This window comes from Anopheles stephensi, chromosome X (genome assembly GCF_013141755.1).
Source record: "Anopheles stephensi strain Indian chromosome X, UCI_ANSTEP_V1.0, whole genome shotgun sequence".
Lineage (NCBI taxonomy): Eukaryota > Metazoa > Arthropoda > Insecta > Diptera > Culicidae > Anopheles > Anopheles stephensi.
Window position 1 is genome coordinate 21790992 of NC_050201.1, and position 72089 is coordinate 21863080.

General features: G+C 41.7%; 2 protein-coding genes and 2 long non-coding RNA genes across 4 annotated transcripts; 1 reads left to right on the forward strand and 3 right to left on the reverse strand.

Annotated features, from left to right (window-relative positions):
• The first annotated feature begins 3054 nt into the window (after positions 1–3054).
• LOC118514532 lies at positions 3055–3792 on the forward strand. The gene is made up of 3 exons (XR_004906661.1): positions 3055–3502; positions 3581–3665; positions 3748–3792. It is a non-coding gene; the product is annotated as an uncharacterized LOC118514532 (long non-coding RNA).
• A 6120-nt stretch (positions 3793–9912) lies between these two features.
• Positions 9913–14257, reverse strand: LOC118507222. Its single transcript, XM_036045428.1, has 7 exons — positions 14214–14257; positions 13937–14133; positions 13497–13870; positions 13059–13329; positions 12899–12969; positions 11504–11740; positions 9913–9966 (listed from the first exon to the last, which is right to left on the reverse strand). The coding sequence occupies exons 2-7, from the start codon at positions 14097–14099 to the stop codon at positions 9913–9915; spliced, it is 1170 nt and encodes a 389-aa protein (XP_035901321.1). The 5' UTR covers positions 14100–14133; positions 14214–14257.
• A 3192-nt stretch (positions 14258–17449) lies between these two features.
• On the reverse strand, positions 17450–18453 carry LOC118514081. Its single transcript, XM_036060614.1, has 3 exons — positions 18347–18453; positions 17885–18203; positions 17450–17823 (listed from the first exon to the last, which is right to left on the reverse strand). Exons 2-3 carry the CDS (start codon positions 18060–18062, stop codon positions 17450–17452), a joined length of 552 nt encoding a protein of 183 aa, XP_035916507.1. The 5' UTR covers positions 18063–18203; positions 18347–18453.
• Positions 18454–23664: 5211 nt separating this feature from the next.
• Positions 23665–24791, reverse strand: LOC118514609. The gene is made up of 3 exons (XR_004906682.1): positions 24655–24791; positions 24348–24535; positions 23665–24262 (listed from the first exon to the last, which is right to left on the reverse strand). It is a non-coding gene; the product is annotated as an uncharacterized LOC118514609 (long non-coding RNA).
• Positions 24792–72089: the final 47298 nt, after the last annotated feature.

A 72089-nucleotide genomic window follows, 5' to 3' on the forward strand; every position in this document is an offset into this window, starting at 1 on the left:
AAATGTTAAAATCTGACGCAGGTTTAATGGTTGGTTTCAGTTTTTCTATAGTTATTGATTTATTTTGAAAATTCGCAATGCGTATTGGCAATTTACCATTTTGTGGATTAGCTATCGTGTTTGCTATGTGCACATTAGGTTGGATTGTTTCATTGAGTATAACACAAGTATCAGTGTTTGTAGTATCTACGTAGGTAACAAGTTCTGTTCTAGAAGGGATTGTTAAACAAGTGTGTTTATGGTTGACATTACAAGTCAAACTCATATTCTCAAAATTTAGATTAGCTTTATGTTTTCTCAAAAAGTTGGTTCCTAATAACCCTACAATGTGGGATGGAAGTGTATTTACGACATGAAATAAGATTGGAAAATTTTGCGAATTCGCATAAATATTGGTTTCAATGCATCCTAATGATTTAACTGAACCGTTGATTCCACAAATATTTAAAACGGTAGTTTTATCTAAGACGACTTGCTTGGGAACATAGTTGATATTCAATACACAACAGGTAGCACCAGTATCAATGACAAGATCACGATAAATCCCGAACAAATTAAATTTGGCCTTAACGCCTGTATCAAATTGTAATTTAACGAAATAAATTAACTATTTCATTTTGTTCCTCACTTGAGTTTTGATCCGTATCGTTACATTCCTCCAAAAGATTGGTGTTTCCTAAATGCACTCTATTGTCATTATTGTTTCGCCCGGTGCGTGTTGCATTTGGCGTTCGTTGCTGAAATTGAGTGTTGGAATAATTTCTGTTCCTGTATCCACGTTGGTTATTGGTAGCAAAATTTCGAGTTTGATTTTCATAACCTTGATTACCAGAATATCTCTGAAATGTTCTGCCTCTGTATGATGAGTTGTATGATTGTCTTGGGTAATACGAGTTGTGTGAACGTCTCGTGTAAAGTCGAGGTTGAATAGGGGATTGATACCACATGGCAGTTGATCTCTCTTCGATTGGTTCACACTCCAGAGCATCTGATATGACTTTGCTAAGCGTTAGCGGGTTTCGCGCTTGCAAGAAAAATCTTGTATTAGCTTCATTTAAACCTTGTATAAATGCACGCACTACTATCGGGTTTACAATGCTGTGTGCGGAAAATTCTGTTGCAAATGTTCCTACAGCCACATGAGCTGCGGATAATTTGGCAGCCATTTTCTCTAGCTCATTCCCAAACTCAGAAATAGTTTTTGAACCTTGGTTTAAAGCAGATAGCTCTTTTTCTACAGCTAGCGGCGTCAAATGCACGCTAAAACGAGTACGAAGAAGACTGAAAGCTTCTTTTATTGTACATGCAGTATCTATAACTCCATGAGCAATGCCAATCAAAGTGGTTTTCATAAATTTTATAATATCCACTTCTGGTACTCCTTCTGCATAGTCTAACAGGAGTTCAACACTTTCGATGTATGCGTTTAGTAGTGTGTTTGAACCATCAAAAGGCTTGACGAGTTTTAGTGCTAGATTTATATCCAATTTGGCTGTCATTTTAGTAGGCTTACTGCAAGATGGCTTTGTTGTTTCAGTGCTAACAGTTTTTTTTTCGTGCTGGATTTATGTGCATAGGTATGGATAGTTTTGCTCCTAGTTGTTTTACTTGCTGGGGTACTAGTGGTTATAGCAGATTTTTTCATTGAGTGAAAAATAATAACATAAAAATTTGATAAATGAGTATGAGCCGACAAAACGTTAAAGGAAAAGAAAATTGTAGTAGCTATTCAGACACCATTTTCAGTTTTTTTTTTTTTTTCAATGAACATGTGGTAAATAATTTCGATAAAGAATATGATTTATAAATGAATGATATTTTTGCTTTAGAGATAATAATAATGCCTTTATATTTTTTTTTAGTTAGCATAGTTAGCTTGGTGATAAAAAAATTCAGATAATTAATTTTTAATTATAATATATATATATATATATATATATATATATATATTTTTTTTTTTTGAACACCCTGTGTTTTTTTTTTTCTCAAAAGCAAAAGGGGAAGTTAAGAAACAAAGAAACTATTAGACCCATCACGGTCGAATGGTTACATTCAATTTTTTTTTTTTTTTTAGACACCTCGAGGTTTCAACATACTATCAACAAAACTGGTACAAGGCAAGAACTTTTTCACTGGTACTATGGTTTTTCTCCTTTTTTTTTTACTTAGCACGGCACAGTTTTGTTTTCTGACACGATATGAATTCAATAAATAACGCAAAAAAAAAAATAGCAATAAAATGTATACAACCTATCTAGCTCTTTTACAATAACTTCTTTTTTTTTTTTTTGTGCAATAATGTGGTGGATTCACGTACCTTATTTTTTTTTATATGTGGTGGCGCTCGCTCGCTCCGCGTGGTCCAAACAGCGCGATGGCGGTGCTCGATGTGTGCCGGTGTCTCTTGTTCAATACTTCGGTGCGGTACGGTGCGGCACGGTGTCTCGATGCTCGATGCTCGATGCTACGCCTTCTCGGATGCTGGGTTTTGTCGTTTGGATTTCTCAGCAGCTGGACTCCATCGCTCGGCGTGATGGACCTGGGTGTCAGCGGTCGTTCAGCGCACTCAGCGCGATGGTGGATTTTGACGCTATTGTCACGTGTTTTTGCCTTGGTGTTATAGCGTGTTCTGTGCGTTACAGCCTTCTTTTTTTTTTTTTTTTTTTTTTTTTTCTTTTTAGCGTGAAAGTGCTGTGAATCTGCTGATTAAGATTGCTATCAGCATATCGATGTTATTCGATTTATTGTGTCCCCTTTTTTTTTTTCCGTTGCCCTGGTCTTCGGTTTCGGTGAACACACTGCACTTTTCATTTTCTTTGGCACGCACGACACTTACTCCTGGCATGATCGCCATGTTATAATGTACGCACAAGGAAGTTTATTCTACTAACTTCTTGCTTTTACGAAAGCACACCAGAAAAAGAGACTGGAACCCACCGCGTGCACACTTATATATCCCTAGGTGAGTTCCCCGTGTGGAACTCCCTAACTTAACGACACTTAACGTTCTTATCGATATAACTCTACTACAGTCGAGTACCACAACAACCGTGACCATTCGTCCCGTGACCATTCGTACCGTGATGTAGGCAGTGAGTTGTCAACCATGGTAATTACCCAGGATACACAGTATCTGATACCTCAGGCTGGATTTTAAGCGATCCGTACACCAGCATTCGGGTGAGTAGACAGAGACCAAATGAATGTTATTTCCGATGCCGCCGATTCTTAGCTTTAGGATTTGTTTTGCAATGGTTGCAGGTTTAATCCGAGTTTCTCTCTCTTTTTTTCTATTTGTATCTTCAAAATAACGGAGGCTATGTCCCTAATCCTGAAATCTTTTGGCGGAATCCCCGTATATAATGTAAACGTTCTACCGAAGCTTCAGTGTTGCGCTGGCAATAGAAAGTGTTTACTAGACACCAAACTCCCAAATTCGTCGTGTCATGCATGGACTTGTGATGTTAAAGGCAACGTTGGCAATGATCCTTACATAGTGTGGGTATGTATGATGTTTCCTACAAACATAGTTGCACATATTAACTATCTATTACATTTTTTTCTTTCCAAATCATTACAGGTCAGAAATGGTTCTTTTGGAAGTGACAATGATGAAACCAGAAACTGTAACCGTATGTTCCTGTCAGTAGTTCTTTGCTACGTTTGTAAGTATATATTTGATAAACTTGAATTGTAATCATTAGGAACTTAAACTTTTTTTTATACTGTCTTGAATTTTATTCGTAGCTTCGTAGCAGCTGGCTTTCATGTACTTCCTCTTCAGACTATTATCAGTATGGTGCAGTTTCAAAATCATTCATCCTTTCAACTCCTCATCCGTACACCCTCCACTTTTTTCTTAATTGTTAGGAGGATGTTTGTGCAAAGGTGCAGAGATGTCGTTACCCCTCCTTTCCCCTTTCCAGTCCATGACATCTTTGGTAGTAGTTCTGAATCAATTATTATGTTGAGGGCATTAGTTTTGGTCAACGTTACATAAAATAAAGCATCTTTAGGTGCTCAGCTTGAGTTAGCAATGATGAAGATGACATAAAAGTAACGATGATAACAAATTCTTGTTATACACTTGGAAGAGAGTCAGGAAGCATGCGCATGATCTTTAGAACAACAAAAGTGAGTAGAAATTAATATCAGCCTTCTATCAACAGCAAAAGAGGCTTGAAATAATACGCCTTTCTACTTACAGGGCAGGAAACGGATGAGATCGAAGAAGCGAAAAGTTGATAGGATGTCGATCGCATTAATTTATGAAGTTATACGATACATGTTTTTGGAAGAAACGCCTAAGCATTTACAACAATAAGCAGATAAGTCATTTGTATAAGCTTGATATAATCTAATTTTATCGGAACAATATTCTCAAGTAATGGTGGTCATAAAATTTCTTATTATATATCGTCAGGGACAATCCAGAATATAAGTTGTAAACGGACTTACACTTTAAACATCGTTCGAAGCGAAGATACATCTACAAAGAAGTAAGGATTTTACATTTTTGTTTGTATTTTTATATTTAACTACCTACATTTCTAATTGTCTTAATCTAGCTTGGGTAACTTATTTTTACGCTCATGGCAAGAAGACTTATTGCAATACTTTCTTTTTAGCATAAGTTATGATATGTTGCTTCACGTCTTTCCTTATTGACGATTGGTTTTAGAAGAAGGTCTCTACTCGTTCTCAACTGACAGCAGAACTAGCAGCTGACAGTGAGTCCCCGATGAAAATACTATTAAGTATCTAAATATAACATTAGCCTGGTAATGTTATACCAGCTATAACTACTCCTGGGGGCAGAGTCTTACGTCCTCGTTAGACCAATATTTAACACTAAAGTTAACAGAATTTTAAAATCTTACAATAAAACTAACTATTTACAAACGTCGCGATACTCCTATGTCTAGCTGATTACATTTTTAGTAATTTACTACTATTGTAAGCTTATTACAAATCTTATAGTTTTTAGCACTTTTCGCAATTTCTAACATTTTCACTAGACGTAGGCTTAAGTGTAAATTCTTCTTTTCCTTTTGATTTTTGCTTTATGCAATCTTATGTATCTATCATCAATAAATGATTTCCGTCTATTTTCTCTTACAATTACTTTTTGATATTTATGTTTCTTCTTATTTCTTATACCTTGCCTCTTACTATAGATAGCATCATTCCTATTAAACTCAGGATCTTCTTCACGTTTTCTGTTATGTTTTTCTAGATACTTGCTTTGATAATTCTTAAGTTTAAGCACAATCTCATCAAATATTTCATTTCTTTGTTCTAAAATTCTTTCTAGGTTCATTGGCCGCTCATCCCCCTCTTTAATTCCAAAAAATATTTCCATTGGTTTTAGATTCGTCGCATTATGTATGGAAGAATTGTATAAAGTGGTAGCAATTTTGTAGATTTCTTTATCAGATAAATCATTGTATTTATGCCTTACACATATTTCTGTTAAGGTTGAATGGAACCTCTCAACTATCCCATTTTTCTCACTATGATTTGAAGGGGTATAAATAACATCAACATCTAACCTTTGCAACAATCCTCTTATTTCGATTGATTTAAATGCAAGTTCGTTATCACAAACTATTAATGCAGGAGTGCCATAAGTTGTAATTAGTTTAATGATACTACGTTTAACGTCGGCGATACAACGAGATTTCAATGGAGTTATCATAGCGTAACGAGATAATTTATCTACTGCTGTGAGAAACAAATTTGGAAGGGATATAAAAATGTCTAAATGGACTATGTCCAAAGGTTTACTCGGAATAGGTGTTTCTGCAAATCTTATTTTATATGGATGCCTTTCGTATTTGTTTTCTAAGCAAATCTTACAAAGGTTTATGAAACTACGAATTTTGTTTTTCATCTTCGGAAAATAAAACTTTTGAATAATAGATTTGTGATTTTCATCGACTCCTCGGTGCGCTCTTTCATGCGTCTTTTCAATGACATCATTTTGTTCTTCAAGGTTTACCAAATCTTTTAGTATTTTTTGAGTGATTCTTATTTTAGATGGATTTGTATTAGAAAAATAGTGTTGAAAAACTTCTTGTAACTGACTGATCAACATTTGTGGACATAATATGCAAGTTAATCTATTTGAATTAAGATTTTCTCTGAAAATTCTAATTATTTCTGCAGTGTCAAACTGTTGCCTGATAATCGTGCAACGAAATACTTGTGGAAATATTTCCTCATGATTTTCCTCGCAGCAGTCACCTAGTGTCAAAATGATTTGTTTTTTGAAAAAATTCAATGGTAGTTCGGTCATCGGTATAAACTGTCCATCATCACTGTCGGCTGAATGAACCGTCATGCTAGAATTATTAATTTCACCAGAAGTATTTACTCTAGATAATCCATCGGCCACAACATTTTGCTTCCCAGGCCTATGACGAATTTCATAATCGTATTCTTCTAATCTTAGCTTGTACCTGATTAATTTACTGTGAGGGTCTTTTAAATTCATGGCATATGTCAGAGGTTTATGGTCTGTGTACAAAATAAATTTCCTTCCAAAAATATATGGTCTGAAATATTTACATGCCCAATCTATTGCCAGCAGCTCTTTCTCTATTGTAGAATAATTTTCTTCATGTTTCGAGAGTGTCCTTGAAGCAAAAGCTATGGGTTTATCGCTTCCAACGGGCCCTTGGGAAAGTACCGCTCCTATAGCATAATTCGAAGCGTCTGTAGTAAGAATGAAAGTTTTTGTAAAATCAGGATAGATCAGAATACTACTGCTGCTCAGAATGGCTTTACATCTTTCAAATGCTGAAATGTATTCTTTAGAGGTTACGATCGATTCTCCTTTCCGCAATTGTGTCGTTAATGGCTTCGTTATCTGTGCAAAATCCCGAATGAATTTCCTGTAGTACCCAATCACTCCTAGGAAAGCCCTAAGCTCCTTCTCGTTTTTAGGCATTGGCCATTTCTGAATAACTGAAATTTTTTCGAGATTGGGCTTGACGCCCTCGGGAGTAACAATGTGACCCAAAAATGCCACTTCTTTTTGTAGGAACTTTGTTTTTTCTAATTGTATTTTCAGACCAAATTGTTTTAGGGTCTCAAATACATCTCTCAAGTTAATTAAGTGCTCCTGTAAACTAGAAGAAAATACAATTATATCGTCCACGTAAACTAGGCATTGTTTGCCGATGTGAGGTCTTAGGATGTTATCTAATACGCGTTGTAATGTGGATGGTGCATTTTTCAGTCCAAATGGCATTCTAACAAATTCGTAGTGACCATTGTCAACACTAAATGCGGTTTTTGGAATATCTTTTTCAAAAACTTCTATCTGATGGAACCCGGAAGCGAGGTCAAGTGTAGTAAAGTACATACACCTTCCTAGTTTGTCTAATATATCTGTAATGTTTGGGATAGGATAACGGTCACTGATTGTTTTTTTGTTTACATTCCGGTAATCTACGACAAGTCTCCATTTAGGAACGTCTTGTACAGTGCTCTTTTTTGGTACGATCCATATTGGCGATGACCATGGGCTATTAGAATGTCGTATAATGCCTTGCTCTAGCAGTTTATCAATTTGATTCTGTACCTCTTCTTTTTGGCAATAAGGGTAGCGATATGACTTTGTGTAGACTGGTACATCGTCCTTTGTATTAATATGATGCTTTATAGCATTGGTAAAGGTTAATTTATTACCCTCAACGAAGAAGATATCTTTATAACTCAAAATTAGTTTTTCAAGCTTTCTTTTCTCTTCTGGGTTTAAATGATCAGTTTGACCATTAATGCGCAATTCATTGCAAGTTCCGTTTGAATGATTCGAATTACAAATGTCTGATGTGTTGTGATTCAATGGAATTTCAAAATTATTAATTTCAAATTCTAACACTTTTGTTAATTTGACTGTAACTTTCAACTTGTTACAGTTGCAAACTACTACATTGGCAAAATAATCATTTGATCTATAAATTCCAGGCAAAATAAATACATTTGGATAAATTTCCAATCCGTTGTCCAAATAAAAATCACCGGTTTCGTAAAGTGTTGGTAATAGAACAATCTTATTTTCAGAAGCTTCAAGATTTATAATTTGCAGTTCTGCATGTTTCTCATACATTGGTATAATTTCGTTGCCGATTTTTAAAGTATTTTCCGACGCTACGATAGTGGAATTAAGCTTTTGTAACGATTCATATCCAATAAGGCCATCGAAAAATGGGTGAAAATCAAAGATATAAAACCTACATTTTTCCGAAGAAGAGTTTCCTGGGAAAGGATTGAATTCTACAAATTTATCCACTGTAGACAATCCATGCACACTGCGTACGACCAATGGTTTTATACTACGGCAATTTTCTATCTTAACCAAGCTTCGGCGGATATAATTCTTATTTGCTCCAGTGTCTATCAGGAAGTTCAATATTTTTCCACAAGTGGTTCGTAATTTAATGTACGGGATGTAATTTCCTAAGTTTTGTGCTCTTTGTGCTGAACTATGTGAAAATTTAAATTATCAATAGATTCTTCAGTTGTTTCTTGATCAACGTTACTTAATTCCTCAACATGAAAACGTGGTTGACCTACAAGGCGTTCAGGATTTCGCTAATTTGGGTACCTGCTCATTGTGGAATTCCCGGCAACGAGAAGGCAGACTCACTGGCCAAAACAGGCGTCCAACAAGGCGCATTTTACGACCGTCCGATCTCGGCCCGAGAGTTTCTTCGCCTACCACAGCAACTTTTCCTGTCTCGCTGGCAGAGCATGTGGGAGGCGGACGATCTCGGGCGATTCCTTTTCTCGATCTCTCCGCAAGTGTCCCTGCGGCCTTGGTTCGGTGGGCTCTCTGTAGACCGGGCGTTCATACGCATGATGTCTCGACTTATGTCGAATCATTTCGCGTTGAACGCTCATCTGCAGCGTATAACTCTGGCTCAGACGAAGGTGTGTGGCTGTGGTGACGGATTTCACGATGTGGATCACCTTCTGTGGTCCTGCGTGGAGTTTGAAACTGCAAGACCCTCCTTGTTGAGCGCAGTCGAGAGCATCGGCAGACGACCGGGTATAGAAATAAGGGAAATGTTGGCGACTAGAGACCTCGCATACATGAGGCTCATCTTTCGATTCGCCAGAGACAACGGTCTCATCCTTTGATTCCGCATCCCTATTATCCTTCCAATCCACATCCGCCACTCCTTTTTTGTTATTCGTTGTGTTGTCTTTGTCTTAAGTGTTAAGTTTTTTTTTTTTGTTGTAGTGCCACGGGTGATCCGCTGACGAAGCAACAGCATCCGGGGTCAAAGACGTCACTGTCGTAAGAAGAGAGGCAGAATTTTTCTGTAACAGTGTCCTTCATCTCTGTCTAGCCTTGATGGAGCGAGTGCGGCCTTGCTGGCGTTGGGTTCGGAGGTGGTCGGCGGGTTCAACCTCGTAATTAGCAGAGACCCTGCTGTTACGGGATGGAACTCGCCGATAGCTTCTGAATTCGGTGCTGGCTTGATCGAGCTCGGGCTATCACTGCTGGGCAGATTGAGGTCCACTGTTCACAGGCAAATGTCTGTGCTGTCACAATTGTTGTTTTCCTTCTGTTTTGTTGCAGTCCAGATCCGTTACACGGAAGGATGGAGTCCCGTGTGTACACATCTCAACCACCAACACACTCTACACAGCAATAGACCCGGACCAACAATAGAACTGGACAAACTCACCACAACCTCCACACATCTACAACCGAGCACGCCCGGGATAAGGCGAAATATCAGGGAGGAAATGCCTTGGTAAATTTTTGTGTCATTGAATTTTGTACTTCGTCAGCACATGCGGTACTGACCATACGGCGTCAAGCCGTCATAATCGAAAATAAATAAATAATAAATAAAACGTGGTTGACCTGTTGACTTAAAATAATTTTGATGCTTATTTCTTTGCGTTTCTTTTGTACTGCGGTTTAAGCGACTGTTGTAAGAGTGCCTAGCAGATGGATCAACATCCATTTTTTCGACAATATCTTTTCGTACAAACTCATTTGGTTGCGGTGTTGGATTACGGTACTCGAAGTTTCTGTTCATCATTTGGTTCTTTTGTCTCTCTCTAACATGTGCATCAGCAAGATCTCTGGCAGTTTGAAAAGCATTCTCGAGTGTATCGGGTTTACTCGCTCTAACTAGTCTAGGCAGATCGTAACTTAAACCATCGATAAATGCGTTCGTTATCGCAATCACTAACACCCGCATGATAGCAGCTTCATGTCCTGAATTGATCGGATCTTGGTATATGTTACTGTTTAGCTCATGATATAATTCTTCGCACACACTGATGTAGTTTTTTAGTGATAAACCGTTTTGCTTAAGCAACAAAATATCGGAAATAATGTTGGACAGATTTCTATGCGCACTAAAATTTTCACTCAATGTTTGCTTGATGAATGTCCAGTTAAGTGAACAGTTTTTTATAAGTAGCACTTTGTTTGCTTTACCTACTACTCTGTTTCGCACGTGGCCAAACCACATTTTGTATACGGCACTATCCTCAGCCTCGTGGCAAAGGTTCATTGTCCTTTCCACTGTGTCTATCCATGTGGTTAGCGTATTTTTATCTCCACTATATTCTGGCAAATATTTTAACGTATCTGGAAGCTGCGTGAATTTAACCGCGGCGTCAACCTGTTCTTATGCTTGTTTTATCTCTAATCTTCTAACTAATTCATTTAATTGCTCTTGCAAATTTGCGATCGTGTGCTCCATTTCACTCTCTTTTTTTATCACGCACTTATACTCACAACTATTTGTAGTCTTACGTGGTAGCGTTTCTTATCGAACAGCACAAATCCGCTGGTATTCCGCCAGAGATGGGTAAACCGGTTGCTCGGGTTCGCCTTTCGAGGATAGATTGTCACCAATGATTTCAATTGTTTATCAGCTGAACCGCCCTGGATATGCTGGATTTCCAATATGATGCTAAAGGTGAACTTCGTCGCTCGAAAGCTTCGACTGCGCCAGTTATGATATGTTGCTTCACGTCTTTCCTTATTGACGGTTGGTTTTAGAAGAAGGTCTCTACTCGTTCTCAACTGACAGCAGAACTAGCAGCTGACAGTGAGTCCCCGATGAAAATACTATTAAGTATCTAAATATAACATTAGCCTGGTAATGTTATACCAGCTATAACTCATATTATCACTATGATGAAGTTTTAACTGCATCCATGCATTAAGCTCTTCGTTTGTACAGTTACCACTTACATTCTGTATGGCTTGCAATATCTTTATAAAATTGCATAAAGCCACCTTTGATCCGGCTTTACCCTTGCCTGTCCACGACATATTAACTAGCAAGTTTGGGCCTATTATAATATTTAGCGCATCGCACACACGTTCCTTATTACTTTCGCGATTAATTTTCATTTTTAACCACTGAATAAAAGAATTTTGCATATCTACATTGCACACTTTCAATTCCAGGGAATTTAGATCGTCAATGGTCTCCGCTGTGCTGAAGGCTGGACTTACTGTGCTGAAGGCTGGAGTACTAATTGCTGTTGCTGGGCTACCGATGCCACTGGGATGGTTCATAATCGTCTGTTTCAATTGCTCCATTTTCGTGGTCAATTGATCCAACTTTTTGTTTTGTGCGGTCAACTGCACTTCAACATCTGCAATCATTTTATAGAGAAACAGGTACTTCTTGTCTTCCTGTGGCGGTAGCGGCAAGTTGTTATTATTTGTATCCTGCTTCTTGGAATCCATCTATAATTCGTTTGTAGGGATTAAATTAGTATTTAATTATAAAGCGATTTCATTTTAATACGGTTTTACCTTGTAAAAGGAAAATTAATCACCAACTTTACAGACAACTTTTAAACGCTAACGTGCCGGAGTAAGTCGATTTGAAAATAAACCTTGCCTATTCAATAAATGTTTCAATGTGAACTAGACCATTGTCTATTTCGGAGCCGTCCAAAACCAAACCGATATCACAAATACATGCATACATTCATGCCGCCGTATCTCACTACCACATGCATACAATATGGCTGCACGTGCTCACTCACACATTCTCACAACCCGGTCCTAATTTCAGGGGATATGACACAAAATTAGGGGCTCTCAGTCGTTTTAGATCACTTTTTGTCTGGGGGGAACTTGCAAGCCGGAGCCGTTGGCCAACAACTTAGGATAAGTTGGTGTTATTATATGATAAGCCTTCTTAATATTTTCAAACTCTCTACCCCTCGTTATAACCTGCTCGAAACATCTATTGCATGATCTAATGCAACGTTTAATAAATTGCAAATGGTTTTCAAAAACATAAGCTGATATTTTATCTAAGGGACCAAACCTATCAACGTCATCATAAATGTGTCTACGACCATAAAAATTGGCAAAATCATTTACAAATTTATACAACATCTTTTTAGCAAGCGTCCAAAGATGGTGGTGTTTTGTTCTGGTTATTGCAACAAAAAAAATTGTAAAATGGTTATTGCAGAGAAATAGAGCAGGAAATGATTAAAAGCTTTTTCCCACACAAAATCTTTCCCACACAAACGTAATGGAGAAACGTGCGGAATTCTGTTGCCTTCCAATACTTAATAAACTTAACGTGCCGTAATCTTCTATTGATTTCTACCGGAAGCTGTGTTGACATTAGAAAATCAGACACGTTTTCGTGTTGTTGGGCTGTCCATCTTCCAAAATCTAAAAAATTGTGCTCTACTAAACCTCTTGCTATCTTTTTTGTTACCCCGATATCTAATAAATGTAAACGTTCTGCTACAATTGAAACAAATCAAAGCAGCTAATATCTTCTAACGGTGATCGCCAACTTTTATGATGCTCTCTATCTTCCCTGTTCCTGAACCCTTCATCTGTACGCAACTCAGCATCCACATAAACAAAAATTACCTTGTTCGCTTCGTGCACTCCAACGCAGGAACATTTCAGGCAGCTATGTTTTCCAACGAAGATAATGGTAGCTAGAATGAAATATAATCGCCGATATTACCATATTGTCTGGCAAAATTATTATAAGTTGCGCATGCTAAACACATATTTGAATACTTACCGTTGACAAAACAGCGAGCAGGTGAATCCGTGATAAACATACATAGTTTAGTATGCACCATTTTATCGCCGAACATCAAACCTCTCTCATGCAGTTCATTTATTTCCGTCACGAGTGGCCGCAAATACTGCTCGATGTTGTCCGGCTTGGTGTATCCGCAATATGTCCCAACTAACATTACCGGGGCTTCTGGCAGTTCCTCAACCTTCATAAGAATCGGCCATAGTTGCCTTGCCGAACTATTATGAAGCGGTAATCCGTCGACGGAAATCTGAAAGGATAATTGATTAACAGGTGGGATATTGTCCCTGAGAAAAAGAAAATATTAATAAAAAAGAACTTAAATCTTATTACAAAGTGAACCTATGTGTATAACGCTGTTTCGATTCCCCTATACCAATATTGCCCTCCCGAGATTGGTTGAATTTCCAAACCGACTTGGGAAGGCGTTTTCAGCAAGGTGCGCGAATCCGTTGGCAGCAACACATTTAGTTTTCTTCGAAGTAGGGCCAGTATCATGTTGACGGTTGACCGCGATAAATTCTTCGTGACGGCAATATAACGAAGCCCTTCTGCCAGCGTTATGTTATCGAAGAAACTATAGGTGGTGTCGCTCTTCATGTATATATCTTCGACATCGTCCTGACAATCGCTGTCCTCGTGCACGTCGAAATCCGTATCGGCTTCCTGATCCACGGAACTATACTGAACGCCTCTTTCATCACCTGCTACACCTCCCGAAGAATTTATAGTGATCTTCTCGGTGTGATTGCCCGAAACTCTTTCACCTGTTGCAGCGTGCAATGGTTCAACTGCAAAATAAACACAAATTACATGTCATTTTTATCATATTTAATGTAGTATTTACACGTGCTTACCAGTAGTGTTAGCATCCAGCTCCGGCCTTTGTACACTGGATACAACGCTTGGCCCCGGAAGATTGGCTTGCTGCTCCGCTTGCCCTTCACGTTCTAACTGTTCCATGTACTGACGGCGTTTTTTGGACAAGCTTCCATCAGTCCGCATTTTTTTCGAAGCCATTGCTGTTTTTACACTTCACAAATAAAAATGGATTCTATGTCACGGTTGTAGCAAGTAGAAATAGAAACATTTTAGTGAAAAACTATACACAATTTCATTAGGTTGGGTACCTACCGACTATTTGGTTCACTGCACTAGTACGATCAAACACTTTTGCGCATGCGAATAGACTTAAACTCGTTCAATAGCCACACGGTAAAGTTTATTTCACCAAAAACACTATAAAAGAATGATATTTGTATTTAAAATATAAAATTTTAAGCTTTATAATCCGCTTTCATGCGCACCAAGCCAAGCCAAGTTGAAAACTGTTTATCTACCTGTGATCTGTCTGGTAAACCTTCTACCACAAGTGTGAATTTCCAACACATAGAACGAGAGAGCATTCAGGAGTAGCGTAGAGTGGTGGACTATGTGAGAGTGCGAGAGTGTAAACCGAGCGCAAGGCGAAATTTTTCGAACACCTCAACGGAACGAGCGTTCCGGAATGGAGAGGGAAGGTAGTATCGAGGTGGAGTGTGAGGGTAGCTTATGCTCAGAAAGAATATTCGGCAAACACACTACTGGTGGAAGCGTTCAGGCATGAAGTGGGATTGCGGAGTGCGAGTAAGTTGCGCGATCGCTCGAAAGTGTGGGTCAGGGGTAGCGAGAGGCATCAAAATGAGTTACTCTCTGTCATGCGGGTATCATCTTTGCTTAACCATTGCTTAAAGGAAGATGCTCGTTAAGCAAACGTGCAACATCTTTTTGAGTGACCGTGAGTGATTTTGAGTGCTTTGAGTGCCTTTCCCCTCTTTCTTTCATTGCTGTTATTAATTTTGCTATTATTTTATGTTTTGAAGAATTTAAAGAATCATATTTGATTAAAACAACTTATTTATTCACTTTACACATTCAACACAATATAATTGGCCCAAAATAACACATTTAACTATGATTCGGCGGGAATTCAATTTCGATATAACTTCCGTGCCATGGGGCAGTTCCGAGCCGTGGAGCCGTTCCGTGCTGTTCTGGGAGCAATGAGAGAAACCGGGAAGCAAATTAAGGCTCCTAGGAATAACGTTGGCATGTTGATGGGATGGCTGGAAGCTAGAAATAAGATCGAAATTACGTTGAAAATCTGTGGGAATCCGTTAGAACAAAATGCTCCTCACCTCACTGCGATACTGCGGTACTGCTGCCGTTGTTTGCAGCCAGTTTTCCAGCTCGGAACCATGTTGAAAGTTGTCTTTCCTGTTGAAGGAGATACGAGAAGCAGAATATTATTGAAATACTTAGCATTAACGGTATTTTTGCAACCAAAAAACATCTTTTTACACCAATTTATTCTGCCAGAAGTTCCGGTGCTGTCCGCTGCTGTCAAACTCAATGAAACAATTAACCAAGGTTGATCAACGTATGACAGGGTTGATAGAAACCTAAACGTCATCGTTGTTGATTCAATAGTCTGAATTTAATTTGCAACGAATTTTCAACTGAAAAATCAAATTTTAATGGAATCAGTTAACATGCACAGCTATGTTAGTAAATGTTGTGCACGTTAGAAATTTATTTTCACAGCTTCTTGCAAATTATAGTGATTTATAGTAGCAATTTATAGTAGCACAATTATAGTAGAAATAATTTATTGTTTTTTTTTTTAATTGGTTATGCACATAACATGACATAAGAAAACTTGGTGCTATGCACAGTCTTGTAAAATCAAGTATGTTTTCATTTCAACGTGCGAAGGTGTAAAATTAGGTGTCCAGAAATAAATATAAATCGCCAGGCAATATATCTATATGAACAACAGTAAGTTACTATTTTCAAGGTCTATCTTTATGAATGATTGTTCCATAATATTTGTTTTTGTTTTAGGAAATGGATGCTGCCAATAATGCAAAGATATTGGAGGAGTTGCGACTCTTAAAAAATGCATCAGAGGCGCGTCTTGTGCAAACGGCACTGATTTCCAAGGTAGTTGCTGGCGTAGCCGTAACTTTGAATGAGCTAGTGGAGGTGGTTTCTGACAAAAACAAGGAAAACCACGAACCAGTAGTTTGCATTCAACGACCTGAATTTTTTGAAACCGTGTCCAGCAGGGATCAATTGGACAGTTTGGAGGCCTGTTTGTCCGTCCAGTCCAATGAAGATGCTTTGGTGACCTGGCTGGAAAGTAAAATAGATGCAACGGACAAAAAGCAGAGGATGCATGAGGCGTTCTACACTTTGTTTGCCCGGAAACTTTTAGTCGATTGTAGTTGGACAGGACGAGCACGAGACGGAGCAGAAAAGGTAGCATTTGTTGCTTATAGGAAAATGCTAACCGTACTAAAAAGAGTAGGTGTTGTCTCCAAGCATGATACTGAGCGTTTCATTAAACTAAAACTTAAAAACATGATAATCATGATATCATGATGAAAACAAAACGATGACGTGAACAAACAGATAATATATTCAATTAACAGTATCAGTTCTGGAAAGTGTGTAGCAAAGGGAATAACGCTATCGAATCAGGTTGTGGAGATACTCTAACAGGAAGTTGCAATAAAGATCGAGATGTTATGAATACAGGAACAAGCTTACATTTAACCGACCTATATGGCACTTCAACCCTACTTGTGGGAACGTTACATTTAACTTTAAATATGTAAATATCGATTGACGAAAGCTGTATGTCTGCTAACACATTGTCGTTGTCGGACACTGCATGAAATAGTTCCTCACAAGACTCTAAAAGATCACCTATTATGACAAACGAACTATCATTAGATTTTTTTACCTCTATCAACTTAACAATATTCCTCTCTTTAGTCAAAAACCACCTGTTCTGAAACTGTGTGTGGAGGGAAAAATCTTCGCTAATAAAAAATCTACCGTTTGCTTTTAGTTGTGGATATGATTGCACACGACCGTTATAGGCTTTGATTATGTGACCGCGCTCAATCAATCGGCCAGCAACCTGTTCAACGGTCTTGGTCCCCGATTTTACGCATTGTTTCACGAACCTCAAATTATTTTCGAATTCGTAGGCAGAAAACGAATCCAGTGGTCCTAACTTAAAAACTTCTTCTGCAATATGCTGGATATTATACACATTGCTGATCAAGTTTGAGCGACCGTAATATTTCGCAAAGTGTCTGACGAATTCGTCCAGCATTATTTTTGCTACTGGCCAATGTCGCTGATGTTCTACTGATGAAAAAATTGTCAGTCCACAAAAATAGAACAAAAAATGATTGAAAGCTCCATCTTGCGAACAGAAATATTTCAATGAAACAACGCTTGTGTAGTGTAAAAATGTCCGATACTCGGCAGCTTTCCACAACGGCAATTTGTTTAGGGAACGTATTCTTCGGTTTATCTCAAAAGGAAGCCGTATATTTTGTCATGTATGTAGATACTGCTTCCTTCTGTCTAGGATAAACGTGAACAAAACGCTCGAACAAATTGGTCGTAAGCCCAACTAAAACTTTTTGGGTTGCACCCTCATCTGCTAAGTGGAGCCTATCTGATACAGGAAAACCTTCGACCATATCAAAGCCATCGATGTCCTCTAGTGGTGTACGCCATTCTTTATGGTGCAATGGATCTAGTCTCTGCCTAAACCCAGCATCCGTTCGTGGTTCTGCGTTTATGGAATCGAATATCATTTTCCTGCTGTCGGGTCCAACCTCAATTGAAGTGCCTACACATGTGCATTTTAAGCATCCATGTTTGGCGTTGAAGCTCATGGCAGCTAGATACAAAAATTAATTGTTGATTAAAATGATTTCAAATTTCTATTAAAATTAACATACCTTTCAAAGCGGCCCGCATTGGCGAATCGGCAATAAAGGCACGAAGTGAAAAGGAGATCTGCTTATCTCCAAACTTCAAACCTCTTCGCTGAAGATCATTTATTTCCTCAACTAGAGGTCTTAAAAATTCCTCCAAGCTACCCGGTTTTTTCGATCCTCCAAACGTTCCAACAATCATTGCTGGGTGCTTTCTTAGTTGTTGAAAAGTTCAACAATTCTTATTTGAATTGGCCAAAGCTGCTTCCGGGAACTTTTAAAGAGTGGAAGTCCATCAATAGAGACATCCACCGTAAATGCGTCTACTTCTGGAACAACGTTTCTGAGAACAGAAATATATTCTAAGTTTTCAAATTCCAAATTATCTTACTCCGTTTTTGTATAGTATTAATTATATGAATCTTTTTCTGGCTATTAAATTCAAGATAAATTGTAAGAATAATTAACAAATTTAAAAAAACTTACTCAAAGTATTTTTCAAGAACATTTTCGATGCCATGATACCATAATTGGTCACCTTGTATCGGTTTAATAGCAGATCCAATCTGCGTTGGTGTTTTAAGAAGCGTTCGTTTTGTTTTAGGAACTTTCTTCTTCTTCTTCCTTGGCACTACAACCTCGAGAGGTCTCGGCCTGCCATTTCTGGCTTTCTGTGACTTAATTTTACCCGTAGTAAAGTAGTCAGCCTTACGTACGGGAACTTACGTAGCGTTCAGGCATGAAGTGGGATTGCGGAGTGCGAGTAAGTTGCGCGATCGCTCGAAAGTGTGGGTCAGGGGTAGCGAGAGGCATCAAAATGAGATACTCTCTGTCATGCGGGTGTCATGCGGGTTGTCCGGCGGCGAGTTTATATGGCGGCTAACGACAGCGGAGACGAGAAGAAAGACACGACAAACTACGAAGAAAACGATACGAAGATTTTCGGGGGGATCGAAGGATCGAAGGAAGAATCGCGCTTTCTCTTAGCTGGTGACGGCCTTAATGTGCAGATCGTGTGGATCAATATAAGAAACAGATGTAGTTAACATATAAATTAACATTGGTTGTTTCATATGGTGACAGCGGAAAAAAGCAATTTGCTCAGAAGCCATTTCTGACTGGTGGTGGAAAAAAATACTTATAATTGGTGAAAGTTTATTAGTGGGTGTCGCGTACGCAACGGTCCACGTCGTTTTGACAGCGGAGCGGAGCGGATCATCTTTAAGCTGCGGACATGACACGGGCGAAACGAAGCGAATTCGCTCAGGAGAGTCCTAAAACATGAACTCTCACCAGCAGCGGTGAAGGGTGATTGACCGGAGGCTGGAGAACGAATAAAAACTCGGCGCGCGCCGAGATGAGCTCTCTTTCAACACGCAGCGGATGAACGCAGCTGATTTTAAACTTCCGAATAAATGTACTAAAATTACAACGCATTCGAAGTTGTTAAAAACTGTCGAAAGTCTGAAACGCGTACTAAGTGAGGAGCGCTTGTTGCTGGACGCAACAATTTTAAAATCAGTTACGTGCAATAATTCACAGTCAAAAGAATTTGTGCGAAACAATTTAGTTCAGTTCTCGACGTTCTCACAAAACGCATCACAAGATTTCGTGCAACAGACTCTAAGTGCCGCGTCTTAAAGTGAGTGAAATTAGGAGAACGTGATCGCGAACATTAAATGCAATGGAAGGCAAATTGTGTGGTGTGTGCAACGGTGCAAGCACGGAGAATGCAGTGGATTGTGATCGGTGTGAACGGATGTTTCATCTAGACTGTGTGAACGAAGATGATACCGTGTACAGTCGAGAGTGGACATGCCACATGTGCACGCCTGGAACGCCGGATCCCGCTTCTTCGACCCTTCACCACGCTACGCCCGTCGTAGCCAGTCCAATCGCCAGAGAAAAGGTCGATGATGAAATGGCGAATCAGGTGCCGTACGCTAGAGCTAGATCTACGGAAGTGATCTCGTCCCTACCCAAACGCCCTGACCCTGCTACCATATCGTCGCCTCGGGATGTAAATCCCTCTTGGGATGATTTAAGCAGAACTTTTAGTCGGATGCTCGAAGAAGCAAACGCAGCTCGAGAAGCGCAACGACGAGAGCCGGACGTAGTACAAAGGCTCGAGTCAGTACTAAATACGTTTGTTCAACGGATGAACAAGCAAGACTATCCGCAAGGCCCTGAACGGGAAAACGGAAACTCTAGGACGTGCTGTTCTCGAGATGCTACGCTTAACGTCAGCCAGACACAAATTCTAGCAAGGCATTCCGTCAACGCCAAGCTGCCTATATTTTCCGGCATACCAGAGGAATGGCAGGCCTTTGAGACTGCTTTTAACGAAACGACAAATTTGTGTGGGTTTTCGGATGGTGAAAATATGGCGAGACTTCAACAAGCACCGAAGGGAGACGCACTTAGGGCGGTACAGGGACGACTCAGAAATGCAGCAAACCTAAAAGAAGTGATGCAAGAGTTAAGGTCATCGTTCGGGCGCCCAGAAGTGATCGTGAAAACGTTGTTGAACCAGATTCGTCGCCAGGTACCACCGAAAGCCGACAAACTGGAGACCTTGATCCAGTTCGCCGTTTCTGTAGATGAGATGTGTGCCGCGGTGAGGACTAGCGGAAAGCAGGAGCGATACGATGGTCCAGTGTTGGATGAACTTGTCAGCCGCCTTCCACCGATGATAAAACTGATGTGGGGTATACACAGCTTAAATCTGCAGAACGTCAACTTAACCGCCTTCGGAAAGTGGATGCAATCTATAAAGCAAGCGGCTCAATCCGTGACACCTCCTGCATCGTGCCTAGAACCGAGTAATAGTAAGTACGTTAATGCGCACTCTACAAACTATTCCTCGCAGAACTGTACGGAAACCAAATGTGCATGCGACGACGGATGTGCTGAACTGCAGGACTGCGACGCATATTGGCAGATGAACATCGCAGACCGTTGGGACTTCGTGAAGCGAAGGTACTTATGCAAATACTGCCTGAGGAAGCACCGTGCTCCATGCAAAGAATCCAGGCAGTGCGGCAAAGACGGATGCACGATGAAACATCATCCATCTCTACACAACAAGGCAGGTAAAATCAGGCAAGAAGCTAACTTCTCCCACTGTACAGCCACCGAAGAAAGTGTCCTGTTAAGATATGTTCCGGTCGAGCTCCAAGCCGGAGGAAAAACGGTGAAGACAGTTGCCTTTCTGGACGATGGAGCTTCGGTGTCACTGATCGAACAGTCTCTGGTGGACGAGTTGGGATTGGAGGGGTCAGACCGACCGCTGTGCTTGAAATGGACAGGAGGGCAACATCGCACTGAACGTGACTCCAAACAGATGAGCGTTAGTATTATGGGAATGTCCAGTGGTGCCAAGAAATTCCAAGCCTCAAACGTACGATCGGTAAAACACCTTGGATTACCCCCTCAACGGGTAAAAATGGATCGTCTGCGTCGAAGTTTTGCCACCTGGCGTCCATTCCATTGCCACAGTATCCGGCAGCATCTCCTCGCATCCTTCTTGGCATGAACAACTATCACCTCACGGTGCCGTTAAAAACAATAGAAGAACAAGCGGACGAACCAGTGGCCACAAAGACCCGGCTAGGATGGGTGGTTTCTGGGTGGAACGGTAATGGTAACAACAGCAACATCGTATCATTCCACCGGGCCCAAGAGTGCGACTGTGACCTCATCGAAGCCAAGATAGAGACAGTTTTAAAGGGTGGCTTCGCGCTCGAGGAACCCCGTCACAGAGGCGCTATCAGCATGCTCTCAAAGGAGAATGAACGAGCAATCGCAATACTTCAAAAGACCACCGTTCTTAAAGGCGAAAGGTATGTCACAGGACTGCTTTGGCGTTATGACGATGTTAAACTGCCAAACAATCGTTCAATGGCTCTCAGACGACTCGAATGCTTAGAGCGAAGATTGTCCAAAGATCCAAAGCTCCGCGACATGATGGATCAGGTCCTGAAAGAACACATCGAGAAAGGCTACATTAAAAAATTAGCAGAAAGTGAGATACAAACGAAACACCCCAGGAAATGGTACCTACCTATCTTGCCGGTTTTCAACCCAAATAAACCGAATAAGGTTAGAGTGGTCTGGGACGCGGCAGCAGCTGTAAACGGAATATCTCTTAACTCGATGTTGATGACTGGACCGGATTCGCTCTCTCCACTGCCTGCAGTTCTTAGCAGATTTAGAGAATATCGTATTGCGATAGCTGCAGACATCAAAGAAATGTACCACCAAGTGCTGATACAGGAAGAAGATCACAACAGCCAACGATTCATCTGACGAACAGTTCCATCGCAAACCGATCCCGATGAATACGTGATGCTGCGAATGACCTTCGGTTCGGCGTGTTCTCCAAGTTGTGCACAGTTCGTGAAAAATATGAATGCCGATCGCTACGCCGAGCGCTTTCCGGAAGCAGCGGAATGCATCAAATTTCATCATTACGTCGACGACATGCTGACTAGCGTTGAAAGTGTGGATGAAGCAGTATCCTTGGCTAGGAACGTAGCATACATTCACCAGCAAGGCGGGTTCCAGCTGCACAATTGGATTTCGAACCAGGAGGAGGTGTTACGGGCTGTCGGAGGAAGTATGCAACAGGCCAAAGATTTGAACCTCGATCCAGCGATGAAGACGCAGAAGGTTTTAGGCATGTGGTGGGATCTGCAGGATGACACCTTCCAATTGAAGCTGCCAAAAAAGGATCGATCTATTCTGCAAGGGACAGCGGTGCCAACAAAACGACAGGTACTTAGTACGCTAATGACGATTTATGATCCTTTGGGCTTGATTGCAGGATTCCTCTTATACCTGAAAGTTCTACTGCAAGAAGTGTGGCGCGCTGGAGTTACATGGGACGATGAAATTCCGCATAACCTACAAGAAAAATGGAAGGAATGGTTAGCCTGCTTACCTCACCTGCAAACGGTAAAGATCCCACGATGCTACCGATCTCCAACTAACGCTACGGGTGGCACAATACAACTTCACGTGTTTGTGTACGCCGGAAAGGATGGCTTTGCCGCGGTGGCTTACTTCCGCTTTGAAGCAGATGGAAAACGGGAAGTAGCTTTGATTGGCACCAAAACTCGGGTGGCTCCGATCAAGTACACCTCCATTCCTCGGTTGGAGTTACAAGCGGCCGTTTTGGGTGTTCGTTTGATGAAGGCAACAGAAGCAGCTCACCGTTTGAAAGCTGATCGACGTTTTTTCTGGACGGACTCGAAGGACGTGTTGTGTTGGCTGAATTCGGATCATAGGAAATATAGTACCTATGTAGCACACCGAGTCGGCGAGATCTTGGAAAACTCATCGGTACAGGAATGGAACTGGGTACCAACGAACGACAATGTAGCTGACGAAGGTACTAAATGGGCGAACCTTCATCGACACTTCGTTACTGGAAACTGGTTCAAAGGACCTAGCTTTCTGCAACAGCCGGAAGTGGATTGGCATCTTCAATCGTTCGAGCACGCGGCGACAGAAGAGGAAAGGTGTCAGACAGTTAACCTGCATGGTCAACTGTGTCCAGTACTTCAGTTCGAGAGATTTTCGCTGTGGAAGCGGTTACATCGCGCTGTAGCATATGTTTGGCGCTTCATCAACAATGCAAGACAGCCCACAAAGTCTCGAACATACGGACCCCTTACTCACACCAAATATCAACTGGCTGAGCGATCGATCTTCAAAGAGGTCCAAAAACAAGAATTTCCGGATGAGTACCGTCTATTTCTTGAAGAAAAAACAGGTACGAATGGCACTAAAAGAAAAATAAATAAAAATAGTCCTCTTTATAGAAGCAGCGCATATATGGACAGCGACGGAGTGTTACGAGTACGAGGACGGATCGATGCCTGCCGCCTTGTAGGGAACGACATGTAATGACCGATAATACTTCCTAAAAGATGCTGGCTCACCGACCTAGTGATTGCGGAGTATCATAGGAAGTATCAACACCAGAATCATCAAACGGTCATGAACGAGGTACGGCAAAGATTCGATGTTCCAGCGCTGCGGAGTGCCTGTCATCGAGTGCGAGAAAACTGTCTGGTATGCAGGATCCGCAAAGCCGCACCGAAACCTCCTATGATGAGTGGACTTCCAGAAGCTCGTGTATCGCCATACGAGAGGCCGTTTACATATACTGGGATAGATTACTTCGGACCGTACATGGTTGCCATCGGGCGTAGGCAGGAGAAGCGTTGGGGCGTGCTCTTTACATGCCTTACAGTGCGAGCGGTGCACATCGAAATCGCCCACAGTATGACAACAAGCTCCTGCATCATGGCCATCCGTAACTTCATAGCTCGTCGGGGCACCCCTATTGAATTTTTATCCGACAAGGGAACGAACTTCGTCGGAGCCGATCGAGAACTAAAAGAGGCCATGAAACACATTAATTCGGACCAGATCATAGAAGCGATGTATCTTCCCGATACGAAATGGACGTTTAACCCACCTGGCGCGCCGCATTTTGGAGGCGCTTGGGAACGATTGGTACAATCCGTGAAGCGAACATTATCCGGCATGCAGTTTACGAAGACACCCACAGACGCCGTATTGATGAACTGGTTGATCGAGGTGGAACACATAATCAACGCGCGTCCACTAACACACGTACCGGTTGACAGCGAAGACGACGCACCACTAACACCAAACCACTTATTATTGGGCGCTTCCTCAGGCGTAAAACCTCTTTCACCATTCCTTGACTCCTCGGCTATACGCGGACCAATTTTGGCGTAAATGGGTTTCTTCCTACTTACCAACACTCACCAGACGCAGCAAGTGGTTTCAACATCAGCGTCCGCTACAGGAGGGCGACCTATTGCTGATAGTGGATGAGGCGCTACCCAGAGGCTGCTGGCCGAGAGGATGGATCATCCAAGCCGTGCAATCGCAAGACGGTGCGGTGCGACGCGTTCAGGTGCAAGTTAGCAACGGAAAAGTCCTGGAACGCCCGGCAGTGAAGATCGACGTGAGACCAAAATAATGTGTTTAACGAGGCAAACACCGGGGGTCAGTGTCGCGTACGCAACGGTCCACGTCGTTTTGACAGCGGAGCGGATCGGATCATCTTTAAGCTGCGGACATAACACGGGCAAAACGAAGCGAATTCGCTCAGGAGAGTCCTAAAACATGAACTCTCACCAGCAGCGGTGAAGGGTGATTGACCGGAGGCTGGAGAACGAATAAAAACTCGGCGCACGCCGAGATGAGCTCTCTTTCAACACGCAGCGGATGAACGCAGCTGACTTTAAACTTCCGAATAAATGTACTAAAATTACAACGCATTCGAAGTTGTTAAAAACTGTCGAAAGTCCGAAACGCGTACTAAATGAGGAGTGCTTGTTGCTGGACGCAACAGTGGGTGAAAAATAAAACATATATATAATTTTTGTGGTATAAGGGTGTTGAGTGATTTGGTGGTGCGATATAGGTTTCTGTGGTGAAACACATTCCTCTCAACAACAACAAAAATCTTAAATAAAATATATATTTTCTTATGGATACTAAAATAACTTAAGTTACTAAAATAAAATATTGAATTATTCAATTTATTTGTCAAAATTTAAGAATCAATAATTTTTATTAATACTGGTGGTGGGTTAATTTCATTTCATTTTTTTATAGTATCATCTAATATTAGTTAATAAGTCATACACGAAAACAAATATAGTTACGAATTAGTTGGTGATATTTGTGAAACCGTAGAGTAGAATAGGAGGGGAATGTGTGAACGTGTGGTAGAACTGAGGAGTCGAAATATTAAAGTTAACTCTGAAGAAAACCTGCTTAAATCACTTAAGCCGTATTATTGCACTTCTGATTCAGCAAAGTCGAACTGTGATATAAGTTCGGACCAAAAGCCAGAATACGCAGAGGGTAGCTACAAAGAACGCCTTAATAGAGTAAGAACGGAGCTTTTAGATCAAAGCTTGGAAATCGAAAAAGCCTTGAACAGCACTATATTCAAAATGGTGTACGAATTCCCGACAAACATGGCCATTAAATGCATACCAGAATATGCAGGGGTCGCTGCTGAATTGGATGGATTTTTATATCAAACTGATTTTTTTTTGTGAAAAAAATTCCAATTGGTGAATCTCATGAACCATTAACACATATTATTATGATGAACATGAAGGGAAAAGCTGCTTAACTTTTTCATAGAATTCATGTAGAAACATGGGAGGAGGTAAAGGCAAATCTTATCAAGCTATTTGACGAAAAATTAAGTTTGGAGGAATATTTTTCGAGGTGGAAACACTCCAACAAGGAAAAGATGAAACGTATATAAAATTAAAAGATAGGGTCCTGCAATTACGAGATGACATTATCACTCATGACCATAATGCGAATGAGGATTCTTATGCAATAAATAATTTGCGCATTCATTTTCTAGCTGGATTAAAGGATAAAAATCTTAAAATTCAAGCAAGAATGAATAAGCATCTTGACTTTGAAGAACTGTTGGAAATTTTAGAAGAAGAAATAGTTCAGCTCGAACAAATGCGGAAGATTGAAGAAAGATTGACTCTGTCAAAAAACGATGAACCAGAAGAGTCCAAAAACACTAGTTTGGAAAAGGGTGTTTCTACCCCAAGGTTCAACGCAACCCAACCTTCATACAGATATAACAGATCATGGAACACACATAACACAAGCACTAACGATTTTGGAAATCCGCAATTAAATAACACAACAATTAACCCAAACACTTCCAATATCAATGGCAACTTTTGCCGGCCCCAAAATATTTTGCTCCTTACAGAAACAATTATTATCAGCAACCGCAAGCAAATTAGAACCAAACAATGCAGGCATCGCAACAGTACCAAATTCAAAAAAACTTGGTTAAGGGTCACTGGTAGATCGAAATAATAATGCTAGTGATCCTACTATTAATAATCTTTATCATTTTAGAATAGAAGAACATAAAGAAAACACTGGGACATACGAAACACTGGATGTGCAGTTTACAAACAAAGGGAAACCGATGGTTAACGTTTTATCGGAGGGTATGGAAAAAAAGGAATGAATTATTTGATAGATACTGGAGCTTGCTTTAATGCTTTGAGCTGGGATTCAGCCAAACTGTTTGGGGCTTCATACATCGATCATTCAGATATTTTAAAACTATCCAGCTTCGAAGGTACGATATCGGAAACCGTAGGTCCTATGTTTTTAAATTTGGTCATTGGCAGATCAAAGTATAGAACAAAATTCGGTAAAAGACTCGAGAAGGCCCCCCCTAGAATCTTTTGTGTGCAGCACTGTGGCCTGTCATTTTTGTTGTACAGTGGGATTTCTGTATGGTCAAAACCCATTTGATGTAAACATTGTGCATTGTTCCTTAATACTGTTAATAGACAGCGAGTAGAACTTTATACAATACATTGTAACAAGTGGTTTGAGATTATGATATTCTTATGCTTCCTCCTTTGCTGAATATCAATGCAAGGTAACAAGTATTCATCGAATTACTGTTCCGTTACCGTCCGAGAACGCCGTGCATGTTTTAGGCCCGATTGTGCACCCCTAGTGCGACTGAAAACTAGTACGAAGCCCCTGTAACCCAAAATGAATGGTAGGGTTAGCGGAGAGGGGATTTTCATCAAATAATAACAATATTGTATTCGACTTTCTTCAACCAATTTTGACCACACTGAAAGCACACTGAAAGCTCACTGTGAAGCTCTCGCAACGTGTACTGCGGATTGCATATCTTTAGGCGTAAATCCTACAGCGCCTAACAAATTTTGTCAGGGGGGGGCCTTCTCGAGTCTTTTACCCAAAATTCTATATAGTAAAACAACTTGGGGTCTCGGGTATAATCGGTTCAGAATTTTTATGAAAGTACACCGTAAACATAGGGAGAAATTTTAAAACTATTACCTTAGAGAAGCTTCATGATGAAGAGCAAATTAGAAAGGCGAAAGAAACTAGTAATTCTGAGGCAGAGATCATGCAAAAGCTACAAATCAAAGAAGAAAACGATGAGTGGCTTCCTGAGTTAGAAAAAAAGGACATGGATTGCGATTTGTTGGCAATTAAAAATCAGAAAGAAGTAGTTGGAGTGGAGAGACACGAACAGTTAATGAATACAATTAATCTTCACCACCTAGAAGAGTGTACAGGAGAAGAAGAGAAAAAGAGAAATATTCGAGCGTACAACGATATTTTCTTCTAAGTGATAAGCTGACTTATACCCAAGCTGCATCACATGAAATTGAAACAATTCCAAATATTCCAATATATAAAAGGCAATATAGACTCCCAGCAGCATTGAACAAAATAATGGAAGATCAAATATAAGAAATGCTTAGGCAAAATATTATAAGACCAAGCAAAAGTCCTTGGAATGCACTCGTTATGTGCATACCAAAAGAGGCAAACGCTGAGGAAGAAAAAAAATCCGAATTGTTGTAGATTTTCGGGCACTAAACGAAATAACGAAGCCCTTCATCTATCCCATCCCGAGGATAGATGATATAATGGACAGCATAGGCAATAGTAAATATTTTTCAACCATCGATCTTAAATTGGGGTTTTTCCAAATACCTATTAACCCTAGAGATGCGTCCAAAACCGCATTTTCCACACAAAAAGGGCTATACGATTTTACTAGAATGCCCATGGGCCTGAAAAATAGTCCCTCTCCAGAAGTTAATGAATACGGTCATCTACACGATCCATCCTGTCAAAGCATTGGTATATCTAGATGATATTGTTGTGTTTGAGGAAACAAAAAAAAATAAAATAAATAAAAAAAATAAACAAATAAAATAAATAATAAATAATAAAGAAATAAAAAAGGAAAAGAAAGAAAAAAGGTCGCAGATTTTTTGTCAAGGCTTCCTGGGGTGAAGTGTAGAGAGATAGAAGAGTTAACTGATGATACTGTTGCAGTCATAACACGGCAACAACAGAAAGTTTCGGAAACAAAACAGAATCAGCAAAACAACACGATAATCAAAAATGTTTCCGACGAAGAACAGGATGATCATTGCGCGGAATTATTGAAAATGAATGTGGGAAAAGAAACGACTGCGCAGGAAATACAAAGAAAGGAACGTTTCAACAAAATGAAGCAAATAGATAAAACTAAATTCAAAAATTTCTGGAATATCTGGAAAGATATGGATAGGGATATACAGAGGCACGTAAGAGGATGCAAATCATGCCATTTAAACAAAATAGGAAGATATAACAGAATTCCTATGAAAATTACAACCACCTCGACATATCCATTTGAAAAAGTATTCATGGATATCGTGGTTCTTCCTGAATCTGATAATGGGAACAAGTATAGACTTGTAATACAGGATGATCTTACGAGATACCTCGTGGTTATACCCATGGAAAACCAAGAAACAACAACCGTAGCCAAAGCATTTGTCGAGGGAGTAATTTGTCTAGTAGGCACGCCTACAGAAGTGGTAACAGACCAAGGGACTAATTTTATGATTAAAATAATGAAGGAGACTTGCAAGCTTTTAAAAATCAAAAAGATAATACGTCCGCATATCATCCACAAGCGAACCTAGTCGAACGTGCCAATAGAGAATTAAAAATATATCTTCGACAGTTTGTAGAAAAACAGTATAGTATCTGGGATAGATATATACCATACTTTGCGTTCTATTATAACACTACGATTAACTCATCCACGGGTTTCACACCTTATGAACTAGTATTTGGGAGAAAGGCACGATTTTCGACATCAATTTTCAAAGAAAATAATAGAAGGCGCTGTTACAATGATTTTACCGAAGAACTGAGCGCCAAATTAATTGATGTACATTCAATGGCTAGAAGAAATTTGCTAAAAACTAAAGAAAAGTGAAAACAACAGTATGATCAGAACACAAACGAATGGCAGCCTATGTGGGGCGAGAAGGTTCTAGTAAGAAATAATCCAACAGGTGTAGGGCAAAAACTACAAAGTATTTGGAAAGGACCATACGAAGTCGTAGATATACCGAGCGAACAAACGTGCGTCATTAAAAATGGTAACAAACTCGAAAAAATCCACAATAACAGATTAAAACGTTTTAACGATCAATAACAGTAGGATTAAGAATTGAAATGATAGATCAATGAAGAATTGAATGATAGGAACGATTAAAAAAAAGTGTAAGGAGGATAATCTTTAGCTGTAGGTACACAATTCATCACAATACATTAGTATTAAGAAAAGAAGCGTTAAATTAGGATTAAGATTATACTGTAAATAGACGTACATGAACACTGATAGAAAAAGATAGCTTCGGGAAATATGTTATGCATACAATGAATCGCGATATAATATGCTAAGCTTTTTCTACGGTTTCCTTGTATGCCTATTCAGAAACAAAATGTTCAGTAGATATTAAGGATGAAACGAAAAAAAAGAAAACAAAGGAAGAATAAGGAACTAAGTTAATCTACAGGATTGTTATCCCGACATTGCCAGTGATCGAGTTCCTAATGATTTCGCGCATTTAAGGGCTAAGTCACTTCACAGCTAAGTCACTTCACAAGCACTAATTTGCATGAATGCAGTTGAACGAAGAAAGGTTGACAGAGGACTAGGTTGAGGATGAGTCACGGTTCAGCATTGGTATCATTGCGTTTTGAGACCAGAAAAACCAATGAGGGTCCGTTCATATACCCAGGAAATGCTGAAAGGGAACATAAACATATACATAAGTCGCTAAGGAATAGCACAGACCGATGATGATGATACTTGCGAGTGAGGATCGATGAAAAACGGTATGCGCTATGCAGAATTGTAAGCATAGCATAGCATAGCATAGCATAGAATGTAAGCAATCGCGAATGTGAATTGTAACACGAGGAAGTTGCTTAAGCAGAGACGGTACCGATTTAGAACGATAAAAAGCGACTGGTCAATAGGAGCACGAGGAATGAAAACGGAAGCAGAACAAATGTTAAAGCAAACACAGAGAAGCGAGTACGAAAAACGCATACAATTGTTTTCTTGCGTTAAGCAAAAAAAAAGGTGTAATGAGATGTAGCGACCTTGGCTGGGCCGCAACGATTTCGAGCGGCGACGAGTTGTCCGGCGGCGAGTTTGTACGGCGGCTAACGACAGCGGAGACGAGAAGAAAGACACGACAAACTACGAAGAGAACGATACGAAGATTTTCGGAGGGATCGAAGGATCGAAGGAAGAATCGCGCTTTCTCTTAGCTGGTGACGGCCTTAATTAATGTGCGGATCGTGTGGATCAATGTAACAAACAGATGTAGTTAACATATAAATTAACATTGGTTTTTTCTCGTGTTTTGTTTCCTCATCCAGTTTGGAAACAAAAAGCTGAGTTAGGAGCATTCCATAACCTGACGCCTCTTCTCCTAACTGCGTTAGAAGCTTTGTATGTCGTTCAAAACCATCCACCAAAGCGTGTATACCTTCGGTGCTTTTGCATCACAAGTTTGGCCAATTAATTATGGCATTAACGTGCTGCTTCATCAACACATACTTGTTGTTATACCGCTTGTTTAAGGTTTCCTAAGCAGGTTTGTAATTGCCGTCACATGCTGGAAACGTGTCGATGATCTTTAGTGTATCTCCTTTTAATGACGACCGCAAGTAGCACATTTTTTGCGTTCCATTCAGCCTTTTATTATTTTGCCCTAGGGAAACAAACAGGTCATGAAATGACAGCCAGTCCTCAAATCTACCGGAGAATTCACGCAATCCGATTTTAGGAAGCCGCATGGATTGCATCCCTTCCTCGGCTACCAATGGCGCAATCTTCTTTTCTTCCGCTTCATCCAACACACTGAGAAGAGTCACCTTGGTTTCGTAAAACAGCTCCAAGAAATTGTTTGCCACCTTTTGATGCATTTGTAGATCGGTTACCGGAGCCTCATCCTCAATCGCCTGACGGCTTGCCTCGAATCTTTTGTACAGGTAATTTACATTGTCCTTCTTCTTCTTCGGTGGCACTTCAACCTCGAAAGGTTTCGGCCTGCCATTTTTGGCTTTCTGTGACTTGATTTTACCCGTAACAAGGTAGTCAGCCCTGCGTACAGGGAGACGGTCTGGATGGGATTTGAACCCCGGTCCTGCCGTGTGAAGACCGGCGCCGTTGTCGCCTCGGCCACCGGACCGCCTCCAGCCGGCATTTTATTATCGATCTATCCGCTTCCATCTTGGATTTAACGAAAACCGCGTGGTTTTCTAAATCCGCCATACACGAATCACGCCTACGCACGTTTCGCTCGAAATCCGCCATTTTCTTTACGCACACTCACACTTTCCAACGGCTTCACGAATTACCTGTCTATTCGGCGGGATCAACCTTTTCATCGGTAAACTAGCCTTTTTCTCCACTTTTGATCTCGTTTCCATTTAATCAATGACACTGTCCCATAGTGCGTACCACGCGCACGCCACTTTTACTAACACACTTAACGCTCGTCGCTCTAACTCGACCGTTGCTTCGCTACGCAATACACGCGTATGTATCGTATCTCGCCCAAATCCTGTTTCGCATAGCATTACGTCTTTCAGGGCACACTTTAACACTTCACTCACGCTTCTCACTGAATACTATTATTCACGTACCTCACACTACCCTGCACAGTTTCTTCACCGAATTACGACACTAACTGTCACAGCCTGCACACTACCTTGCACAGTATTTTCGCTAACGTTAGCTAATGCAAATTCCTCTCACGCACTGTCCGATACCGCTACGCTGTACGGTAATTACGCTCTCCTTGCTCAACTTAAACTGACTGCACACTAAGCTGCACAGTATCCGCACTAACACTTGGTTGATCCTGGTCACGGCACCAATGTTTGGATCGTCCTTTCAAAGAGTTAGTCGCGGTAGTTTCAGTTCGGGGTTCTCCTACGTTGTGACAATATATTTCTCACTATGCCTTACATGATAGCTCTCGATAGCAAACTTTACTGTAACGGTACGTTTTACTGTTCCGCCCAATCAACATCCGCCAAACGGATCTAAACCTAACAGTGCTAAAGGATAATTTGAGAAAGAAGGCCTACGAACATTTTTTATTGCTATTCAACGCGATAACAAACTTATCTTCGAGAGCATATGAAGGGGATTTGCCCGCCAATAACTGTACAAGTTTTTAATTCAGTTTGATTCGATTTATGGAATTGACTATGTAACAGCCAATGTTCATAACTTGGTACATGTCTATAACGATGTTAAAAAACTGGCCCTTTGTACTCTATATCAGCGTATCCCTTTGAAAACAAAATGCAACGTATAAAAAAGTTGCAGAGAAGCGGATACAAATGCTTAGAGCAAGTGGCTAGGCGATTATTAGGATACGAAAACGCTCATATTGCAAAACTTCGCGCGGATCGTAATGGTGAGCCTTACATAGAAGAAACACAATCTGAAGTAAAAGTTATATTTTCTGATTTTGTATTGCGGAACGGCAATCGTGACGGATGGTTTCTCACGAAAAATTTAGAAGTTGTGCAGTATACAACAGCTCACTGTACAGGTACTTCCTTAACAATAATAGGAAAACTCCTAAAAGAAGCCTTTAACTATTTTGAAGAAGAATTTTCCTCCACTGGTATAAATATCTGCACTTCCAATTTAAGAACACTAGACTTATCCGACAAAGAATACCGTCCAAGCAAAATTAAATGTAAATATGTAGCATTAACTCTGCATGATCAACAACAAATGCTGTTTATTCCTCTTTTACATACTGTAAGAATTGATTGAAGTAAGATTATTGTATCTCAACTAAAGACTTAAGTAAGCAAAAAATAATATTAAAATAGTACACGTTTATTGATTATAAACATAAAAAGACTTTATTTATTCACGAGATAGGTGAGTATGGAAATGACAAGTTGATTTACGAAACCCCTTAAAATTGTTTGCTCTCTCTGTAGCATGTCTTATTTTTTTTCCTTAAGAAATCATTAGTTATTATCTCATTTGTACTAGAACTTTCTATATTAGCGGAAAGTGTGATAAGATTTATGAAATTTAAATAATACCTAAGAATAATTTTACCCTCTTTTGCATTTGCCCATGTGCATTTTGCGAATAATTCTACACCCATTAAATTATCCAACGCATCGTGCATTCTATTGGTATTATCCAACGATACAGTGTGAGATGCTAGCCATCCAAGCATATTTTTTTTTAAATTCTTCATCTCTTAAATTAGCATCAAAATTGTCCAAGTCCTCTTTAGTTTCTAATACTTTAAATTCAAAAGGTGGCAAATTTGCGCTATTCATATTACTTTTGAATATATCACATGTAGTTCTGAGATGAGTTATTTGTTTTGAAAGATTTTCAATCTTTTTTTCCATTTTTTTCATCGTTTCTTTCGTTTAATCGATTTGAGCCTTACAATCACATGGTGGTTTAGGTACTTGTTGCGCCGTCGCCGAAATATTTTGAGGTACAGATGCTGTGGAATTTGGTTGCTGACATCCTTTCGGTGCAATGGTCGTTATTTCTCGCGATCGGCTAGTAGATTGGTTTGCCTAGAGACTTGAACACGATTCATGTAAAGCAGGATTTGTGACATGTGCTGTGGTATGATTTGGTGGTGTAGCAGTGAATGGTTTGATAGCGGGTGTTGCGGATCCTTTTTACCATCCTTCCGACACACTGATCGTAACGTAACGCGGACGACTTGGTTTATGACTTTTTTGTAGGCCAGCATGCGGATCGATAGGAACAGGAGATTGTAGAATGCCGGGTGCAGCAGATTGTGTTTGCTGCAATTCTCTCGGTGCACTGATCATGTATCGTGGACGGTCTGGTGTGAATCAGTGGGCGGTGTAGGATCGGCATTTTCATCAGTCAACACGCGTTTATTGTTGATTGTTGTTATTGGTTCAGCGGATTTTTTTTTTACTTGGATTTTTTTTTATTTATTCATGTTATAATAACCTTGAATGATGCATTCACCTCGAAATCGATTTTTGACAGCTAAAATGTACGAATAGGTCTTTCAAACCGTAAACCTATCAGTACAATTTTTATTGTCCTAACCGGTGTACTTTAAGCATTTTTGTGTCGCTAGGGAATATTTGCGCTTTGAGTCCAGCCTCGATTCGTTTATCTATCACACCTCCTGCGGATCGTAATATGACTGTAAATAGTCTCCTCGTGTCGATCTGGTTCGAAGGACCAAATGTTCAATAGCAAAAAATAAGAGGTGTGCACGCATCGTCTTTCAGACTTAGACTCAATTTTATTACAAAAATATTCTTACACTAACCTAACTATCCTTAACCTATTATCAATACAATGATGCCATGTTTAGGCCGCGCTCTATCGTTTACAGAAGTTACTTTGATTCGTTTGGGCGTCTGACGACACGTTTGTTTTTCCTTTAATGTATTCGAGATCAAAATTAAATTCCTCCAGGTCCAGGAGTATCGATGAATGGTTCTTTACCGAAAATAAATAGATGAGTGGTCTGTGATCAGTTCGTATTTTAAACTTTCTAAAAAAAAATATTTTTTTTATGTTGGAGGACAGTCCAATGAATTGCCGTCAGTTCCTGCTCTATTGTTGATTTGTTCGATTCTGTTTTTGTGAATACTTTACTAGCGTAAGCCACAGGCAACTCAAATCCATTGGTTTTCTGCGCTAGTACATCGCCACATGTTAGTTTCGAGGCGTCTGTTGTGATTATAAAATCTTTAGTGTAATCTGGGAACTGTAGTACATGAGGTGATAACAATTCGTTTCTTAATCTCTCGAAAGCTGTATTACATTCTTCAATCCATGTAAATGTTGTGCCCTTCCTTAGTAGTTTATTCTGAGGTAGTGTTATATTTGCAAAGTTTTTAATAAAACGACGGTAATAATTGCAAAATGCTATAAACCGTGGTAGCTCATAAGAGTTTTTAGGTACTTGGAGGTTTAGAATTATTGAGTATTTTGATTCATCTGGTTTAATACCATGTTTCGAAATGGTATGACCTAAGAACGTGACCTCGTTTTAGAAAAATTGACATTTCGTTGGGTTCAGTTTAAGATTAAATTTGCGTAAAGTGGAAAAAAACGTGCCATAGGTAAAGCATAAGATGGTTCTTAGAACATCCTGTCACTATTTTATCGTCGATATATAAGAACGCACATTGTGGGGGTAATCCACTAAGAGTGATGGACGACATTCTTTAAAATGAGTTTATTTATTTATTTATTCGTTTATTTATTTATTCATTTACATTTGCCTGCTACCTGGGCTTATATTGAGTTAGGGCTTATATTGAGGCCGAAAGGCAAGCGGTTGAATTCGTAATGACCATTCTCATTTGAAAATGCAGTGTATTTCTTTGAGTTTGTGTCTAAAGGAATCTGGTGAAACTCGGACATGAGGTCTAGGGTGGAAAAGTACTTCGCACGGCCTAATTGAGCTAGTGTATCATCTATACGTAAAAGTGGAAATTTATCCGGTGTGATTTTTTTTGTTAAGTTGCCTATAGACGATGACTAATCGGCATTTTTTATCTTTGCTTGATTTTTTGGGTACTAGTAAAATGGGGGAGTTAAACGTGAATGTTGAATTTTGAATGATCCCTTCCTTTAGCATTTTATTTACTTGAGTATTACTTTCAGCCTTTTGTGTTTGTGGGATTCTACAATTGTTTGTGTAAGTTGGTTGATCATTGTTTAGTGATATTTTCTGTTTGTAAATATTTTTTTCTGTCAACCGATCCCCTCGTAGGCATAATATGTCGTTAAATTCAATGCATAATTTTTCCAACAAATCTTTTGTACTTGAATCCTTGTTTGGTATATTAATCTCCTTTTTAACTGGATTATTCTTTCCTTAGAATATGCCTGTTCTTATGATAACTGTAAGACCTCATAGTTTTTTAATGGTTCAACTTTTGGGGTGTACTTAGAATTTAATAATATTTCTTTACTGTTCGTATTTATAATTCTGATATAACTATTCGTTTAACTAACTATCGAGTTCGCAAAAAATACTCCTGGGCAAATCTCTTCAGATACAACTAAATAATCGACATTGATATTCATATTATTCACTTGAGTAAGTATCTCGCATCCTGCAGGGACTATATTATTCTTAATTATACTTTTGTTTATTGTTAGAATAGCTTCTAAACCATCATCCAGTTTTACGTTCAATAAAGATGTATCATAATCGATGTTACACCTGTGGGTCGTGAGAATATCTCGGCCTAATATCCCATCAGCTGGGATTGAGAAATAATCTTGGACTATTTGAAATTTCTGATAAATTCTTAAAGTGTTCATGCAAATGTATGAATTTACGGTGCCTAGCGTAGCAACGAAACCTTAGCCGATTGCACTTCTTTTTACTATCGATATATTTGACCCACAATCCACTATAAACTTATGTGTACGTTTCCTCTCAAACCATCGCGATTTTGTTGAAAACCATTTCCTCTGAGTGAAAACTGTCCCGTTCAGTATGTGCCTCTGCTTCTAAAGTTATTATTGTTATATCGTAGGTTTTAACGGCCACGCGAGCGATAATTTCTATTGTTTGTTTGTGTGTGGTTTGCAAAACAAACTTGCGCAGTAGAAGGGTCTATATTATTTTCCGTGAAACCGTTTATGTTGAGCTCAAATAATTTTTGAATTGCATGATCAACGCTTGAAAAAGATTCCGCTTTTAATATGATTCTCGCTTCTTTATCGCCTATACCCTGAACCATGGAGTCTACACCATGCTTTGTCGCCATTTTCTGTGCAATCTGCTCTGGTATGCCATCTTTTAAATATACGTCTTTTGTCCTCATGGTTAATTTGTCTACCATATCACAGAGTGTGCTGATGTTATGTGTTTCTTTTAATGCCTTTAATTGCCCGATCAACGATTCTTTTTTGAACAGATTTTCCTTCTTATGATAAAGGATCTTTACGAACGATAGTCTTTGCGCCTTGCTCCGTTTTAGGTTCCTCACTAACACTTGTTTTTCGTTCGCTTGTTTCACCGCGTTGGCTACGTAACTCGTATTTAGAGGTAGCTTTTTTCATATCATATTAATCTAAACTGTACGCATTTACCATATTTGGTTCCACTTTCCAATTCTTCGTAATCACTTTCTATCAAAATTATACGATTCTCAGGGTACCGATTTCATGTAGCTTTTATGTTTACGGCTCGCCTTGTTGCTGGTTGCACTTGTATCTTTTTTTTGTTGCTGGCCTGTTCAATTTGGATGTAATCGCTGTTCAATACGTTATAGTCTCTCTCTTTCTCTTTGTCCTGTCACGGTCGCCATGTGGTGCAGCGCTTAGAGGTTAAGGAACGTCTGTGTTCGATGATGGTTGTAATGCGTCTATTTATTCCTTATCATCATTGATCTAGTTCAATCTCGTGGTTGTGATATCGCAACCTTCCCAATAATGCACTATACACGCCTTTTACCAGTTCGCGCAACACTCCCATTGCGCTTTATTCAGCGTTCAACCAAGACCGTCGGCCTCTCATCCATTGCCGTTCCACACTCACACCACTACATTCATACTCAGGATCCCACATCCTCTCCTTGCAAAACAGTTTTAAGACAACAAGAACCTATTTCCTTACCTACGAACCTCAATCAAGATACCTGCTAGGACGCTTTATTTCCCTAACTCCCCGACCTCCTATTCCCGGTACCGCAGTTCGCAGCAGCCCCTCGATAGGCCTCTCATATATGTTCGTCGCTTTGCTCCATGTCTCCTCCAGTTCCTAACGATGCTTCCAAATCTCTTATTCCTGCATCATCCGCTTGATCCCTTTTCCTCTCAATATATTTCTTTAAATGCTTAACGCTACGCTCATATTCTTTACCGCTTTCTAAATCTCTTACTGTCACTCTCCCCACTCCTGTCATTTTAATTACGTCGAAAAATTTGTTTTTATAATTAGTGTCTGCCTTATCCCTTTTCTGTTGCATTACTAACACTTTATCTCCTAGTTCAATATTAGTTTCTCTAGCCCTACGTTTAATATCATCTTTAGAGTTTCGTTGGAATTAAGCTGTTCTTTCCCGATCTCACAACTCCTCATCCAACGACTGGCCTGAATCAACTTTCATGTTCGGCAATAAACATCTAACTGCCCTACCAAACATAAGTTCCGCAGGCGGTATTTTCGTTATGTGATGAGGCCAAGAGTTGTACGCCGCAACATAGTCCGCCAGTGCCTCCTTCCAAATCTGTTTCCCTACCTTTGCTACCGCTGCTATTTTATTTATCCCTTGCATGCTCCTTTCAACTAACCCGTTTTCCGTTGGGTTCAGCGGCGTGCAGTGTATCAACTTAACTCCCCATGCCTCTTTCAACCAAACTTTTAGCTCTACACTGTTTAATGGAGGCCCATTGTCTGCCTTCATTGTCTTAGGCACGTAATAGGTATTAAAAATTCTACGTAGTACCTTTTACACTGCGTCCGTGTCAGTCCGCTCCATCGGCACTGCAACCAGAAACCGCGAATAGTTATCGGTAAGTACCAATGCTTTGAAATTCAGTGCGTCAGACGACGATGCAAGATCCATAGAGACGTAATCCCATGGATTATTTGGAATCTCCTTTAATGTTATGGGAGGTGGACAATTTACTGCTTTAATCAGATGACACTCTGGACAGCTTCTAACAAAACCCTCTATCTCGCGAACCATATCGGGCCACCAAAGCCCCTGTCTCAAAAAAAATTTTCATCTTCGACATCCCTGGATGGCTTCCATGCGCTACACTCGTACGAAGGGTGGCAGGAAGCACTAGCTTCTCCTGCTTCATTTATGCTCCTTATTGAATGTACATCTCGCTTTGAAAAGGTTGAAACTTAGCTATTTCTGGTGGCCATTTATGTTTGTTGCCTAACCATCTCATCACCGTTTGTAACTCATTATCTTTCAGCTGTTCCTCTGAAACGCCTATCTACTTTCCTTCTCCTTTATAAATAAAATATTTTTATCTAATTCAACGATCTAATCTTTATTCCACGCACCAGAAACCACCACCAAACTCCTTGATAACCGCTAAAAAAATGGTCCTTTGTTTCGCCATCGCACCGCAAAACCGTTCGATCATCGAACTCCGCTTAATTCGATCGCTCGCTCTGTCGGTTTTCGGTTCGCTCGTTCTCCTCTCGCAACCAGCCGCAATTTGTTCTCACGGCCGCCCCTTTAGCCGCGGCTACACGTAGCCTTATCGAAAACTGATAATCGTAGCGGCCAAGGTCGCTACACCTCTCTCACCTCCGGCGAGGTCAACGCTACTAACTACAACCTATTTTGGTCTCTACCACGCACACCTCATGCAGTTCTTTCCAATATCCGAATTGTGGATCATCACGCTTCTCCCCGATTCGAGATGCCGCATCTGCAATATTTTCCTTTCCTGACACATGCTCAAATGTATAATCAAAATGATCCATTCCTAAGAACCACCCTTCTGCCCTAGACATAATCCGTTTTCCTATGTCTTTTCACTGTTTCCCTTTTAGCATAAACATCAGTGCCGCACTGCCCGATCGTAGTATGAACTTTCTACCGATTAAGTAATAAGCAAATCTCTTCATAGCTCATATAATTGCCAATGCCTCGCGATGGAGCTGAGGATATCTACTCTCTACTGCCGTTAGGCTTTTCGACGCACAAGCTATGATTCGTCTTTCGCTACCATCCATATTTTCTTGCGCCAAAACAGCTCCCAAACCCCAAGGTGACGCATCCATATACAGGATCGTTTTATCATTGTCGTCAAAATATCCTCTTTTAACGAGATCATTTTCAGCTGCCAATTTTAGCTCGTCAAATGCACTTTGCTGCTCCTCCTCCCACCCCTTTAAGAATGGGCTAGTAAAAGTAACCATTCCTAAGAGACTCCTCAACTCTGAAACGTCTTTTGGCCTCTCAAATTTTAAAATGTCTGATATTTTCTGCCTTGCGGCGAGTATTTCCCTTCCGTCGATTGTGAACCCTAAAAACTCTACCTTCTCTTGATCATACAATGATTTCTTCTCATTGATTGTCAAATCATTCAATTGCATAACCTTTTTCACTTCTTTTACCATGTTCCTCAATTCTTCTAATGAGCGCGCGTAAACAAGCATATCATCCATGTATACGATACTATTCTTGACGCTGGCAAATAATCTCTCCATGATACTTTGGAATAACTCAGGTGCACACGACAAGCCAAAAGGCAACCTTGTAAAACGCATCAATCCGTAGTCAAATGACGTACCTCCTTATGAAGCTCTACATGGAAGTATGCATATTTTATGTCAAACTTAGTAAAGAATAACCCCTCATTACTATGCGGTATTTCTGCCCATATCTTTTCAAGAGATGGAATTGGATAAGATTCACGAATAATGGCCTTATTTACCTCGCGCTAATCAATAACCATTCGAAAATCTTTTGGGCCTTTTGGAACGAGAACCATGGGTGACACAAATGTTATTTGTCCTCAGTTCCATCAGCTCTTTCGATAATTTTTTTCCTCTCCATGTCAGCAAGTCTCTCATTAACTGCGTTTCCGAACGCTAGTGGAACGTTGTATCTAATTATCTGTTTCGGTATTACCGAATTGTTTACCCTAAATTTCACCAGATCTCCCCGTATCTTTGGAAATTCGTGACACTGATATTCCATCCATTCCATCAGCTCTTTCGATAATTTTTTTCCTCTCCATGTCAGCAAGTCCCTCATTAACTGCGTTTTTGAACGCTAGTGGAACGTTGTATCTAATTATCTGTTTCGGTATTACCGAATTGTTTACCCTAAATTTCACCAGATCTCCCCGTATCTTTGGAAATTCGTGACACTGATATTCCATCCCTGAATCCGATTCGTTTTTGATGTACGATTATTTATACCTCATCTCCTTTTGCACCTCGATGCCATTATTCATTTATTTTATATTTCTAGCTGGACGGCTTGACGCCGTATTGACAACACCGCGTGTGTTGACGATTACAAGTACAAATAAATTAACAAGGCATTTTCTCCCTGTTATTTTGCCTTATCCCGGGTATGGTCGGTTGTCGGTGTGTGGAGATTGCAGTGTAGTTGTCCACGTCCAAGGTGGAGGTTGTGTTGATGGTTTGGTCCGGGTCTATTGCTTTCAGTTGCTGTGTTGGTGGTAGTTTAGTGTGTGAAGCGGAACTTGCTTCCGTGTAGCGGATCTGGACTGTAACAATACAAAAAGAAAACAGTAATATGTACAGTACAAACATTTGCCTGCGCACAGTGTTCCTCAAACTGCCCAGCAGTGATAGTCCAAGCTCGATGCCATTAGTCCAATAAATACCTCATTGTTCTTTCAGACCTATTCTAAGCAACTGAAATGAAAATTTGTTGAAAAGCAACCCAAACTGATACGCTGTCTCAAACCCGAGAAGGGGTAGCTCTGTGCCATCTACTACAAAAAACTTAGCAAATTGCCTACTTTGCTCGCGATCCTTAACTTCTACACACGCCTTAAATGAACAAATTACATCTAAAGAACGTTGAGTTGCATACCCTCTTAAATTCTCCTCTGGGTGGAATATCACTTATTGAACCACAGAACGACATTCTTTCTTGATTTCACTCCATTTTTTGGTAGTGAGCGTGTTAACCGATGCTCCCGAGTATACCAAAAGTTAATCACCAATGATCCAATTTTACAATTCACGAACCGCAGTTCGTTTACACCACCAGATGACGTCAATTCACCAGTAATCAACAAAAAGCAAAAAAATAAAACAAAGAAAGAACGAAACAGAGAGAAGAAAAAAAAGTAAATAAATAAGTCAATCTTTTGTTGAAAATATGCAAGTTCCTTTTTCCTTTTATATTTCCGTCATAAAGTTATCAATGTTATTGTATTATATTTTCACTGTAACCCGCCTTCTACCTGATTAATTCGCCCAGCTTTTTTCTTCATGTCAGCTTTGCCTTTTGCCACAAAACAATATTCCGCAAAATGGCCGGTTTTTCCGCACGTATAACACCTAGCCATGAACGCCTTGCAACGGCCCCAAGTATGAAAACGTCCACACCTCGAACTGCATTGCCCATCATCCTTTCTCGGCATTTTTGTCATTCGAAATTCATTCTCCCGATTTTTGTCCCATTTAAACCTTATCCCCATTTATAAGGCTTATCCCGACGAGCTACATTGTTCAACGACCTTACAGCGTTCACTGGTCTCAACACTGACCGCTGATCCTCCTCCGCTTGTTGAGATGCCATCTCCATTCTATAAGGTTTTAATTCCTAAGCCTCCGTGCGGATAAAGTCTAAATGTTTGCCGTGACTAACCACCCGCTCCAGGCTATTTCCGAAAATACTTGCCATTTCGTATAACTTATAGGCAATTGTCTGAATCGAACGCCTTGTTATAGCCTGCATCTTCTCCTCTTCCCGCTGTGCCTCCACGAATTTACATAAAGCTGCTTGTTTCTCCAGGCGGAGCACCCAATCTGCAAACGGCTCCTTAGCATTCATCCTCATTTCCCGGAATTTCAGTCGCTCTTTCGACGCATCGCACAAATCGTTGAAATAAGTATCGAGTGCTCGGATCGTTTCCTTGTAAATGTCTGGAGTTTTAGGTGCCATATTCCGCTGCTGCATCTCGATTATACTCAGCAAATAGCTTCCGCAAAAATTTTAAGGCCCGTCACTCGGGTTTTCGGATCAACAGACGCCTTGCACGCCACTATCCTCTCGAACTGATCACGAAAACGCATCCACACAGCCTTTCGCTTATTCGTTGGAACTGATTCGTCGAATTGCTTCAACGGCCAGGAGCACGATAGCCATTCGTTGAATCCTTTCTTGGTTTCAACCTCCGGTATTTTCTCCATCCTCGAATCACTATCCTCAAACATTTCACTAATTATCCAGCCTTTGCTCATCTTTTTTTTTCGTGTCAAAACTTCGTATTACCACTCTTTGCGACAGAACAGCGAGAAATGTCAAACTATACTTTATGAGCAACTAACCATACTCCTGTTTTAACCGTCGCCCGGTACTCACTCACACCACCAACATCGCCATCCTAAAATCTATACTAAACCGTGACCATGAGTTTGCGTTGCAGAGAGCGCTATATTTATGGCGAGTGCGAGAGCGAGCAAGATAGTGTTTTATCCTTCAGCAAAAAGTTCGTGCACTACACTGCCTTACTCCAGATAATTCCATAAAACAAACCATTTTTTTCCGCCTGAACTGTATCCCTCACACTTTTTTTATTGCACACTCGTCATACAAGTGCTCGAATTCGCATGCAACGTCCTAATTTTGTGTCACAAGCCCGCTGGCCATACAAAATTGAGGACGTTTTTACATGGACTGAGGACATTCTGAGGACGTTCGGATTCGGGTTTATGGGGTAATGTGCGTGAGCGTTTGTGGCCCAAATGTATGAGGGTATTGGTGAGACCGCATAATGTGTATGTGTTAGTGAACACTCTCGATACGCGTTATGAATGCCGTTGTGATATTGTTTTGCTTTCGCATACATTTATTCTTCTTTCAAAATTCAAATTCGTAGAATGGTGAACATTTCATTTTGCTTTAGTTCTGGTTCAGGATAGTCTTGTGACGAGTGTTTAGATTATTTTCGCAAAAAGGTAAGAAAAAACTGTTTTAAATAACACAGTGGAAAGTTAAAATGTCCCTAACAACGCTTTTTTCAATTTTAGATGGATTCAAAGCAAAATTCCGACTGCAACAACAATATGCCGGTATCATCATCCGCGACGGGTTCGGCGCAGGAATTCCAATCCATGCGTCGAATGCTTGCGAACGTCCAGGTCCGGCAGGACATAATTACACAGGAAATTCGGCAGCTCAGTGGCAGAGTAGAATATATAGCCGGATTGCTGGAAGAATTCATGGGCAAGAAGCAACCACTAGCTTACACTAGCCAGCCTAACAAACCGGGACGATTCCGCTCTGTGGAAAGTGTAGAAGAACTTCTTTTCCTGGAAGCTAAGCTGGAAGATGTAAAAGAAAGAGAAGAATTCATAAAGTGGGTAAAACTGAATATAGCAACAGACACCAACGAAAAACAGCGTGCTAGTGATACATTAAATTTGATTTTAGACCCTAATCTTTTTTAAAGTTTTGTTGGACAGGAAGGGGGAAAACGGAAAAAAACCGTTTTGCCAATTAAAAAATATTTTGTTAGTTATTAAGGAATTAGGTGGTAATTGTACAGATACACAGGTAAAGGAATGGATAAAGTTAAAATTAAATTATAGCGATAATGTTCATAGAATCAAGTTTGTAAATAAGTCTAGTTGCCATTAGCGTAGGTCCCGTAGTAGTTAGGTAAGGTAAGAATTAAGATTTAATTTTATTTATTTATTTATTTATTTATTTTCGATTATGACGGCTTGACGCCGTATGGTCAGTACCGCATGTGCTAACGAAGTACAAAATTCAATGACACAAAAAATTACCAAGGCATTTCCTCCCTGATATTTCGCCTTATCCCGGGCGTGCTCGGTTGTAGATCTGTGGAGGTTGTGGTGAGTTTGTCCAGTTCTATTGTTGGTTCGGGTCTATTGCTGTGTAGAGTGTGTTGGTGGTTGAGATGTGTACACACGGGACTCCATCCTTCCGTGTAACGGATCTGGACTGAAACAAAACAGAAGGAAAACAACAATTGTGACAGCACAAACATTTGCCTGTGAACAGTGGACCTCAATCTGCCCAGCAGTGATAGCCCGAGCTCGATCAAGCCAGCACCGAATTCAGAAGCTATCGGCGAGTTCCATCCCGTAACAGCAGGGCTAATTACGAGGTTGAACCCGCCGACCACCTCCGAACCCAACGCCAGCAAGGCCGCACTCGCTCCATCAAGGCTAGACAGAGATGAAGGACACTGTTACAGAAAATTCTGCCTCTCTTCTTACGACAGTGACGTCTTTGACCCCGGATGCTGTTGCTTCGTCAGCGGATCATCCGTGGCACTACGACAAAAAAAATCTTAACACTTAAGACAAAGACAACACAACGAATAATAAAAAAGGAGTGGCGGATGTGGATTGGAAGGATAATAGGGATGCGGAATCAAAGGATGAGACCGTTGTCTCTGGCGAATCGAAAGATGAGCCTCATGTATGCGAGGTCTCTAGTCGCCAACATTTCCCTTATTTCTATACCTGGTCGTCTGCCGATGCTCTCGACTGCGCTTAACAAGGAGGGTCTTGCAGTTTCAAACTCCACGCAGGACCACAGAAGGTGATCCACATCGTGAAATCCGTCACCGCAGCCACACACCTTCATCTGAGCCAGAGCTATACGCTGAAGATGAGCATTCAACGCGAAATGATTCGACATAAGTCGAGACATCATGCGTATAAATGCCCGGTCAACAGAGAGCCCACCGAACCAAGGCCGCAGGGACACTTGCGGAGAGATCGAGAAAAGGAATCGCCCGAGATCATCCGTTTCCCACATGCTCTGCCAGCGAGACAGGAAAGTGGCTGTGGTAGACGAAGAAACTCTCGGGCCGAGATCGGACGGTCGTAAAATGCGCCTTGTTGGACGCCTGTTTTGGCCAGTGAGTCTGCCTTCTCGTTGCCGGGAATTCCACAATGAGAAGGTACCCAAATTAGCGAAATCCTGAACGCCTTGTCGAACATGGAGCCAAGCAATTCTATGATTTTAATGACCAGGAAATCCTGACTCTTAACAGCCTTCGGGGATCGTAGTGCTTCGATAGCGCTAAGGCTATCTGTAAAGATGAAGTACTGATCCGAAGGTCTCGCTGCTATAATCAATAGTGCGTACAAGATTGCGGCTAGTTCTGCGGTGTAGACACTACACGTCTCCCGCAATTTGAAAAATGCTTCGGCGGACTCACTAAAAACGCCGAAGCCGGTGCCTTCCTTAGAAGATGATCCATCAGTATAATACTGGCTACTTTGGTCTAAATGGCCATACTTATCCCTGAAAATGCTCGGAACTACCATCGGGCGAAGATCATTCGGTATGGTATTAATTTCCTCGTGCAACGAGGAATCTGTTGTTAAAATGGAACTGTAGGTCTCAGGAAGGGCAGCACGGTTTAATGCCTGTGGAGCGCTAGGATGCACTTGTAGAGCAACAAAATCTTCATAGATCTTCAAGATTTTGCTCTTAGAACCTGTCTCTAGAAGTGCTTTAAAATTTTCTTCGATCAAGGGATTTGATACTGAAGAACGGACTAGAAGGCGAAGCGACAGCATTTCAAAACGAAGTTTTAGCGACATCACTCCGGTCATCACTTCTAGGGACATGTTATGTGTGGATTTCATGCTCCCTAGTGCGAGTCTAAGACAACGATACTGTAGCCTCTCCAGTTTGAGGATATGCGTGTTGGATGCCCAATGGAAGCATATGCTTCCATATTCCAACACGGATAGTACCGTTGTCTTATACAGTCGCAGGACGTCTGATGGATGTGCGCCCCACCAGAATCCCGTGACTGTCCTTAGAAAGTTGATTCTTTTACTGCATTTTTGCACCAGATGGGTGATATGTGTACTCCAGTTTAGCCTTGAATTGAACCAAACACCAAGGTATCGAAAATTGTCGGTAGTTGATTTCTTTTCACCGTACAAAAAGACATCAATTTTCGGGTCAAATAGTCTTTTCTCCCTGTTTTTCGTCGTGTCGCTGAAAGGAGAAAAGACTACCATCTCAGTTTTCGTTGCAGAGAACTTGATACCAAGGTTTTCAGACCACTCGGCAAGATTGTCCAAAGTGGTTTGTAAAGCCAGTTGGATTTCGGCGGCGTCCCTGCTTGCAAAAGATATGACGCCGTCGTCTGCTAATTGTCTAATGCTGCAGTTCGGAGCTAGGCAAGAATCTATTTCACTGACATAGAAGTTATATAGCAGGGGGCTCAAGCAGGACCCTTGTGCTAGTCCATGGAAACTGGTCCGCTTTAGTTGCACATGACCATTGTTGAAACTCATAGCTTTTTCCGACAAAAGGTTGAACAGCAAGTTGTTCAACTTTGGACCCAGCCCCACATTTTCTAATTTTTGACTCAGCTTGTATGGTGATACTGAGTCAAATGCCCCCTGTATATCCAGGAAAATAGATCCCATGTTCTGCTTGCGTGCACGAGCAAGCTCTATTTCTGTTACCAGAAGGGCTAAGCAGTCATTAGTACCCCTGGCTTTACGAAAACCAAACTGGGTATTTGAGAGAAGGTTGTTTGATTCCAACCATTCTTCTAACCGGAAAAGAATCATCCTTTCAAGGAGTTTCCTCAGACACGACAGTGACGATATTGGCCGATACGAGTCGTGTCTTGATGGCGGTTTGCCAGGCTTCAAGATAGTGACAATTTTCACTTCTCCACTCCACTCCACTCTTGCGGGACGCTGTTGACCTCCAACATATTGTTGAAGATACGTAACAGACGTTTCCTCCCTATGTCGGGAAGATTTTGAAGCAATTTGCTACCAATCTGATCCAGACCTGGGGAGGAATTCTTGCTTGATAGGAGAGCAAGTGATAGCTCTACCATTGTGAACGGTGAATCCATCCTAGGGTCACTACCAGGCGCATGTTGTGTAAAGCTTTGCGCAGGAACGAAATCGGGACAAAGCTTGTGGGCAAATTCATACAGCCACTCGCCAGAAAAGCTTTCGCTCTCATTGATGTTGTTGCTGTTTCGCATCCTTCTAGCCATTCTCCAAAGCGAATTAAGTGAAGTGGCGGGGTCTAGATTATTGACGTATCTACGCCAATAACCCTTTTTCTTCGCCTTCAACAGGTTTTTACACGTTCTTTCCAGTCCTTTATATTGTTCATATAAGGACCTCGAGCCCGTGTCCCGGAAGGTTTTAAATGCCTCACGCTTCTTGGTGAAAGCCGCTTGGCAATCCTTGTCCCACCAAGGAGTGGGAGGTTTTTTAAATGTCCTTGCTTGGTGGGAGCGCCTTGTTTGGGCCTCAAGGGCGCACTTGTTTATGAGTGAAACAAGTTTTTCGTACTCCTTGACAGGAGACAAATCTTCCAAGTCAAGTGAAAGCGAAGCGGCTATTAATTCGCCGTATCTCGTCCAGTCGATGTTCCTCGTTAAGTCACATTTAACGGGGATTCCTTCTACTGGACATCCTCCCTTGATGTAGGAAATTTCTATCGGCAAGTGGTCACTGCTGATAGGGTCCTGGATCACCTTCCAACTAAAATCCAGGGCCATTGCTGATGGACATAGAGACAGGTCCAGTGCACTCGCCCTACTTAGAGGTGTCTGCATCCTAGTTGCCTCTCCTGAGTTGAGAATCGAAAACCCAAATCTGTCGCAGAAATCTCGGATGATAGGAGTGCGAATGTCATCCTTTTCGCACCCCCAGTCAGTACCATGGGAGTTAAAATCTCCTAGGATCAAAAGCGGTCCAGGCAAGACCGCTGCTAAATTTCCAAGATCCTCTTTGAACTTTTCAAATTTTTCTTTTTCATTATTGGCTATCGGGGGGATATAAATGGATGCAATTGTCACGTGAAGAACGCCCAGTTTTGCCTTAACTGCGACAGTTTCTATTATTTCTTGTCTAGGGGTAGGTATTCTGGTGAAAGTGTGACTCTTTCGAACACCAATCAGTACCCCCCCACCCCTAGTAACGCGATCTTCACGGATTATATTATATCCCGGGAAGGTTAGTTTAATGTCATCCGATAGCCAAGTTTCACAGAGGGCAAACACATCGCAGTTGTGTTCGCCCACTAATGCTTTAAAGGAGTTTAGCTTGCCAAGCAAACTCCTACAGTTCCACTGTATGATAGTAGCCGTAGGAGCTTTAGGAATGGTCCGGTACGGAGTCCTAATTTTTATTTATCCTTCCTTCCCGTTGCCTTCTTGAGTTAGAGCTGGAGCGGTCTTCCTTCTTTTCGTCTCGATTGTGCGTTGAGAGCGGTCTTCTTTCCTACTTTCTCGGTTGGTCCTCCAGGAGATGTGATCCTCGTCGTGGATGGAACGATACTCGTCCTGGTTTGGATATGGCACCGTTTTTATACTCTGTTGTCCGTATCCAGAACCTTCTGGCGCTTTGTATCCGCCTTCTCGTGTCGGGTTCTCGAATCTTCCACGATCGTCTGGCCCGCCTCGCGTGGCGGGTTCCCGATCCTTCGAGAACTCGTATTTCTTGCGTTTCCCCATAGATGGCGTTCCGCGAGTGTTTGGGTCCTGGCTATTTCTCTGTAACGCGTTTCGAGCCTAGGACGCTCAGTCGCTACAGTACTCCCCTCCTAGACCGGTGTTATCGATAGCGAAGAGGAATTATGACTCTACGCTGTGATCTCGTAACGCCGGTCGATATGTTGTCGTCAGTCCGTTGTCGTAAGATCGGCGGAGGTGGGTTGCGGATGGCGGTTGGAACAGCTGTCTGCCGTGATGCTGGACTGGACGTCGGCTCCTGCGTTAGAGACGGCTGCTCGGTCGATGGTGTTATATCCGCTGATGGTGTTCGTTTCCGAGCCGACTCGGGTGGATCTTCGGCGATGTAAGCTGGCTTCAGGCGATCGATGGATACCCACGAGGTTTTTCCATTTACCAGAATCTGGAAGGACTTTGGACTTCGCTGTAGTATCCGGTATGGTCCCTGGTACGGTGTAGTCAGCGCTCGCCGGACGGTGTCGTTGCGCACAAACACGTGAGTGCATTTGTTAAGATCGGCGTGTACAAATGCGGTCCGATTGGTATGCCAAGCGGTTTTCGTTGTTCGAATGTTGCTCATCGCTTCCCGTAGTGTCTCAGCGAAGTCGCTTTGGTCGGGTGGTGGTGGCTTCTCAGCGACGAATTCGGCGGGGATGGTGAGTGTTGTCCCGTATACGAGTTCTGCCGGTGATGCTCCAATGTCTTCCTTGTAGGTGGTGCGTAGCCCTAGCAGAATCAGTGGTAGATGCTCACTCCATCGGGTCGTATCCTTGCAGCAGATGGCTGCTTTCAGAGTGCGATGCCATCTCTCGATCAACCCGTTGGCCTGGGGATGATAGGCGGTCGTCCGGATATGTTTCACTCCGAGCACTCGTGTCAGTTCTTTGAACAAGGAAGATTCGAACTGCCTTCCTTGATCCGTAGTCACGTGAGAGGGAACTCCGAATCGGGCGATCCAGTGGAAGAGCAGTGCCGAAACGACAGTCGATGCAGTCATGTCCGGGATCGGTACTGCTTCCGGCCAACGGGAAAAGCGGTCGATGATGGTCAGGCAGTAGCGGTTGCCGTTGCTGACCGGGAAGGGCCCGATGATGTCCACGTTGATGTGCGAGAACCTTGCGGCGGTTGTCGGATATGGTGCTAGGGGGCTCTTTGTATGACGTCCTACTTTGGCTCGTTGGCAAGCGATACAGCTCCTTACAAACTCCTGGGTCTCCCTTTTGATGTTCAGCCAAACGAATCGTTGCGTCATCAATTTGACTGTGGCTCGTGCTCCAGGATGGCTAAGGTCGTGGACGGCATGTAGAAGCTGTTTCCGAAATGACCTCGTGATGTATGGTCGGATTATTCCTCCAGGGCAGTCGGCATACAGTGACTTGCTGGACCCAGGGATAGGTGTCTTCTGGAGGAATAAGTCGGAAGGTGTCTTCCCACTGAGGATATCCGATAGCTCAGGATCGCTGGTTTGCTCCTCAGCTAGGCGCTCGAAGTCGATGGTAGGAGTTGCGTGTACCGTTTCAATGCGTGAAAGGAAAGGCGGTTACGTTGTCCTCCCCTGGTACGTGCCGGATGTCGGTGGTAAATTGCCCGATGAAGTCCAGCTGTCGGGCACGTCGCGGTGATGCGCTGTCGTGTGTTTGCCGGAATGCGTACGTTAGAGGCTTGTGATCCGTGTAGATTCGGAATTCACGACCCTCCAACAGGTAGCGAAAATGACGCACGGCGAGGTAAACAGCGGTCAACTCACGGTCGTAAGTCGAATACTTCAGCTGCGCTTTCTCGAATTTCTTTGAGAAGAATCCTAGGGGCTGAAGTTGTCCGTCGACGTGTTGGTGTAGAACGGCTCCAGCGGCAAAGTCCGAGGCGTCGGTCCAAAGAGACAGCTCTGCGTTTGAAGCGGGATGTGCCAATAGCGTTGCTTTTTGCAGTTGTTCCTTGCAGCGGTCGAATGCTACGGTGGCTTCAGACGTCCATATCAGTGGTGTTTTGTCCTTCTTTTTGTTCCCCGGAATCATCTCCAACAGGATACCTTGCGTTTCCAGGGCGTGTGGTAGGAACCGGTGGTAATAGTTGATCATCGCAAGGAATTTTTTAAGCTCCATGACGGTGGTCGGTTTTTTCATCTCGCTTATAGCCTGCACTCGTTCAGGGAGAGGGCGTATCCCCTCTGCGTTGACCTGGTGCCCCAGGAAGGTGATTTCGCTACACCCAAACTCACACTTGGCTGGGTTTATGGCCAGTTGATGTTGCTCGAGACGCTGGAATAGCAGACGTAGGTGCTCGCGATGTTCCTCTTCCGAAGATGATGCGACTATCATGTCGTCGATGTATGGAAAGACGAAATCCAGGCCTCGTAAGACGTCATGTATGAGTCGCTGAAACGTCTGCGCAGCATTCCTCAAGCCGAAGGGCATCGTCGTAAACTCGAAAAGCCCGAAAGGGGTGGTAATTGCTGTTTTTGGGATATCTTCCGGGTGCAGGGGGATTTGGTGATATGCCTTGTGCAGGTCGATCTTGGAGAAGATTATCTTACCCTGCAAATGCATCGTAAAGTCCTGCAGGAACGGTAACGGATAACGGTCCGGGATCGTCTTGGCGTTGAGGGCACGGTAATCTCCGCAGGGGCGCCAGCTTCCATCGGCTTTCCTCGTCATGTGTAGCGGGCTGGCCCAACTGCTATTCGAAGGACGGCAAACTCCGAGTTGAACCAACGATTCAAATTCCGCACGGGCTGCAGCATACTTCTCCGGACACAATCTTCGGGGTCGTGCAAAGGTTGGTTGTCCGGTGGTTTCAATCCGATGTGTGACGTTAGTTCGCAGGAGCGTTCCGGGCGCGATCGTTGTGGTTAGTCCGGGGAACTCCTTCAGCAGGTCGGCGAACGGCGACGAACTATCGCAAACCTTAACGGTTGGTTCCTGTAGCTCGTGGTCCGTTTCCCCGGGTGTAGACAGCTTGGTGAGCGCATCCACTAGGCACTTGCGGCGAAGGTCCACCAAGAGGTTGAAGTGCTGAAGGAAATCGGCCCCGATGATGGCTGAACCTACGTCCGCTATCACGAAACTCCACAGGAATGTGCGACGAAGTCCCAGATCCAGTGTGTATAGCGATTCTCCGTAAACCTCGATTGGTGTCCGATTGGCAGCAAATAGTTTCATCGTTGAAGGTTTACACGGAAAAGAGCTGTGGTGGCGAGGAATTACCGAAACATCGGCGCCGGTATCGATGAGGAAGCGTTGTCTCGTTCGACGGTCCACTACCGTGAGGCGATGACTTGCGAATACTAAGGAGTGGACATCCCGCTCGGCCTTGTCGGTTTCTAGTCAGGATGAAGAAGGGGGCGGTTTTGCTCCATATCGACGGTCGTGGAAGGAGCAGGGAGCCTGGCAGCTGCGCGTCTTCGATCCATATGTCCGGTGGTAATAGCACCAGGTGGAGTTGGATCCCGGTGCTGGTGAGTTGGCCCTGCTGTGTGGTCGAGACCGGGATCGCGGTCGAGAGTGTTCCCGATGGTTGATCTGTCGCAGCACTTCCTCCAACTGCTCGCTTAGCTGGTCCACCTTGCGAGAGAGTTGTTCAAGCCTGTCGTTTTTCACCTCCGATACATTTGGATAGGATCCAGTTCGATGGTAAAGAGCGAAGGAGTCCATCACGGCGTCAGCCACTTTCACCTTTTCGTCGACATCCTTCGCGGCGGCAAGAACAGCTGATTGTACATACGGCGGTAGCCGGCTGATCCACAAATCCACTAGTGCCAGGTCCGTTAGGGCTCCGTTTACCGTTCGACGCATCTCGGCCAACAGTTGCGAGGGACGGCGGTCGCCAAGGTGCATCTCCGACAGCAAACGATGTAGGCGGCTTCGCTGCGATTCCTCGAAGTGCTGAATTAAAGACCGCTTGGCAGCTTCGTAACGGTCGGTACTGGGGACATTTTCGAGAAAATGTCGCACTTCGGGAAGGATGCTGGTCGGGATTTGCGTTTTTAGAATATTGAACCGCTTGGTGTCACTGCGGGGGGGAATGTTTAACACCTCGAACCAATTCTCCAGGGCGAAGAAAAAGGTATGGATGTCGGCTGTACTTAACTCCGGTGGCTTGAGTCGCAAGGCGTTCATCGTCTGCACCTCTGGATCCTGCACTCTGGTTGCGGGGTCGTGTGCACCAGGTATGTTGATCATCACCGGCGGTGCGATGAATCCGGCATCGGGGCTGGTAACGGTTGAGGAACTATCGTTTCCGGTTACACCGTCTTGTGGACTATGTAACGTGTTGGGCATGGTTCCTCCTCGTTTGATACGGATGATCCCCGGGTAGTCGCTGACTGGAGGCGGTGAAGAGAACGCAAGAGGTGGATGTTTACGTATCCCAACGCGCTGCGACGAAAAGAACTGCGAGGTAGGATCGACAAATCGATGCGGTGTCCTCGGTGTGGGACAAAATCCGGCGGTAAGGAGCGGTGTGTCTGGACGGCCGCCGTAGGGTTGACGGGTAGGGTCCGGAGCGTCACTCAATAGCGCAGCGTGCACGGGCTGGAATAAGAATCGTCAGCGCAGCGTGCAAGAGCTGGAGCGACACTCGCAACACAGTGTGAGTGGCCGGGGTGGTACGCTACAGTGTAGGTACGGAGAGGAACCGGGTGGTTCTTGGCTGCTGCTGTTGATCCTCCGGGGTGGAAGAGCGGTTCCCAACAAGGTTCTGGCGAAGAAGTGCGGTGGAAGGAATCACGTCGGGGTCACCAGTTTTAGGAATGGTCCGGTACGGAGTCCTAATTTTTATTTATCCTTCCTTCCCGTTGCCTTCTTGAGTTAGAGCTGGAGCGGTCTTCCTTCTTTTCGTCTCGATTGTGCGTTGAGAGCGGTCTTCTTTCCTACTTTCTCGGTTGGTCCTCCAGGAGATGTGATCCTCGTCGTGGATGGAACGATACTCGTCCTGGTTTGGATATGGCACCGTTTTTATACTCTGGTGTCCGTATCCAGAACCTTCTGGCGCTTTGTATCCGCCTTCTCGTGTCGGGTTCTCGAATCTTCCACGATCGTCTGGCCCGCCTCGCGTGGCGGGTTCCCGATCCTTCGAGAACTCGTATTTCTTGCGTTTCCCCATAGATGGCGTTCCGCGAGTGTTTGGGTCCTGGCTATTTCTCTGTAACGCGTTTCGAGCCTAGGACGCTCAGTCGCTACAGAGCCATTAATCATCCAAACGGACCATCATACTTAAGCATGGCCATTGAGCCAGCCACTGTTTGATCATTCCCTTCAGGAAAGGAAGGGCCCAAGTAGCGATCATGTGCAGATGCTGCGGGAGGTTAAGGGTCATTAGGAGGGACTCAAGGATCTCGGAAAGGGACGGGGTGGGAGTTCTCGGGAAGCTCGTGGGCTCCGTCGGAAAAGCCAGGCTTTCCACCGGAGCTTCGGTTCGAGAAGATCGCTTCTTCTTGGGCTGCTTCCTGGCAATTTGGGGGGCTGTAGTTTTGGGATCAGCGTCACGTTTTGGACCGGGGGAAGAAACTTTAGCGTGGCGCTGTGGTGCCAAAGGTTTACTTTTCGTCTTTAAAACCTTCCGCTGTACCTTTTTGTAGGGCACTCTCATGATCTTTACCGATCGGGTGCAGTCGGACTAGGCTCGCCATTTGCAGTTGTACCCAAAACTGCAAAAGGGTTCGATGCGTTTGCTCCCTTGAGAGCATCGCTGTACGAGCCGAGTGCCCGCTCGGCTACCGTTTTGGTCTGCTCCTTTTGCAGTTTCCGGTACACAGGGCACAATTCAACCTCATGCCACTCCTCCCGACAATGCGAACATTTTTGGGATGGGGCTTTGCACTCCTCGGTAGCGTGAGCCCCTCTGCATTTTCCGCAGCAAATCTTGCGAGTGCAGAACGGATCGGCATGTCCAATCCGGCTGCACTTCGAACAGGTGGCCACCCTTGGCACGTATGGCCGGTCGATGGGTATCCGGAGGCCTTCTAAAATGAGGGCCTGCGGAAGTACCGTTCCCTCAAACGTGATCCGGAGGGAGGTGGTCGGGATATATTTTTTTTCATTTTTCGATGAGGCATCAAAAAGCTTTTTTGCCTCAAGGACTTTTACCTTCGGCGTGTCTGGTGCATGAAATGCACCTACGCCGAATTTAATCACCTCCTCCTCCGGATAATCGAAGTCTTCGATCACGCCGGTAACTTCCACCAGACTACCGGGAATATAAACCCGGTAGTGCTCCGTAAAATCTGGATCAGCCGCAATGACGTTGGCTTGAGCCCGGTCCTTTGCGGTTACCCTGATCTTGTTTGGGCGCATCCGAAACACATCGGCAACACCCGGGTATTTTTTAAACAAAACAGCCGCGATCGTCCTTACATCCAGCTGCTTGGTACGTGGCATAAAATAAACTAATGGCTTACCCTCCCACGACACCGGGTAAGCACGAGCTCGATGTTCAGATGGCTGGTTAGTTTTTGTCAGCGGGGCACAAAAACTATTTGCCGGTGGGGCACTCGACGCCTTCGAGGAAGACGGTCTCTCTTCCAATGCCACCTTTTTAGTGGCAGGAGCGGCCTTAGGGCGACCTGGTTTACGCTTTACATTGGGCTCAATCTCCCTTTCCGAGTCAGAATTATCTGACCCCATGCCAGGACCGAAGACAACGGGAGAGGTGGGACAGGACAAAACTTACCGTCACACACGATAGACAGCACGCGCGCAAAGGTACACACACAAACTCACACACACTGGACTGATCCCGATCGATGCGACGATGCAGCGTGGATACGCTTGCTTATCGCAACGATCAACAGATACACACACTCACAACACTAAGAACACACGTTGATAAACTGATAAGCCACTCGATCGATAAACACAAACTCCGAGCGAAAGCCGGAGAAAGGCGGAGACACCGATTAGTGCGATACGGGTAATCACGTTGATTACGCTATCGCACACGAGGACAATGACCACTATCTGCCGTACGCAAATGACCCGTTTGACGCTCCACAGCGAAACACGTCTTATCGCCACGGAAGCTGGAGGCAGAATGAAGATTTAATTTTGTTGATGTTAATTTGATGTTTATTATTAGATTAAGTCAGTTAACGCACGGTGTCCGGGAGAAGTGTTTTTAAAAAAAACTTAACTTTATTTCTATCGACCGGCGGAGTTAATAACCGTTCGGATTAGCGTCTGAGTATCAACTGAACTGTTTGGATGGATGCTGGTGCGCTGGTCCGTGCTGAATTATGCTGCGTGCTGAATTATGCTGCGTTGCAAATTATGTTGTGCGCGCTGCTTTGTGGTTTGTTTGTTTATTGGTCGTGCGTGGTTTGTTTGTTTATCGGTGGCGCGTTCTGCTGCGTGGCGTTTCTCGTGCTGCGCTGTCGTCGTAACTCCTCGCTGCGCTGTCGTCTTAACTCCTCCCCTCTTAAATGACTTTGCCCTCAAAGTCTCGTTGCTGCGTGGAATGAAGTTGGTCTGCTAACGAACGTTTCTGGTCGTTTCGCTTGAGTCATGTTTACTTTTATCGTCGTTCTCTTGAAGTGGAAGAATAGACAGATTATAAATGCGCATAGGCATATGAATGCAAAAGTTCCTCCGAATACATTAATTTTCCATCTTAGAGAATCATTCTGCAAGTTAATACTTTTTAGTTTTTCTCTATGTTCTATGGTGAGTTTTTGTACGAGTTGGAGAGGCGGTTTATGTTCGATTTCACCCTTATCGATGTTGATTCCTGCTGTTGATTTGAATGGTTTACCAGGAATGGTGACTTCGTCGTTTGAATAAATTTCTCCATTAATGATAATGTTACAATTTTCGAATTGTATGACGTAGGAACCGTTCAGTACTTGGTTCATTTTGCTGCAGTTTGATGCGATTTCTGCTATTGCGTCGTTGATTAGTATTGTGTCGTCTTTGATTCTTTTTATGAAGCCTCGACTATAAATCTTTTCGTAGTCACATTGTGAATCTTCTCTTCTCACAATTTGTTGAATGCATGTTGTGGGTTGTTGTATGCCGATTTGCGGACATATATAAACATCTTCTTGTTGTTGGCACTTCTCTGTCATGGAATATACGTGGGTTTGATTTTGTAATATAAAGTTTTGTGTGACGATTATACGTGCATCGTGTTGCATTATCGAGTCAATGTATTCGTACTCGTAGATTTTTGAAGATAGTTTGGGGAACTTTAGCATATATAGTATATGAGATTCATTTACTGCTACTTGGGCAGTTGATTGCCTTAGCAATTCTTCCGGTGTGTTGTATTTAATGTTATTCTTCTCAAGAAACTGTTCTATTGATGTCAGATCCTCAAGGGATAGTAGCTTACTGCTCGGAATACCGTGTTTAGCTAACAGTATAGCGTCTTCTATGACATCCAATTTTTCTTGTAGCATATTTATGTTGGAAAGTAGAATAAGTTTCCGAATTTCCACTTGGTGTGACTCATAGCGTTCGTTCTCGATATTTACGACTTGGTTAGCGACATCAGTTATTTGTTTCAACCTGTCGTTGAAGCCTTGGTTGATTATTATTTGTTTGTTGCTTTCTGCTATCAGGGAGTTCATTGTGGAGTTTATGACATGTAGGTCGTCTGCATCTGGAGTTCCAGCGATCCATTTCCAAATTTTGCCTATCGTGTCCCATCGTTTTTATCTTTTCACAAATGGTTTGATTTTCGCAAAAGTGTCCTTTAGCATGCTAGCTTTTATGCTGATCAAATTTTCGATAGATTCAGTAGAATTTCCATTTGGACTATCTTGTAATGTTTTCTCTATTGTTTCGTTTATATCAGTTAAATCTATTGGATGTATTGTTCTTACGTATCCAATTTGAATCTTAGCTTTACCTATCGGTATTATGGCTAATGGATTGTTATTTAAATCATATATGTTTATGTCTGCGAAAATTAGTTTGATCAACAGGATCGTAAGTATTCTGTAACGATAGTTAAAACAATTTTGAAAAAGTATTAATATTTTTTCATTACTTTCTTAAGTTTACTTTATGTATTTTTCGATTGTTTGAATCGATAATATATGTTGGATGATTCTCCTTTACTTTTACTGCATTAAAACGACTTTCGCGTATGTTATTCGTCTTTTTCTTTTCGAATGCATATTCGTTTTCTACGTAATCCTTATATTTTTCATCTTTGATTTTTTCTTCATTCTTTTTGAATATCTGTAGTATTCTTTCATTTGTTTTTTCTCTTATTCTTGATCTCTCTAGCGGATCGTTTGATATTTCTCCTACATACACATTTCGTGGTGTATCCTTTATGAATGAATGTATGCTGTGATTATACTTATAAACAGCTTGTTGTACTAATGTTATAATGCTCATCTCTGGATTGAGTTTTTTTGTGCATCTAGTGATTTCTCTAATTGTTGAATGGCAACGTTCTATTTGTCCATTCGTTTCTGAACGATTAACTGGAGTTTTAAATATTTTTGTTCCTAGGTTTAGTATTGATTGTTCGATAACGTTTGAGACAAACGTACATTCGTTGTCTATTACAATTTGAGCTGGTAAGTCCCAGTCATATAGGAGTTGTAGTAAAACTTCCTTTATATCAGCGATTGATTTCGATTTTATCGGTCGTATTTTAACGTATTTTGAAAATTTATCTATAGATGAGATAAATAGAAAGTTTGCGTTATAAGCAAATATGTCAATATGGATAATTTCTCCAGGATATGTCGGTATTGGTGTTTTTACTGGTATAAATTCTTGGGGTTTTCTCTCGTATTTTTCTGTTTTACATATCTCACAATTTTTTACAATGTTTTGAATACTTTTTCTCATTCCGGGAAAGTAGAATTTTTTTATAAATTGCAATGAGTTTTCCTTAGCATTTCTGTGAGCAAAATTATGAATATTCTTGATTTCTTCAATTTGTGTTTCTTCATCGCATAGGTCTTGTACTTGTCTTTGGGAAAATCTAGCTTTGATTGTTTTTGGATTGTAGAGAGTTTTATAAACTTCTTGGATAATTCCCATTGTTTGTTCATCTGTGTGAATTCCATTAATTACATTTGAATTGATTAATTTTTTGAATTTATCCTTGATAAAATCAGAAGTAAATGTTGGTTCAATAAAAATATGTCTTCTGAATTTTGGGAAAGGGGTAATTAATTGGTATGAAGAATTAGTTCCAATTTTAAATACTAGTTGGTTGTGGAATACATTAATTGGTGCTTCTGTTGAAGGTATTTAAGAATGATCGTCTTCGTCAGCTGAGTGCTGAGTTGGCGTTAATGAGTTTAGTTGTATACGGGAAAGTGCATATGCTACAACGTTTGATCTTCCGGGTTTGTAGAATAATTGGTAATCGTGTTCCTCCATGAAAGATTTCCATTTTTTCAGTTTTGCGTTGTTGTTCTGCGGAGATAAAGCAAATGTTAATGGTTGATGATCTGTATGAATATTAATTTTAGCTCCGTATATGAAATTTCTCAATGTTTGTAGTGCCCAAACGATGGCAAGCATTTCCTTTTCGTTGGTTGCATAATTTTCCTCTGTTTTGGAAAGAGTACGAGAAATGAAGGTTATCGGTCTATCATTTATATCGGTTATCGGTCGTGACATTTTTGTGAAAGCACAGCTCCTAGTGCTTTTTCCGATGCGTCTGTTGTTAGTTCGAATGGCTTCTGGAAATCTGGAAAAGCTAAAACATCATTAGAAGATATTATGTCTTAAGGGTTTGAAATGCGTTTTTTGCGGTTTGATCAAATTTAATAGGGAAATTTTTTGATTCGTGTTTGGAAATTTGGCGATGGCCATCCTCCCCTCTTAGGAGTTTTGTGATGGGTTTTGCCAGTTGTGCATAGTTTTTAATAAACCTGCGGTAGTAACCTGACATTCCCAAGAATCTTCTAAGTTCTTTAAGGTTTTGTGGTTCTGGGAATTTTTTTATGGCTTCAATCTTTTTTAAATTTGATTTAAGTCCTTCACTTGAGACTATGAATCCGAGGAATTCAACTTCTGTTTTTAGAAATTCAGATTTATCCGGTTGTATTTTGAAATTAGCCGCTCTCAGAGTTTCTAGAACAATTCTTAAATTTTGCAGATGTTCTTCAACTGTTTTGCTAAAAATGATTATGTCATCGATGTAAATGTGACAAATTTTTCCGATGTGTTCCCTTAAAGTGTCGTCCATGACGCGTTGGAATATTGAAGGGGCATTTTTTAAACCAAATGGCATGCGTACGAATTCATATTTTCCGTTGTTTATTGAAAACGCAGTTTTTTCGATATCATTTTCCGACATAGGTACTTGATGAAATCCTGACGCTAAGTCAAGAGTTGTGAAATATTTATTTGAACCTAGATTGGCTAAAACAGTAGATGGATCCGGAATAGGATATTTATCGCTTATTGTTTGAGTGTTCAATTTTCTGTAGTCTACGACAAGTCTATATTTTTTTCATTGGCAGCATCCAGTTTTTTTGGAACAATCCACACTGGTGCATTGTATGGGGATTTCGAAGGTCTGATGATTCCATCATTTAGGAGTTTTTCAATTTGCTTGTTAACTTCACCTTTAAGTGCTTGGGGATAGGGATACGTTTTACTATAAACTGGTGATTCATCTTTTGTTCTTATTGTCGCTTTTACTCGCGATGTACAAGGTATTTTCAAATCTGGTGGTTGGAAAAGATCTTGATATTCCTGTAATAGGTCATGTAACTTTCTTTTTTCGTTTTGGTTCAGATGATTATCACGAATATTTATTTTATTTACTTCCTGTAGATTGTATTGTTGTAATGGGATGATATGTGTGCCATCAATGATTAATATTTCATTGGCTGTGTCAATTACTGCTTTAATTTCCTTTAGTGAATCGTGTCCGATTATGGCAAGAAATGATTTTAAATTTTCTAAATGTTAAAATTTTAGCATTTTATCTGAATATGGTTTGAACAATCGTGCTTGAGAATAAGCGTCGATTTTAATATCTCCTGCTACAGATGATACGAAAAATGGTTGATCAACCTTGTGTGAAATTTTTGCATATTTTGGATGTATGTAATTTTTATTAGATCCAGTATCAATTAACATTTTGAGTGGTTCTGAAGCGTTACCATAGAATAAGAAGTAAGGCAACGCTGAGTTTCAAAAACTCACTTCTTCAAAAGTGTCTCTGAAGTTATTACCTTCTTGTTTTTCAATTGTTCTGAAATATCGTTCGAATGACTGTTGCACATTGTCAACCGTTGTGTTATTCACGTTGTTGTTTACGTTTTCGAATGTTTGTGCAAGATTGGCATCTGCTATATGATTAATGTTGTTTATGTTTCTGGCGTTTGTTTGGATATTATTGACTCTAGGTCGTTTTGGTGGTCTCACATTGTTTGAATTTGGACGATTTCCGTAATTTACTTGGCGAGTTCTGATAGATTGATCAACGTCCATCGGTTCTGGTGGAGGTTGACGTTGAAATTGATTAGATTGCATTTTTTGAAAGGGCTGTTGGTGCCTTGGAATGAAATTGTTAAAATTTCGATTTCCATACATTGGAGGTTTTGGGTAATGAGCCCTAGGTGGTGGCTGGGCATGTGTGTACCTTATTGGTGTTGGTGGCGGTAAGGGAATCATATTCCTTGGTGCCGTTGGTGGAGTGTATGTTCTCGGTTTTGTTAACATTTTTCTGCATTCAATATTTTGGAAAGAGATACAATAGCTGTATGCTCCTGCAAGCGATGTTGGCTCATAATTCCTTATGAACTTGTAAACGTCTCCATCGAGTCCTCTCATGAAAGCATCAATTGCTTTTTTGTTGTACATTTCAATTAAAGCTCTGGAAGCTTCGGGGTGTGTAAACCTTTCATCGGTATTTATTTGATTTGCGATGAGGGACAGTAATCTGTTCACCTCGTCGTAATATACTTCAAGTGAGCGGTTCTTCTGTTGCACGCTCATGAGTTGGAAGTCGAATGTTTCCAAGTCACGTTTTTCGCCGTAATAGGTGATCAATGTTTTTTTGATCAGGTTCCAATTTATGCCTACGTTTGAAGCGACGAGTGAGTCATTCGCTTCACCGCGTATTTTTCTACGAATGAATTTGCAGATCATGTGGTATTTATTTTGACGTTCGATGGTATCTGTACCTTTAGTTTGATAGAGTTTCACTAAACTGTCTACATCATTTAACCAGCTATTCAGTTCGCTGGGATCCCCAGTGAATGTTGGTAGATCTTTTACCAAATCGGGAATTTTTTCAAAAGTTTCAGGATTTACACTTGTTCCATCTGGCTTTGTGAAATAAAGCGGTGGATCAGAATAATCGATAAAAGTGGGGGCAATATTGCACGCTTCGAGTGCGGCAATGCGGTTGATAATTTGATCAAGTTCGGGTCTCGACATTTTCAATGTTAGAGATTGTAATGAATTAATTAGATCCTCCAGGATTTTTTCGTTAGTTTAAACACGTTTTTAACTTCACTTGATTGAGTTAGTAATATGTAATATTAATTTGCAATCGTTTTTAATACTCGTTTTTGATTTTTTTTCACTATTTGAAATTTTCACTTACGATTTTTTATAATTCACTGTACTTACGGTACCATACGCATCCTGTTTCGGGCGTTGGATGTACGTCTTATGTTGTCTTTATCAGCTCCTCTAGCGGGCCTTATGTTGTTTTTCGCTCCTCTAACGGGCCTTATGTTGTTTTTCGCTCCTCTAACGGGCGATGTGTTGTTTTTTGCTGGGAAACCGGCTATGATATTCTTCCTTCTCAGTGTGATGGATGGTTCCTTTTTGTCCTGCGTGAGCTGCTAACTGCACAGGTGACTCGGGATCCTTTTCACACGGCTGCACTCGGCGATCAGGAAGTCTTTTTTAGTTTAGGATTTGGTGGTAACTTTCACTCTAACGTGGTTACTTTTCACTTGCACCTTAACTTTATTTTTCACATAGCGCGGTCCCTATTCGGGCGCCAGTTAACGCACGGTGTCCGGGAGAAGTGTTTTTAAAAAAAACTTAACTTTATTTCTATCGACCGGCGGAGTTAATAACCGTTCGGATTAGCGTGTCTGAGTATCAACTGAACTGTTTGGATGGATGCTGGTGCGCTGGTCCGTGTTGAATTATGCTGCGTGCTGAATAATGCTGCGTTGCAAATTATGTTGTGCGCGCTGCTTTGTGGTTTGTTTGTTTATCGGTCGTGCGTGGTTTGTTTGTTTATCGGTGGCGCGTTCTGCTGTGTGGCGTTTCTCGTGTTGCGCTGTCGTCTTAACTCCTTACTGCGCTGTCGTCTTAACTAGTCATTTTTAAGTTTTTGTTTAAAGTCTCAAAACATCAGGATTATTTCTAAATTACGTGTTTGTTGGTCCAACTAAATATCACCGTCCCGTTAATAAATAGTTAGATGTTACATACTCACTTCTAAGTTACAAATCCATCCATTTGCTTAAACATGCAAATAATTCTGGTTGCCTTAAGCGTCCATCCCGTCCATTCCGTATTCTGTAAATAATGTGAAATATATAGTTTAATTGATGTGGTAGGATTAGCTACAATTTACAATTTACAATTCACAATTTTCTATTTTAATATTTCAAGTCTTACTTTGTTGATGATAACTCAAATGCATATTCTCCTGAAAGATTATTCGAGTGTCCATAAAAACGAGCGAGGATAGCTAGGGATAGGAGGGATATCTTCATAATACAACCTGGATCAACCAACCATCCACGATAAATGTGGGATTCATCGATCACAATCACTCGATACAAGAGTTACGATCGATTGTTTGCCCAGTAAACCCCTCCTCGAGTTGACTTAATCCAGGCTTGCCCTCACGCATTGCCATCGCAGTGAGCCCATGAAATGAAAGTTGAGTGCATTTAATGTAAAAAAGAAGAAAAAAAGGAAAAAGAATGTATGTAGTGGGGTTTGAGATGGCAGTTATAGTTGGTAGGATTTTTGGATATACCTTTATTTGCCGCTTGTGATGGTTTGTGTCCACATGTGCTCCAAAACGCAAGAAACTCGATGGGTGCATGGAAGTAAAGTTAAAAAGAGAAAAGGACGTATTTAGTAAGTGATGATGATGCTTTGCACAAAAACTCCCGAAGAATGAGCCAACAAAACCCAGAAAACACAAAATTCAAACGATAGCTTCCGCAACACGGTGCCGTAAGCTACGCTTATCACACAATAAGTTTTCGGTTAGCTGATGAATGATTAGAAACGTCTTAGCCCTAACCGAACAAAAACAGCAACGTTATAATGTTTTGCATTGTCTAAAAAACCAATAATCAGATGCACAAGTAGCATGGAAGGGGAAAAAGACATTTAACTGAAACTCGATTTGTAGGAAACAGTACATTAATTTTCATCGCATCTAACCATTTCTCTGATTGTGAAATAATGCTTAATAATCGTCTGTTACATAAAATGCAATTGCAATGTGGATAATTATTGAACCATGGCTAGAAGCAAACGCTTTGAAGGATTATTTTGTTTTTTAAAGCTATTGTAGCTGTTTTTAAATTACAGTAATAAAAATATAGTTTAAATTTAAAATATTCCAGAATATTATTTTTGCATCCAATTAGTATAGCTGGTTACGATGGCGCTGGTCTTTAATACGATGACAGGAACGGTTACGAATTCTGTACAGATCGTTCCCCGTTCGTTGGGCCGAGTATCTTGCTGTGGTTAGCTAACGTAACGGCAGGCGAAAGCGCATCGGCCGTGACCTGGAGACCATATGCATTCATCGATCGGCTTCTCACACTATCATTTGCATGATAGGTGAGAGCCTTTGTTCTATATAATGTGCACTTGTCAATAGACATCTTACACTCTCATCCAGATGATGATAGGACCGAGCTGGCACCATTCCATCCAGTTCTCCAGGTCACGGCTAATGCGAGTGCAAGAAGGAGCAAATATACTTCTTCTTCTTCTTCTTCGATGGCACTACAATCTTGAAAGGTCTGGGCCTGCCATTCTGGCTTTCTGTGACTTGATTTTACCCGTAGAAAAGTAGTCAGCCCTGCGTACGGGGAGGCGGTCCGAATGGGATTTGAACCCCGGTCCTGCCGTGCGAAGACCGGCGCCGCAGACGCCTCGGCAACCGGACCGCTCCAGGAGCAAATATAATATTGCGCAAATCGCAACTGCATTACATGTAAAAGAAGACTATTTTACATTCCAAGAAATTCAATCGCATGGTTAGATACGATGATGTTTAGTGCACTATTTTCTTCAAAACGAGTTACAACTTAGTTTAAGTTTTCCGCTGTATGCACCATAGACAACTGATTGTTGATATTTTAAACTACAGGAGAAGGTTGCAGTTTTTGTTGGGTTAGGGTTAAGACGTTTCTCAGAATTCATCAGCCAACTGATGACTTATTCAGTGATTTGTGTAGCGTACGGTACTGGGTTGCATATTGCTGTCATTTGAATATTGTTGCTACCGGGTCATATTAGTCGTTATGGATTGAAATGCTAGAAGCTCATGCTAATAGTTGATGATGTGCTTACCTTTTTCCGTGATAGAAAAGCGTCCTGATTGAGCTCGTGTGCTTCCAAAGGATCGATAAAAGATGTGGTATACATGGAAATATAATTAAATTGGATACACAATACGCGGTTAGTAAAAGTGTTGATACTGTACAACATTAAATAGATGGTAAACTTTCCCTTATGTTCGACATCGGTAAAATAGCTTTAATAAATTTCGACCCAGTTTCCTTATTTTCCGGTGTGGGCCCCCGGAAAAAAAGGTTATGGTTGTCGACATCCCTGGATGGCTTCCATGCGCTACACTCGTACGAAGGGTGGCAGGAAGCACTAGCTTCTCCTGCTTCATTAATGCTCCTTATTGAATGTACATCTCGCTTTGAAAAGGTTGAAACTTAGTTATTTCTGGTGGCCATTTATGTTTGTTGCCTAACCATCTCATCACCGTTTGCAACTCATTATCTTTCAGCTGTTCCTCTCTCACCTCCGGCGAGGTCAACGCTACTAACTACAACCTATTTTGGTCTCTACCACGCACACCTCATGCAGTTCTTTCCAATATCCGAATTGTGGATCATCACGCTTCTCCCCGATTCGAGATGCTGCATCTGCAATATTTTCCTTTCCTGACACATGCTCAAATGTATAATCAAAATGATCCATTCCTAAGAACCACCCTTCTGCCCTAGACATAATCCGTTTTCCTATGTCTTTTCACTGTTTCCCTTTTAGCATAAACATCAGTGCCTCACTGTCCGATCGTAGTATGAACTTTCTACCGATTAAGTAATAAGCAAATCTCTTCATAGCTCATATAATTGCCAATGCCTCGCGATGGAGCTGAGGATATCTACTCTCTACTGCCGTTAGGCTTTTTGACGCACAAGCTATGATTCGTCTTTCGCTACCATCCATATTTTCTTGCGCCAAAACAGCTCTCAAACCCCAAGGTGACGCATCCATATACAGGATCGTTTTATCATTGTCGTCAAAATATCCTCTTTTAACGAGATCATTTTCAGCTGCCAATTTTAGCTCGTCAAATGCACTTTGCTGCTCCTCCTCCCACCCCTTTAAGAATGGGCTAGTAAAAGTAACCATTCCTAAGAGACTCCTCAACTCTGAAACGTCTTTTGGCCTCTCAAATTTTAAAATGTCTGATATTTTCTGCCTTGCGGCGAGTATTTCCCTTCCGTCGATTGTGAACCCTAAAAACTCTACCTTCTCTTGATCATACAATGATTTCTTCTCATTGATTGTCAAATCATTCAATTGCATAACCTTTTTCACTTCTTTTACCATGTTCCTCAATTTTTCTAATGAGCGCGCGTAAACAAGCATATCATCCATGTATACGATACTATTCTTGACGCTGGCAAATAATCTCTCCATGATACTTTGGAATAACTCAGGTGCACACGACAAGCCAAAAGGCAACCTTGTAAAACGCATCAATCCGTAGTCAAATGACGTACCTCCTTATGAAGCTCTACATGGAAGTATGCATATTTTATGTCAAACTTAGTAAAGAATAACCCCTCATTACTATGCGGTATTTCTGCCCATATCTTTTCAAGAGATGGAATTGGATAAGATTCACGAATAATGGCCTTATTTACCTCGCGCTAATCAATAACCATTCGAAAATCTTTTGGGCCTTTTGGAACGAGAACCATGGGTGACACAAATGTTATTTGTCCTCAGTTCCATCAGCTCTTTCGATAATTTTTTTCCTCTCCATGTCAGCAAGTCTCTCATTAACTGCGTTTCCGAACGCTAGTGGAACGTTGTATCTAATTATCTGTTTCGGTATTACCGAATTGTTTACCCTAAATTTCACCAGATCTCCCCGTATCTTTGGAAATTCGTGACACTGATATTCCATCCATTCCATCAGCTCTTTCGATAATTTTTTTCCTCTCCATGTCAGCAAGTCCCTCATTAACTGCGTTTTCGAACGCTAGTGGAACGTTGTATCTAATTATCTGTTTCGGTATTACCAAATTGTTTACCCTAAATTTCACCAGATCTCCCCGTATCTTTGGAAATTCGTGACACTGATATTCCATCCATTCCATCAGCTCTTTCGATAATTTTTTTCTTCTCCATGTCAGCAAGTCTCTCATTAACTGCGTTTTCGAACGCTAGTGGAACGTTGTATCTAATTATCTGTTTCGGTATTACCGAATTGTTTACCCTAAATTTCACCAGATCTCCCCGTATCTTTGGAAATTCGTGACACTGATATTCCATCCCTGAATCCGATTCGTTTTTGATGTACGATTATTTATACCTCATCTCCTTTTGCGCCTCGATGCCATTATTCATTTATTTTATATTTCTAGCTGGACGGCTTGACGCCGTATAGACAACACCGCGTGTGTTGACGATTACAAGTACAAATAAATTAACAAGGCATTTCCTCCCTGTTATTTTGCCTTATCCCGGGTATGGTCGGTTGTCGGTGTGTGGAGATTGCAGTGTAGTTGTCCACGTCCAAGGTGGAGGTTGTGTTGATGGTTTGGTCCGGGTCTATTGCTTTCAGTTGCTGTGTTGGTGGTAGTTTAGTGTGTGAAGCGGAACTTGCTTCCGTGTAGCGGATCTGGACTGTAACAATACAAAAAGAAAACAGTAATATGTACAGTACAAACATTTGCCTGCGCACAGTGTTCCTCAAACTGCCCAGCAGTGATAGTCCAAGCTCGATGCCATTAGTCCAATAAATACCTCATTGTTCTTTCAGACCTATTCTAAGCAACTGAAATGAAAATTTGTTGAAAAGCAACCCCAACTGATACGCTGTCTCAAACCCGAGAAGGGGTAGCTCTGTGCCATCTACTACAAAAAACTTAGCAAATTGCCTACTTTGCTCGCGATCCTTAACTTCTACACACGCCTTAAATGAACAAATTACATCTAAAGAACGTTGAGTTGCATACCCTCTTAAATTCTCCTCTGGGTGGAATATCACTTATTGAACCACAGAACGACATTCTTTCTTGATTTCACTCAATTTTTTGGTAGTGAGCGTGTTAACCGATGCTCCCGAGTCTACCAAAAGTCAATCACCAATGATCCAATTTTACAATTCACGAACCGCGGTTCGTTTACACCACCAGATGACGTCAATTCACCAGTAATCAACAAAAAGCAAAAAAATAAAACAAAGAAAGAACGAAACAGAGAGAAGAAAAAAAAGTAAATAAATAAGTCAATCTTTTGTTGAAAATATGCAAGTTCCTTTTTCCTTTTATATTTCCGTCATAAAGTTATCAATGTTATTGTATTATATTTTCACTGTAACCCGCCTTCTACCTGATTAATTCGCCCAGCTTTTTTCTTCATGTCAGCTTTGCCTTTTGCCACAAAACAATATTCCGCAAAATGGCCGGTTTTTCCGCACGTATAACACCTAGCCATGAACGCCTTGCAACGGCCCCAAGTATGAAAACGTCCACACCTCGAACTGCATTGCCCATCATCCTTTCTCGGCATTTTTGTCATTCGAAATTCATTCTCCCGATTTTTGTCCCATTTAAACCTTATCCCCATTTATAAGGCTTATCCCGACGAGCTACATTGTTCAACGACCTTACAGCGTTCACTGGTCTCAACACTGACCGCTGATCCTCCTCCGCTTGTTGAGATGCCATCTCCATTCTATAAGGTTTTAATTCCTAAGCCTCCGTGCGGATAAAGTCTAAATGTTTGCCGTGACTAACCACCCGCTCCAGGCTATTTCCGAAAATACTTGCCATTTCGTATAACTTATAGGCAATTGTCTGAATCGAACGCCTTGTTATAGCCTGCATCTTCTCCTCTTCCCGCTGTGCCTCCACGAATTTACATAAAGCTGCTTGTTTCTCCAGGCGGAGCACCCAATCTGCAAACGGCTCCTTAGCATTCATCCTCATTTCCCGGAATTTCAGTCGCTCTTTCGACGCATCGCACAAATCGTTGAAATAAGTATCGAGTGCTCGGATCGTTTCCTTGTAAATGTCTGGAGTTTTAGGTGCCATATTCCGCTGCTGCATCTCGATTATACTCAGCAAATAGCTTCCGCAAAAATTTTAAGGCCCGTCACTCGGGTTTTCGGATCAACAGACGCCTTGCACGCCACTATCCTCTCGAACTGATCACGAAAACGCATCCACACAGCCTTTCGCTTATTCGTTGGAACTGATTCGTCGAATTGCTTCAACGGCCAGGAGCACGATAGCCATTCGTTGAATCCTTTCTTGGTTTCAACCTCCGGTATTTTCTCCATCCTCGAATCACTATCCTCAAACATTTCACTAATTATCCAGCCTTTGCTCATCTTTTTTTTTCGTGTCAAAACTTCGTATTACCACTCTTTGCGACAGAACAGCGAGAAATGTCAAACTATACTTTATGAGCAACTAACCATACTCCTGTTTTAACCGTCGCCCGGTACTCACTCACACCACCAACATCGCCATCCTAAAATCTATACTAAACCGTGACCATGAGTTTGCGTTGCAGAGAGCGCTATATTTATGGCGAGTGCGAGAGCGAGCAAGATAGTGTTTTATCCTTCAGCAAAAAGTTCGTGCACTACACTGCCTTACTCCAGATAATTCCATAAAACAAACCATTTTTTTCCGCCTGAACTGTATCCCTCACACTTTTTTTATTGCACACTCGTCATACAAGTGCTCGAATTCGCATGCAACGTCCTAATTTTGTGTCACAAGCCCGCTGGCCATACAAAATTGAGGACGAGTTAAGACATCGTAGCCGAGTTAAGCTGATCTCGCATCGAAGACGACATCGCAGCATGGGCTAAAAGACGACAACGCAGAACGGCATCGAGCATCGAGAATCTGCAACGCAGCAGAATGCACCGAGCAAAGCGATGACGACGAAGACGCCGAGCAACGCGACACTGGCCACGCGCAGACAGCTCCAGAAAAGGACACCGCTGCACGTGGAGAGCCAACGTGGCCAAACCGTGGGAACCATCGTGGGTTCCCGACAGTAGGGCACAAGCTGGGCGATGATAAATCAGTTGTAATTAGGAGTTCGAAACGATAAGTCGAGTTGTAAAATTATCTCTAGGTTTAATAAAAAATTTTTTATGACCAAACGGTTATAAGAAAGTTTAACTGGCGCCCGAATAGGGACCTTTGGTGAGGAAAACCCAAGTGTTGTGAAGTGCAGTAACCGCGTTAGTGCTTGAGTTACGCCGACATAGACATTCGGAAGTCTATCCCGATCGCCTGTGAAAAGTGAAAACAAACTGATGTGCAGTGAACTTTAGTGACTGCGTTAGTGCTAGTGTCACAAGTGCATAGTGCAGAAGTTATCGAACACTTTAGGCAGCCGTGCGAGTTGGTACCAGAGTAGCCGATAGTTGCCAGCAACAGTCTATCGGAGGAAAAGGATTCTGCCGCCGCACCGAGAAGGAAGACATCACCAAAGGATTCCAAAACCAGCCCCGTCAGAGGAGGTGAAGAAAATCAGCCCCGTCAGAGGAGGTGAAGAAAGCCAGCCCCGTCAGAGGAGGTGAAGAAAACCAGCCCCGTCAGAGGAGGTGAAGAAAATCAGCCCCGTCAGAGGAGGTGAAGAAAGCCAGCCCCGT

What these genes read in the sequence shown, in the direction of transcription:
- LOC118507222 (XM_036045428.1), bottom strand. Translation starts at nt 14,099, where the DNA reads ATGGCTTCGAAAAAAATGCGGACTGATGGAAGCTTGTCCAAAAAACGC. An exon ending in GAGTGCACGAAGCGAACAAG is followed by an intron (nt 11,741 to 12,898) that starts GTAATTTTTGTT and finishes AACGAATTATAG; the next exon opens with ATGGATTCCAAGAAGCAGGA. An exon ending in GTACTCCAGCCTTCAGCACA is followed by an intron (nt 9,967 to 11,503) that starts GTAAGTCCAGCC and finishes TCCATCTGCTAG; the next exon opens with GCACTCTTACAACAGTCGCT.
- LOC118514081 (XM_036060614.1), bottom strand. Translation starts at nt 18,062, where the DNA reads ATGATTGTTGGAACGTTTGGAGGATCGAAAAAACCGGGTAGCTTGGAG. An exon ending in AATGCGGGCCGCTTTGAAAG is followed by an intron (nt 17,824 to 17,884) that starts GTATGTTAATTT and finishes TTTTGTATCTAG; the next exon opens with CTGCCATGAGCTTCAACGCC.